Raw genomic sequence first — 64,750 nt, forward strand, 5'->3', positions numbered from 1 at the left:
TGTTGGGAGTGCCCCAACTGAACTTAGGCTCTGATGGCCGACCGGGTCATCATTGGTTCGCGACGGTCTTGGGACCGTGGATTCACCATACATTGTTCTCCTTCGCATACATTGTTCTCCTTCCCTTGTTTTGGATTCCATTGTTGTTTGCAACGGGTAGAAGGGGTTTTGTTTAAGGAGAGTAATGGGTTCAGGGTTTACTGGCATCTCGAGCTTCTCTCTTGGGATGAGCTGCTTGCCTTTCTTGTGCTAGATCCTTAGATTCCAGTATAGTTTCTCCTAGAACAGGAAGTGGGAACAGAACCGCAAGCGATTGGCTCTACTTAAGGAATCTAAAGCTATCTCCTTTAATCGGGATAGGGAATAGGGACTTACAAGGGTCGGTTCTTCAGCCTTTTTGGATGGCCTTGATTCAGCCGAGAGGGATGGAGGAGACGGAGCCTTTTTTACCATCGGAGCCCTGCCCTGAGCTCACTTTCGAGGGCCAATAGTCATGTGGGGTTGCTGAGGGGACTGAAGAAGGATACTCGGAGGGAAGAGCTTGGAGTACCAAGTGGTCATGGACTTCACCAAGGCAGACGGGGCAAATGGATGGTCGAACATGCTCCAGTGCCCTTGCCATCGAGAGCTTGGGGTAATCCGATGGTCCGGTGCATGCATACGCCTTGAAGAAGGTTTTCGGGTGACTGGGGGGTCAACCCAGGCTCGAGCTAAAGATCTGGCTTTAAGAAGTCTGGTTTCGCGAGCAGGTGTGTGTGACGAAGTGTCCTTGTGAGACCACCTCCCACGGGATGAGCAGGTATGTGCGAAGGGGAAAGATGAGGAGGTCATCGTCTGTGCGCTCGAGAAGGTGCAATGATGGGGTTGCCCTAAGTCGGGTGATGTGCAGTCATGAGATGCATGGGACATGGGCCTAGGGGGCCGAATCCCTGGTGGTAATCCGAGGCAGCTTGGGGGTTACCTCAGAGTGTAGCTCTAGTGGGCAGACCACGAGCTTTAGCTGCTGGGTGAGAGGTGATGGCTTTGGAGCCTCCTCCTTGTTGTGTTGAAACTCACGTTATGGGGGTTTAAAGTGATGGAGAGTAGGGGGTGGTCGTACGGCTACCCGCGGGAGCAACCGTAGATGAACTGCTAGTTGCAGAGGAGAGGAAGGCAGCCTTTCGGCTGCCCCGAGCAACAAGAACGGCAAGTGACTTGTCGGTAGTCAGGTGAATACTCTGTGGGGCGGCTATCACGCCACCATGCAAGGGACACTGGTGGTGCGTCCGTCGATGTCAGGAGACAGGGAGTGAGGGGCTTGTAAGTCTCTCCTCACCTCAAGCTGCATAAGAACTCGGAAGTGCGACGTTGAATCGGCGCTCAGGAGGAAAGCAGGGAATGAGGTTCACAGAACCTGATCCTTGGGGGATGGGTTCATGAGTGCGGGGACCATGAAATCCTCGACTCGGACACAGGGGTTAAACAACCTCGAAGACATGTGGGTGTGAATGTAGAATGAAAGAAAACAAGTGAAATAAGAAGGGCCGACGGTGGGGGAGCGTGTCCCCAGTGGAGTCGCCAATATGGTTGGGTGCCTCCATCTTGTCGAGTCGTTAACGATCACCCGGGGAACCGGATTCGAGTCCGACTTGAGATCTCTCTCTTGGGACCGCGGCATGCATGATGCGTGTGCTAGTAGGATACCAACTAGTGACAGAGGATTGTGTGGTGTGAGGCAAGACTTACCCAACGTTGAGTTCGTGACACACTAAGGCATTACACATGGGAGCCCTCAGAGATTACAAAGAAAGCCCCCCAAACCTGAGGCTGGTTTGGTGTCAATTCCCTTGACTCGTTTTCTACATCTCTACAAGCTCACACACATGTAAGACATCCAGACAAGCAGGCCAAAAGAAGGACTCTATGACGATGGTGGAGATGACAGCATAAGGATCAGGGGAGGGAGAAATTTTAAGATAAAAGGAGAAAGAGGGGATGGAGAAGAGAAAAAAGGAGGGCGAGAAATAGAGAGAGAGCAGTAGGGAGAGAAAGAGGGGGAAAGAGAGGGTGAGAGAGACAGAGTAAGTGGGAGAGGGAGATCGAGGGAGAAAGAGAGTAAGAGAGAGAACAAGAGAGAAAAAGAAAGAGAGAGTAAGAGAGTGAGGGAGACAAAGAGAGAAAGAGTAAGAGCGAGTAAGAGAGAGAATGAGAGAGAAAATAAGAGAGAGAGTAAGAGAGGGAGAAAAAGAGAGTAAAAGAGAAGGAGAGGGAAAAGAGAGATAGGGAGAATGAGAGAAAGAGAGAGAGGAAGTGAGAGAGAGAAAGAGAGAGCAAATGAGAGAGACTGAGAAAAAGAGAGAGAGGGAGAGTATGAGAGAGAAGGGAGAGAGAGAGAAGAAAGAGAGGAAGAGAAAAGGAGAAAAAAAGGGAGAAGAGAGAGAAAGAGAGCAGAGATATCTGAACGGTAGCTTAGCCACCAGTCCCACTGATTGTGAGATAGAGAAGAAGAGAGAGAGAGAAGAGTAAAGAGAAAAGAGGGAGATAAGAGAAAGGAGAAGAGAAGAGAGCGAGGGAAGAAAGAGAGGGAAAGAGAAGAAAGAGAAGGAGAGAAAAAGAAGGGAAGAGAGAGAGAAGAGAAAGGAAAGAGAGAGAGAGAGAGAGAGAAGAGTGAAGAGAAGAGAGAGCAGAGAAAGGAGAAAAGAAGAGAAGGGAGAGAGAGGAAAAAGAGGGGGAAAGAGTGACGAAGGAGAAGAAGAGAAAAAGAAGGTGGAAAGAGAGAGGAGAGAGATCGGGTCGACGGGTTAATCGCCTATCCCACTGACTGAGAGAGAGAAGGAAAGAGAGAAGAGCGAAGAGAAGAGAGAGAGAAGAGAAAGGAGAAGAGAAGAAAAGGGAGAGAGAGAGAGAAGAAAGAGGGGGAAAGAGAGAGAGGGAAGAGACGGAGAGAAAAAGAAGGAGAGAAAGGAGAGAAAGAGAGAAGAGAGATTGGACCGACGGCTTAACTGTCGGTCCCACTGACTGTGTGATAAAAGAGGAGAGAGAAAAGGGAGAGAGAAGAGAGATCTGGTCGGTGGCTTAGCCGTCGATCCCATTGACTGTGAGAGAAAAGGGGAGAGAGAGAAGGAGCCGTCGGTCCCATTGATTGTGAGAGAAAAGGGGAGAGAAAGAAGGGAGAGAGAAGAAAGAGGGGGAAAGAGAGAGAGAGAGAGAGATCAGGAGAGTGAGAGGGGAAAGAGAGGGAGTTGGTGGCTTAACCATCGACTCGGTTGTGCCAGGATAGAGAGGAAGCCAGCGGCTAAGCCGCTGGTTCAATTGGGGGAGAGGGGAGAATAAGAGAAAGAGAAAAAGTGGAAAAGAAGAGAGAAAGAAAGAGAGGACACGAAGAGAGTAGGAGAGGGAGGAGAGAAGAAGGGAAGAAAAAAGAGAGGAGAAAGAGAGGGAGGAGAGAGAGAAAAAAAAAGAAGCAGAGGCGGGACCCAACAACTTAGCCGCTGGCTCAGTCGAGCGAGAGGAAAGAAGAATGAAGAGAAAAAGAGAGAGATAAAGAGAAGGAAGAAAGGAGAGAAGGAGAGAGAGAAGAAGGAGGAGAGAGAGAGGGAGAAAAAGAGGAGGGAGCTAGCAGCTTAGGTGCCGGTTCAGTTGAGCAAGAGGGGAGAAGAAGAGAGAAGAAAAGAGGAGAGAAACAAAGAGAGGAAAAGAAGAGAGAAAGAGAGAGGGGAGTGAAGAAGGGAAGAAGAGAAAGAGGAGAAAGAGAGGGAGGAGAGAGAGAAGAAGAAGCAGAGGCGGGCTTAGCCGCTAGCTCAGTCGAGCGAGAGGGAAGGAGGAGAGAGAGAGAGAAAGAGAATGAAAAAATGAGAGAGAGATAGAGAGAAAGGAGGAGAGAGAAAGAGAATGAAAAAAAGATAGAGAGGGGGAGAGAAAAGAGAGAGAAAGAGAGAGGAGGAGAGAAGACAGAGGAGAAGGAGAGAAAGAGAAGAGGGAGAGAGAAAAGAGAGAGAAAGAGAAAGAGAAGGAGAGAAAGAGGAAGAGAGAAGAGAAGAGAGAGGAGAAAGAGAAGAGGGAGAGAGAGAGAAAGAGATAAAGTCGTCGACTCGATTGATCGAGGGAGAGAGTGAGAGAAAGAAAGAAATGAGAGAGAGATAAGAGAGAGAGAGAATATAGAGGAGAGAGAAGAGAGAGAAAGAGAAGAAGAGAGGAGAAAGAGAGAGAGGGAGAAGACAGAGAAAGAAAAAGAGATTACCTGATCAGATCTTTGGACCTGACCGGTAGCTAAGTTAGAAGTGGGGAGTCTATAATGAGAGGTAAGAAGTTCCAAGGGTAGTGCCTTAGGGAGAGCAAGAGAAAAAAGGGAGAGAGAGAAGAAAGAGAGGAAAGAGAGAGAGGGAAGAGAAGGAGAGAAAGAAGAACGGGAGAAGAGAGAGAAATAGAGAAGAGAGATAGGGTCAATGACTTAATTGTCGGTCCCACTTATTGTAAGAGAAGGAGAGAGAGAGAAGAGAGAAGAGAAGGAGAGAGAGAGAGAAGAGAGAAGAGAAGAGAGAGAAGAGAAAGGAGAAGAGAAGGGAGAGAAAGAAGAAAGAGGGGGAAAGAGAGAGAGGGCAAAGAAGGAGAGAAAAAGAAAAGGAGAAGAGAGAAAGAAAGAAGAGAGGTCGGGTCAGTAGCTTAGCCGTCAGTCCCACAGACAGTGAGAGAGAGAAGAGCGAAGATAAGAGAGAAAAAAGAAAAAGGAGAAGAGATGAGAAGGGAGAGAGAGAAGAAAGAGGGGGAAAGAGAGAGAGGGAAGAGAAAGAGAGAAAAATAAGGGAAAAAAGAGAAGAGAGAGGAGAGAGAGTGGGTCGACAGCTTAACCGCCAGTCTCACTGACTGTGAGAGAGAAGAGCGATGAGAAAAGAGAGAGAAGAGAGAAAGGAGAAGAGAAGAGAAGGGAGAGAGAGAAGAAAAAGGGGGAAAGAGAGAGGGAAGAGGAGGAGAGAAAAAGAAGGGAAAAAGAGAGAAAGAGAGAAGAGAAATCGGGCCGATGGCTTTACCATCGGTCCCACTAACTGTGTGAGAAAAGGGGAGAGAGTGAAAGGAGAGAGTAGAGAGATTGGGTCGGCAGCTTAGCCACTGGTCCCATGACTATGAGAGAATAAGAGAGAGAGAAGAAAGAGAGGGAAAGATAAGGAGAGAGTGAGAGAGAGTGAGAGGGGAAAGAGAGGGAGCTAGCGGCTTAACCACCGGCTCGATTGAGCCGGGATAGAGAGGGAGCATGCGGCTTAGCTGTCGGCTCAGTTGAGCTGGGAGAGAAAGAGAGGGAGTTGATGACTTAGCCGTCAGCTCGATCGAACTGAGAGAGAGAGAGAGAGGGAGAGAGAGAGAGAAGGAAATGAGCAAGGGGTAAGGGGGAAGAGTAAAAACTGGCAGCTTAGCCACCGGCTCGATTGAATCGAGAGAGAGAAGGGAAAAAGAGAGAGGGAGAGACGGGAAATAGAGAGAGAGATAGAAAGGAAAGAGAGAGAGGTAGAGAGAAGGGGAAAGGGAAGAGAGGAGGAGGGAACCAGCGACTTAACCGTCGGTTCAGTCTGGTGAGAGGGGAGAAAAAGAGAGAGAGGAAAAGAGGAGAGAAAGAAAGAGAAGAAAAGAAGAGAGCAGGAGAGGGAGGAGAGAAGTAGGGAAGAAGAAAGAGAGGAGAAAGAGAGGAGGAGAGCGAGAAGAAGCAGAGGAGAGAGTCGATGACGTAGCCGCTGGCTCAATAGAGCGAGAAGGAAGAAGAGGAGAGAGAAAAGAGAGAAAGAGAAAGAAAGAGAAGGAAGAAAGGAGAGAGAAAAAAGGCGAAGAGAGAGAGAAGGAGAAGAAGAGGAGGGAGTCGACGGCTTAGCCATTGGTTTAGTCGAGCGAGAGGGGAGAAAAAGAGAGAGAGGAAAAGACGAGAGAAGGAAAGGGAGGAAAAGAAGAGAGAAAGAAAGAGAGGAGAGAAGAACAGAAGAAGAGAGAGAGTGAAGAAAGAGAGAGAGGAAAGAGAAGAAGTAGAGGAGGGTGCTGACGGCTTAGCCATCGGCTCAGTCGAGCGAGAGGGAAGGAGAAGAGAGAGAAAGAGAAAGAATAAAGGAGAGAAAGAGAGCGAAAATGGAAGAGAGAGAAAGAGAATGAATAAAGAGAGAGGGGGAGAGAGAGAAGAGAGAAAGAGAGAGGAGGAGAGAAGGAGGAAGATATAGAAGAGAGGAGAAGGACAGAAAGAGAAGAGGGAGAGAGAGAAAGAGAGATGTAGAGGTAGGCCGGTAGCTTAAATGCCAGCCCGGTCAGCCGTGGGAGAGAGTGAGAGAGAAAGAAAGAGAGGAGGGAGAGAGAAGAGAGAGAAAGAGAAGAGAGGGGAGAGAGAAGATAGAGAAAGAGAAGAATAGAGGAGAAAGAGACAGGGAGAAGAGAGAGAAAGAAAGAGAAATTACCTACTTGGATCCTTAGACCGGGCCGACAGCTAGGTCGGAAGTGGGGAGTCCCAAATGAGAGGTGAGAAGTTCCAATGGTAGTGTCTTAGGGGAAAAATTTTCTCTCTCCTCTCCTATAATGAAAAAGGGGTAGAGAAAAGTATTGCCAATCAAGGGAAACTAAAATTGAAAACCTTATGCTTAAGAGGCAAATCTCATTAATTTCTCTTTTTTTGAACTTAGGGTTACAAATGCTTATATAGAGCTCCCCTTGAAATAAGGGTGGATGCTCAAAACTAACTAAAATTGCTAGAAAATACAATTTTTATGAATTAAATATGAATCCCGTTTTTGACGCAAAATGATGATTTTGCCCCTACCCACAATCTTCCAAATGACAAGACGGTCCCCAAAAAGTGGCCATGAACCATGATGATCTTTCAAAATTCGTTTCGAGCCTTTCCAACGACTTTCCGGTGAAATTGAAGCATTGAGCTCTTGGCAAGATTCGTTAAAAGATGAGAAATGTGTAATCTTAGATCTAGAGTCTTAGTCATTCTTTTCAATTTTTTATCGATCTTTTTATCATGTAATGATGGGGAAGTCGTTTCAATCGTTTGGCAACAAGAATGACTCGATTTTGTGCCCGAATCTCCACTTGTCGAATTGGGGAATTTGATAGAATTTGGATTACGATCACTGGAAAATGCCTCATTTTCTACTTTAAAATACAACATTTCTGGTCATTCATCATGCGTGATGCTTAGCTTGAATTGAAACCCTTGACCTTGTGGTCACAAGGACCGAGTTTCAAGCCAATCCGACATCAAGGCTTCGTGATGAGGCCATTTGATTGAAAGGATTTTTTTCTTCCAAAAATCTGCAACACATGAGTTTTCTTAAGCTACTTCTCTCTAAGATTTCTCCTGTCTCGGACCACTCCATGAGTCATGGCATATATCAAAACGTGTGTCGATGAGACAAAGATCCTCATGAAATTTGAGCATCATCCGGCTTAAGATGAAGAACATATGACCCTTCAAAGGTGATCCCAAAATCACATTACGCAGTTTCCATAAATGGAAACTGGTTCACTGAGGGTGCACCAGAATAGTGTATTTTGGGTAAGTTAGCCACATAATGGTCCAAAAGCTTTCGAATAAGCTGAAATTTGATATCTGGGGGGTTTTCGAACCTTCTAAATCCAATAGAAGTGGTCCGGTGCTCATCTGAAGCTCCTGTAACGGGGTTATAATTAAAAGGTGCATTTTCACCATGTTAGAGGCTACAACTGAAAACCAGTTTTGTGTTTGATCCACCTCAACATCATTAGCTCGTAGCGAAACTTGGCGGGCATTCTTAAGGAGTGAAATACCACCTCTTCATGCCTTTTGGGGCCTATTTATTATCTTTCACAAATTTACTCCAGATCAGAGTTTATTTCGATAATGCTTCTGTGGTCCACAGTCATTTTGGTACCTGCAGACCTAGGTCGTGATTAGCTTCCCCTTATTCGCATCGGGGAAACAACTGTTGAAAAATACTTTAAAACAATATTATTGGGAAGTTTCAAGAAGGTTTTATATTGGTCCAATCATAATAAGACTAGAAGTGGAAGTGGGTCAAATATTAAAAGGATAATATTCCTAATATTTCTACCTAAATCATTATGATTATTTTATGAGATAGATTGCTCATATTTATTTTTCTCTCGCCTCAGAGAATTCCTTAATTCCTATAAGTTAAGGTGACTCATTATTGGATAGGCACACTGATGCAGGAAGGAAATGTGGGAAATTGAACGTACCATTTTTCTGAATCTTAAACAAGTAAAATCAGCAGTAATGAGGAAATAACATGGATGTAAATCAAGCAAAGACAAGACACCTTTCTTCTTTCTAAATTAACTAGGAAAAGAAACCTTTCTTCTTTCTAAATTAAATAGAAACCCCAATAACATTTAAGACCAGTGTTTTAAAAATCGACGAGTCGCAACGGACTCGCCCGAGTTGACAGGAGAATCGGTCACCCTGTGTTGATTCTTGTGTAATACCGGGAATCGAGTGGTTCTAGATGAGAATTATCGATTTTTAATCGTATGACAACATAAATCGCAATTCTAAGCGGGCTATGACGTCACAAGTCAGCGAGTCACTGAATGAGGATGTTTTGGCAATTTAGTTTAACAATATGGACTACTTTGGCCCTTTTTCTTGATCACGTTAATGACACGGGTATTGAAGAGGTATTTATACCTTTCAAAGTTTGTCTAATTCTTCGATGTGAGATTTGAGCCGAGTGATATAACGTTGAAACATTATTCAATATAAATATGTTTATACAAAATTATACACCAACCTGCGATGGGGTGCCGTGGTTATCATTTGCGGTTCTTCTCGAGATGTTTCAAGTTTGAACCCTGGGGACGCTATATTGCATTTTTTTTTTTTTTTGTCATCAAAACAAATTATTATCTTCAAAAAAAAATAAAACAAAAAGAATAAAATCATCAAAAAAATAAAAGACAAAAAACATTATTGTCTTCAAAAAAAAATAAAACGAAGAAAATAATATCATCAAAAAAATAAAAAGAAAAAATTTGTTTTACTTAAAAAAGGTAATACAACATCTTCTTTTTTTTCTTGTAAAAAAAAAAAAAGTAGTAAAACAAGTATTTCTTGACAATAAAATAAAATAAAAGGTATAAAAAATAAAAAGTACTTTGGTAGCATCATTTTGCTATTTTCTTGTAAAAAAATAAAAAGCAATACAACAAGCACAAAAAAAATGAAATACAACATGTTCTTTTTTTTCTTCTCAAAAAAAGAAGAAGAAAAGGTAACACAACAAGTATTTCTTGTCGAAAAATAAAAGGTGTTTCTTAATACAATAAGTATTTTTAATACAACCTAAGAATAACCGATCTAATTATAATTTTTATTTTTATAACATGGTAATCTTTAACATAAATTTAGGAATATTAATTTTAAGATAGGGTTCATACAATGAAACCATTTGAATCTCTCTCTGTCTCTACTAATAATCTCTTCCACTAAATTTATTCTAGAAATCTAAAAAAATAAATTTTAAAAAAATGAAAGTGTTATTTCAAAAATTGGTACGCATTCTAAAATTTTCTACATTGATAACCAAATATTTTATTTTTTATTAATTTATTTACATTATAAATCATGTAATGTACTATTTTTTTTGCAATTGTCGATAATACATTTTAAATTAGATGATATTAGAAGATATTTTGAATTTGTTATTATTTATATAATAAAATAATTATAAAATATAAACCATCAATTTCAATTTTAGTATATAATATTGTAGTTAGTTAAGTTGTAATAATTTTGGATTATAGTTACTTTGGTTGTAATAATTTGGGTTTGTTTTTTTAGCGGATTAGGGTTTTTCGTCAATTTCTAGATTTTAATGCCTATTTTTTCATCTATTTAATCCATTCTTTATTGTAATCTATGTATGATTATATACTTTATCCATGATAATTTGATGTTTTTTTTTATGTGAGGCAAATTTAACGGTTAGCATAAGTTCATACAAAGAAAGAACATCTCAATATTCGCAAATTGATAAAAAAAATTATAGTTATTAATGTAATACCCGTATTTCTTATTGGATTCCTAAAAAACAACATTTATAATGAATTTAATAATTTTTTTAGATTTTTTTTAAGGTTTAGTCAGTCCGATTCGGCCGATTCATTGATCCGGATGGGTTTTTGGGGTGCCGGATCCGGTTTTAAACCACTGACTAAGACTCTAAAATACCCCTAAAATAATACTAAAATTTCAAAAATACTCACATGAATAGTAACACGTGAGTAGTATTACGTGAACAATTAACTGTGAACAATATCATGAATAGTACTCATGAATAGTAAATATAAAAATATAAAAAAATCCTAGAATCCTAAAAGAATTTAAAATCCTAAGAATAAATCTTAAAAATAAAATCAAAATATGAATCATTTTAATTTTTTAAAAATAAATATAATTTTTCCCTTCTTCACATACCTAGCATGAGCATTTTTTATTTTTGTATGCGCCGGGGGGGGGGGGGGGGGGGGGGGGGGATGTTGTTGGGAACTATATAAAGGGGTGAACCCCCTTCTCATTAAACACACAATTAAAGCCTATCCCTCTCATGTTGTTTTTCACTGCTCCATGCCCAAGAATTTCTCTCTCATCCATTAAGTTCTTCTCTTTTCCCTCTCTCTCCAATGTGGCACACCTATTTTCACGAGTCGATGAGCAACCACGAAGGCTTATCGAGCCTTTATTTATAGAGTGTAGAGTAATAAAAAGGCCTAGAGGGTTTATACCCTGATGATATGCCCTAATTTATTCCTAAGGCCATAAATCCTAGTTGTATCCGTCTGTTTTCTAAAACCCAAGTGGGAGGGGTATTTCCTAGACAAGCTTTCCAGCTCTAAAATTTCAGCCAGGCCAATAGAATCAATCGTTCAGAAAATTGGATGTGGGATGTACCAAAACCTGTGGGGTAACCCTAGCACATGAGTAAGTCTTCCCAACAGTTTATTTTTATTTTTTAATCATATTTTCATACTCATTGTGAGATTTTAGGAATATTATTTGTACTTTATTTGTTAGTAGAAGATTGTTTTTTATTCCTAAATTGTATTATTTATTTTTTCAATAAAAAGAAAAATCCTAAATTGTATTTAGGGTTTTAATTTTCATTCATAACAGTGTTTTGTGGCACTTATCAATAGAATTCAGATTCATTAATACGGAAAAAAAAGCGTCTTAAAATTGAGTAGAAACCCCTCTAATGTATTTAAAAACTAAATAAAAATCTATTTTTTTGAAAATAATCTGGTAATTTTTAGATGCATTCTAAAATTTCAGATAAAAAATCCCTTAAATAATGTTTTCACCCGAGGGTAAATGTACACAAAAGAAATTAAGGTACAATGATGGTAATGCTCACATGTATTTTATATGAAGGGCACGGTTAGCTAAGTCCGGACATGTAGAAATGCAGGCTTGATAATAAATATATTTTTTAAATATAATTTGATTTTAATATTTAGAGAATATATAACATTTAAAACATGGAAATTATGAATACGAAAAGAATAAATAAATTTTAAAAACTAAAAACAATAATTCTATTGAGAACCGTTTCAAAAAAATAATAATTCTATTAAAAAAACATTTGGACCGTTAGTTTGTTTGAAGTGTTGTTTAGATGAACCACGGATGCTTTATACTTCTTGACTGCATATCGTACAAATGCCGTCCAGCGCGCATGAAACATGTTCTTATATGAAAGCCTTTACCATTCAGCACGACGTCGTAATTGAGTGCTTGCAACGTGTAAACCGTGCTTTTGGAACGTGCAAATTCCCCTAAGCGTGTTACTAATGAACACCCTGGAAGTGAGGCAAACCTTTACGTGACCCGACCAATCAATATTGTTTAGTTACCCCCGGTTTCAGCCGTAGATGGCTGCGATGACTTAAGTCACGAGCTAGTTCTCAATGGCCAAATCTTGATCAAATGGCTCATAATTTTTTTTTTTTTATTTTATTCTACAAATAATATTGAAACAAAACTTAGAACATGCATAGATTTGACAGGAACGCACATGATAAAAATAATAAAAATATTTCCGATAAAAATTATCAAAATACCCCCAAAAACTTACTTGGTCATTTAGTTTTCCATCGAATATTTATTTTCTATTTTTCTAAGTTCGTCCATGATAGGACTCATAGATATATATATATATATATATATATATATATATATATATATATAAGGAGTAAATTCAATACGCCCACTGGCCGCTACAGTAAATGCCAATGGTTCAGATTGAATCTGTACCGATCTGACGCTCACGACCTATTTTCGTAATTGAATTTTAATTTTTCCTCTATAAATCCAAATCACTTGAAAATTTAGATATATGTTCTTTTCCTCAAAGCACATCTAATAAAAATATAAAAAAAATAATCCGCAAAAATAAAATTCACCAAACTACCCCCAAAACTTTACAAGTATATTTTGATCAATTTTTTTCATGTAAAATATTTTATTTATATTTTTTGAAAATTCACCTATTTTTGATATACACACGTTCCAAATTTCAAATCATTCCGATTTGTAGAAAAAAATTTAAATTCAAACACTATCAAACATCTAAGATCGTCAAATCGGCCCAGATTCAACCTGAACCGTTGACGTTTACTGTAGCAGTACGCCATTGGGCTGACAAGATATTTTCCCATATATATATATATATATATATATATATATATATATATATATATATATATATATATATATATATATATATATATATATATACCTTAAGCCTTAAAAGAATTTTTTTTTTTTTTAGATGGCTTTATTATCATTAGATGAACAATGTTTAAAAAGAAAAAAATAATTTTGAATTTGTAAAAGCTAAAATCTTGAAAATCCCCAAATGAAAGGTCGAAATTCATTGCTGAAACAGCCTCATTTTAACCACATCTAGGGATCAAATTGAATTAGTTTTTTTTTCTGGATCAAATTGAATTTTTTTTTTTTGGAATTGATTATTGAGATGAAGAGTGTGTGCAAAATTTTAAGACAAATACCACAAACATGGTTTTTTAATAATGTGATTGCATCATACTGTGATACAACCATTGCATGAAATCGCTGCCCATATATATATATATATATATATATATATACACGGGAAATAATATCACGTCACCATGTCATTATTATAATATAATGCGAAAAAGAGCACGAAAATTTTAACATACAAAAAGTCGTGACATGGAGAGCTTGTACAACGCAAAGTTTTACATGTGGATGGGAAGGTTTCCGATCCCCACCACCAAATAAAAGGGGAAAAACATGCCGCAGCTTCTTGGATTAGTGGTTAGGGCCCTATATAGCAATACGTTGCTTGGTTAGAGTCAGCAGCATACCCATCCCACAAAAAAAATAGAACAAAATTGGTGAACAGAACCCATTGTAAGATTAATCAGTTTCACATTGTAATTCCATATCAGTCGCTGATCATATCGCCAAATGCACAAGAGGAATATCCATATTGCCTCAAAATAGACGTCCAAATTTTCAGAATTTCAAGTCGCTAAATTTCTCTTTCCAAAATTGAGGACATAGGTTGGCCCTTATTTTGAGAGGTCCCCAGAAATTGACCCACTTCTCATGCCTATCAATCCTCAATTTCCATTTCAATAATGGGATGAATGTTGAAGGCCAAAGAAGAAAGCGGCATACCTCGCACAATGCCTCCATAGCCCACCTTGATTCTATGACAGAGAAGTAAGAGAACATCCCAAAGTGCCGTCCTTCCCTGAATAGCATCACCAAGTCAGGCAAACATAGGATCCCACAAACATGGAAATATTATCAAGAGGATTAAAACATGAAAATAAAGGAACATGGTCAGCTCTGATCGAAACAAACTCCAAAATTCTTCAAGAGCACCTTCATGCCCAATGTCATACATCTAAGTTGCAGGCTTATTAACTACAGAGCCTCTGCATGAGGCTTCTAATATTTATTTGAACCCTACAAAGACCTTGACCAGTTGTTTATTCTTGCGAAACATGAAATGTAGAAGAAGACCACAAGCTCTTCATACTTCCAACTACGAATCCCCTGAATATCAAGTTGGCTATGAGGTCTCTATATGACTCTTGATGTCCTCTGAGTAGAGGAGGCAATTAACCTATATGGAATGTCTCAAGTTGTTGCTTTCCTGCTTATCTACTAGCTGGCATCAAATCAAGGACCTCAAAGTTACAGGAACATACACCATATGAATGAGCAATTATAGCTTCGAATATAAGGCCGACTTGAATCCCTATGGTTTCTACTATCAGTCCAGGCAGTCTTTACCACAACAAACAGCATTCTCTGAGCTTGAGGGTAATTTTTGGTCTCTTAGAAGGGAAAGTACACCCTAATCCAATGTTGTGGAATATAGTACGCCAAAGGGGCATCCACCATCCATTCCTGACGATGGCTTGTGACAGGGACATTCTAGACGCACAGTTAATCTCCAGCATCCATGATCAAAGTCCATGCCCCCATGGGTTACTGTATATCATCCTCCACTGCGTTATACTTTCCTTCTTGAGAATCCAAGGCGGAAGTGAGTTGACTACCTAGTTACATTTTCCTTTTAACCTAGTTCATGAAAATCCTGCTTAGCCAAGAGTTTAACAGTTGGTCCTGCTTATTTCAGTATTTATCTAATGCACTCTTTCAGAGGTAAAGCTGACTCTCTCGTTTTGGAGGAACACAAAACTAGCGGAATGTTGGATGTCGGTATACTTTGAAATGGTATAGGAAGAATAAAAGGAATTCTTGGAAGTTCTGGGATAGAAAGGCTTGTGGCACCTGCTAACAATCCTGCAAAGTAATCATGTCTGGAGGATATATAATAATAGCGAACGAACAAGAGGGCAAAGAAATTAATGACGAAAGCTCATTGATCAATCCCCAGGTAGGAGAGAGATCCAAAATTTGCGGTCACTGCTAAGTAACATATTTTCTTGAGAAATTTTATCCCTTTATTTAAGAATTCTGCATTAACGACCCATTTAATGGAACGATATGAGGAAGTGAATAGTCTACGGAGGAAACTAATGAAGGATGCATGTTTCCAACTAAGTTTTGAAGTAACAAAGGTGGAAATGGCAGATTGAGGCAATTTTAATTGTGGTGTACCACTGATCTATGGTGCATTTATGATGGACCCAAGTGATGCACGCCAATGTCTGATAATAAATATTTAAAATCACAAATGAACTAATGGGATAATATCCATTCTCAAAGTTGCTTCAGGAAACCCCAGTTCTTGATGGAGACTTAAGTCGAATGCAATATTATTGATGGGAAGCCATGAAGTATAATGTTTTATACTTTCATGAAACATCTTGTGTTGGAACAAAACAGTCTTCAGAACATTGGGAAAACTTGTTGGACCTTTGCAAGAGTAGTCATGGCTAGTTAACGGAGGTTATAGGATAATCCAGACTCACTTGAATCAAAGTTAATATTTCAGGTAAAGTTGGACCTATAGGGAATGGCATGACAAGACTCCCTCAATAGAGTATTGTAGATATTCTCTTCACATTCATTTAGCAAGAGTTCCCATCGGCGTCGTTGTTTCATATTAGGAGGTATAGCTTCTGAAATCACCAATGCTAACATAAAAGAAAATCATTTATTCTTCAATCTCATATCCTCATTATGACAAAAACGATCCCTTTACGATCAAGTAAGACTACTGATTATACGACAAAGATAATAATAGTGATGACCATACATTTCAATATCACTACAAATGCTTTGTCCTAAGCTCAGGGACTTGAATTCAAGTGAAATATTGTTGTCAGATCTACTGAGAATCATCTGTTTCTCCCTATTGCCCTCATAAAGAAATTCCTTGATTGCGGCTTCTTTTTTTTTGTGGAGTAAATGTTGACAGTTGTACTTATGTAAAGAAGGAAGTGTAGATTCCAAACAATGGAGACCCAAGGGGCAGGCGCCCTATACGATGCAAAAAACAGGCATGCAAAATGGCGCTCTGTAAATCAAAAGTATGGCTAGATTAACCCCTGAAGGACAGCAAAACTCAAACAAAAGAGAATGAATGACATAACACCTTCTTTGGTGCGGGAGTTAGCTTCAGAGCTGGCCTCCCACCATCTATGCTGAAATGTGGTATATATATGCTTGCATAGATCAAATATGTGGTCAAAGATGTGCTCAAGATGCCAAGAGCAGGAGGAGACACCGGCCATTCACGAAATCGCATTTTTGGAGTTGCCTTCTACAACCAAGGAGTTCCCCCATTCCAGATCAAAATCTTTTGAAGGGACAAGGTTTCAGCCATTGTCGAATCAGTGTGCCGAATGAACCTTGAGTAGGAAGAGAGTATTTTGATTATGGTCTCCAAATAAACCCCTGAAACCCATCAGTCCAGGCTTGCTGAGCGGGAAGAGAGAGTAGTTTGATTATGGTCTCCAAATAAACCGCCGAAACCCATCAGTCCAGTCTTGCTGAGCGAGCAACCAATGAAAGCTTGATCTGACCATGTCCCAGTGGTCTCTAAAAGGAAGACCGGGAAATTTGTAGTGGCCTTGAATTCAACACAGTTTTCCAATTGTTGAATAAGTCTTTGGTGACCATTGCTTTAATGCAATCATTGAGGGGATTGGTTGCACGCTCCTTGCCTTCAAACGTAATAGCATTTCTTTCAATCCACAACACCTAAAGCACTGCTGCAATTCCTACCCGCCAAAGGAAAAGGCCACTTCCGAGAAGAGGTGAGAAAAAGGCTTGAAAAAGGTCGACGGTTGATCTGTGGCAGAACCCACGACCACTGAAAGATATATAGCACGTCTGCCCATACAGCCCCAGCCACTTTAAAACAGAGGAATACATGTTCATTTGTTTCCTAGGCTGCTTTCAACATAGGACATCGATTGGAAATAGGTACACTCCATCTTTGCATTTGGTCAACCGTGAGAGATCTTTTAGAGATGGCAATCCAGCTGAAGTGTCGGATTTTGGGGGAATGGATTTCAGCCATTCTCTTCTGCCCAGCATAAAGAAGAAAAGTTGAAGGGGTGGGTGTTTTAATGTGCTAAAGAAGGATGAGACTCTGAATGGGATGGAAGAGGAGAGACACTGTAGAGTGCCATGCGATCAAGGATCTTGCATTTGAAGTGCCATTGGGTAGCTGAGCCGAGAAAACAGAATGGTACTTATGCCTAAACACCGCCACATGGTTCCTTTGTGTGGCAAAACGCCACCAACATTTTCCCAGAAGGGTCATGTTACATTGCCTTACCACCCTGCAAATTTTATTCTCCCCTCTTCCGAACCAAAGAAAATTCCTCATTAGTCTCTGCAATCAGACCGCCATGGAGGCGGGCATCAGAAGTAGCGACATTTGATACAGAGGACATTTGAGAGAGTGTAATTGATTAGGTTATGCATCCAACCATAGATAGGAAGCTCCCTTTCCAAAGGGCCTAGTTTGTGATTGAGGGCGTGGAAAGCACACGATCCGATCAAATCTTTCCACGTTGGGATCCCAAACATGTTTCTTGGGTGTACCCATTCGAAAGGGAGGACCTAGGTATTTGGTGGGCAAAGATTCAACAGTGTAGCACAACTTTTTTTGCATGGGCTTTTATTGATTGGCTATCTGTGGTTTTTTTGGAAATTGTTAACATTTTATTAGTGAAGAGGAATGTATATGTTGCAAAAAATGGCTACCCACAAGTTGGGAGCTCTATAAAAAAAATCACCCAAAGGGTGTCTATCGACAAAAAATGCCTTTACAAGCATAAAAGCCAAAAAACAAGGGGGAATATAAAAGTGTGATCGAGCTAGTTTTCCGCCTTGCTTAGCTAGATCGTCTACTGCTTGGTTGGCCTAGTGCCAAGTATGCACCCATGAGACCTGTATAAGCCTATACAACTCGAAGATCTCGTCAAAGACCGATATGAGTCTCCAAGGTTAAGGTGCCTCTCTGGAGGCCCAGATGATAACATTTTTTAAATCGTCTTCCACCACGAGGGAGGAACTCCAACAGGGGTTGACAGTTTTAGGCCTTCCAATAAGGCGAGGGCTTCAACTATAGTTGAGTCGGCCAACCAATAGGCAGGGCAAAGGAAGATAGGGTGGTCCTTTGTGGTCATTAACGATTCCGTTGATGCCTGCCCGGCATGGGTTTCCCAAGGAGCAACTGTCAAAATTGAGCTTGATTTGGCCAGGCTCCGGTGGGCGCCACAAAGAGGCGTGAGGAATACGATGAGGCTTGAAATGAAGGATCATAAGCCAATTGAGAAGGAAGTCAATTGAATACGACAGTAGCAGCACATTCTGAGAAGACGATCCTAAGGAAGAACTGAATTCTGGGAGCGGTGAAAGCATGCCATGCCTTGGTAACAATGGGGTGAGGCAAGGAGGGAGAGGGCCAAGGGTTGTCAAGCACACTATTAAAGGAGGCCATTGAGAACTCCCCGTTAGGGGTAGGTCCAAATGATGGAGTCCATTCCCTAGGCAGAGAGGTAGATAGGGTGAAGAATAGCTGAGAGCTCAAGAAAGGAAGGGAACTCACTCTCGCGGAGGGTTTTGCAAAAAATGGGCTTCCAAGCTCGAGATGAGCCTAGATAAGGGAAAAGGTCGACCCCCGAGGCATTAAGGTCACAAGCGAGGCAGAAGAGATTGGGGAAGCGAATCCTCTAGGGCATGTGACTAATACAGAGCTCAGACCAGAAAAGGGTTCTATTCCGTAAAGAGGGTGGAAGCGGATGTGGCAAAAAATGGGCTAGATAAGGGAAAAGATAGACCACTGAGGCATTAGGTCACAGGCGAGGTATAAGCGATTGGGGAAGCGAATACACTAGGGCATGTGACCGATCCAGAGGTCAAACCAGAAAAGGGTTCTCCTTCCGCAGCGAGGGTGGAAGCGGATGTGGCCTTTGAAGGGTTTTAAGAACTGAGTGAGAGATCTCCAAACCCCCGAAGAAGAATTGTAGATATTGATTTCAGGGAGCCAAGAGGCATGATTGATGCAGTATTGAACGTGTTGCTAGAGGTGCCCCTCTTGGGTGGTGAGGCACCACCACCATTTGCCCAAAAGGGATAGGCTATTGGATTGGAGGTTTATAATTCCCAAACCACCAAGGGCCTTGGGCTTGCAAACCGTTTGCCAAGAGATGAGGTGAATTTTGTTGGGTTCTTCTGAGGCAGACCAGGGGAAGTTGCACATCAGTTGATCTAAGTGATGGGCAACCACTGCGGGCATATGGAAAAGGACATCTGATAAGTGGGGGCATAAGAGAGGGTGACTCTGCCTACCAGAGATAAGAATCTCCCCTTCCAAGCGCCAGTTTTGCGGTTGAAGCGATCTATAATGTGGTTCCATTGGCTGAGTTTGGATTTGCCGTGGTAGAGGGGTAGACCAAGTAAGTGGAAGGGAGGGAGTGCACACTACAACCTCATTTGGCTGTGAGGGCGGTGGTGAAGAGGGGGTCAACAGCCAATCCAATCATTTTTTATTTGAGCAGGTTAACCATAAAGCCTATGGCCAATTGGAAACATTTGAGAAAGAGTAGTTGTAAGGTCCCGGACTTTTCCGGTCATTGATCCTGTTTACAGTTTGATTCGTATTAATGCTTATCTCAAGTTTCTTTTTGATTTGTTGTATAACCTCTGTCTAGTGTTTTGAGTAGTATCGTGTTATTGTAGGGATCGTGGGCTTTCCGACGGTACAAAAATCGCTCAAATCCGAGCAACCATCAAAAAGCCATGATCTGTACCCCAAATTTTTTTTCCCGCACACATCCCAATGCACCGTGCATGCATCCCCATGCATGCATACACTCTTGTGTGCACGAATCCCCATGAAAACTCACCCATCCCAATGCACATAATTACATCATGCATGCCCCCCACACAATGATTACACACATGCCCTCTCTCTCCTCTCACATGCTCTCTCTTCATGCATGCCTTCTCTCTCCTCATGCATGATCACTTGAGTACCACGTGGCACATGCGTGCTTCCACCCCCATCATTGTGTTCCTCATGCATGCCTCCTCTCTCCTCATGCATGATCACTTGAATGCCATGTCGCACATGCATGCTTTCACCCCCATCATTGTGCATGCATGATCAATTGAGTGCCATGTGGCACATGCATGCTTCCACCCCCATGCTTATATACACTCCCCATCCACTCATAAATTTAGTTTTCTCTCTCTCCTCACCTCTTCACTCCCTCACTTTCCCCTCTTTCCCCCTTGTTCTTCTGCTTCACCCTTAGTCATTAAACTCCTCCAAGCCCATCAACCCCCCTTAAGCCTTAAACCTCTGAAGCTTGAACCCAATCTACTTGAAGCTTGGCAACCGAAGTGGAGCTTGTAAAACATTTCATCTTGAGGATTTCGATTGGAGTAGGTGAGTAGATTTAGTTTCCATGGTTTCATGCTTATGTTAATGCATGTTTCCTTACCTAATTAAAATGAAAAATTCAAGTGTCGGTGTGTGTGAGTGTAGGTGCATGGTTACTAAAATTCTGTTAAAGTGTATTATGATTTTCAGAATTGTAGTCCCTGTTCGAGAGATTGTTAGGGTACCTTAAACCTTGCCTTAGACCAAGAATTTTGGTGGGTCAGTATTATATTGAATGTATTTCCACATGGAAAAGACCCGTTCTTAATATCTCATTTAATTTGAAAGCTATGAACTATTTGCTGAAGCATGTCAGATCTGTGAAATGAAATTCTAGGGATTTAACATGTTTTTGTGTGAAGATTTTAACTGACTAAAATGTAGTAGAATGAGGTCAAACCACTTTTAAATGTTAGATTAGTCTAGTTTAAAATTGGTTTTGGGCTCATAATAAAATTCCTTATGGTTTGAAAGTTATGGTCATTTTTCAAATAGGGTGTCACCTTGGATTTTCTACTGCGCAAAACAGAAATTTCATCCGAGAACATCAAATAGTTTGACAAACTTTATACCAATATTTGGGGAAACTTCCTATATGAAAGTTCTATTTTTATGAATCTAGATTGTCATAAATTGGTTGCAGGGTTAAATGATATTTAAATTTAAAGATATGCCTTTAAAGGTGGACAATGTTCATCCTAGAAAACCAGAAATATGACATAGTGATGTCTATTGCATTGATATATAAAATGATATTGACATGATAATGTCTCTTGAATTGATAAGAATGATAATATGACATAGTAATATCTATTACTTTGATATATAGCATGCTATCGTCATGATAATATCTCTTGAGCTGATAAACATGATAATATGACAGTGATGTCGATTGCATTGATATATAGCATGATATTGACATGATAATGTCTCTTGACTTGATAAGCATGATAATATGACAGTGATGTCTATTACATTGATATGTAGCATACTATCGACATGATAATGTCTCTTGAGTTGATAAGTATGATAATATGACATAGTGATGTTTCTTGTGATTATATGTATAGCATGCTCTGGACATGTTGATGTTTTTGGGATTATATGTATGACGTGCTTCTAATATGATTCGTGTGAATGGAGACATGGTTCTATTATATGATCCATGAATGGTGACATGCTTCTGATAAGATATGTGTGCATGGTAACATGCTTCTGATAAAATATGTGGTAACATGCTTCTGACAAGATATGTGTGCATGATGTGAGCATGGTAACATGCTTTTGACAAGATATGTGTGCATGGTAACATGCTTCTGACAAGATGTGTGTATGGTATCATGCTTTTGATAAGACGTGTACATCGTAACATGCTTCTGATAAGATACGTGTGCATGGTAACATGCTTTCAATAAGATAAGTGCACATGGAAACATGCTTCTGTTATGATCTGATAAGATATTTATGCTGGCAACTGTGATCTTTCCCTGCTCTCTATGATAGGATGAGAGTTAGGAGTGTGTGTGTTTGGGTGGTCGCTCCCCCAAAACTTATGTGAGGCACTACTCATTGGGATCCCATTAGTAGTGTAATGCTCTCTCGCCATAAGCGTACTGAGAGGGTCATGTCTTGCAAGGCCAGTGCCTATCAAAAGCCCAAAACGCGTTGAGGACCGTGTGCGTGTGTGAGGCACTACGCAACAGATTTACCCGTTGGTGGTGCTTCTCTCCTGGTTGTGATGGTAGAGGCTCTCCGCATCAGGATTTGATTGGCCTAATGAGTGGGGCTTCTACTTCAAGAGTTAGTTGGTATCTCTTGATCTTGATTATGCTTGTTACATACATGCCTAATTGTTTTGATCTGTTATTATGCTCATGCTTGAATGATTTGATCGACTTCTTATTACAATCATATTTGACTAATCTAATTAGTTATTACTCCATGAAACAAATCATGCATGACACATTTGTTTAAATATGAATTTGACACATGACTCCATGTTTTGTAACACTTGCATAAAACCCTGATTATTGTCATGATATAATATTTGTAAGCATGAAAGCATGGCACCTAGATCTTATTTGTTGGGCTTTACAGCTCACTCTTTTAATTTTTCCTCCATGTAGAGTGATAGCCAGTGTGATTAGAGTGGCGTGTCCTAGTGGTCACGCTTGGGGTCCCTTACTTCACTTCTGTTGAAGCTCCATTTTACAATATATGTTTTGGTTGGCAGTCTAGCCATATAGTCCATTTTGATTTGGCAATATGTCTTGATGTTGGGCCTTTTGTGCCTTAGACCTATATGTACTATTTTGGACTGTTATATATATTTTGAGACTTGTTTGTCCAGCGAACTATGGTTATGTATATTGTGTTTCATTTTTCGTTTCTTTTTGTGATTGGCTTTGATACTGAAAATTCCTTCTTTTTCGAAGTGTTGAGCACTCCAACCCGAGTGGCACTCACTACCTGTAGTCGTGAACCCACACCCTATGGTCCTCTAGCAGGCCCGAGCTTAGCCCTCTGTGGGTCCGACAGGGACGGTAGGGAGCAGGGTCGAGACAGTAGCAGGGAGTCCACCTATTATGATGAAGCACCGCAAAAAAGGATGGTGTCATCCACATATTGGAGGTGGGAAACAGTGGGGTCGGCATTTGTGATCCTGAATCCCTCCAACAGACTGTGATGATACATCCTAGTGATTGATCGACAGAGAGAATTATGGGGGAGAGGGCAGAGCCAAAAGAGCGAACCAAGCTCTTCTTGAAGGGGGATCCGGGGCCCTTGATGTTCCATACAAGGAGATTCATGACAAGGCATCAAGAACAAGGAGTACGTCTTGAAGAGCGTCTGGGGGTGGGGTGGGCTGCAGAGGGTGCAGCCGGAACAAAGGCGCTAGGGTTAGAGGATGCGCCCAAATCATAGTTTACCCCAAAGATGACGGTGTGGGGCTCTCTTTGGCCTTTCTTTTTACTTACTTTAAAGCGAGATTGGGTGTTAGAGTGAAAGAAAGCCTTGACGTCTTCTAGCGAGCCATCAAACTTGAAGCCCACGATCCTCATAATTTGGTTGATGTCTCCCTCGGCCATATCCATGTTGTTGACAAAGCTCGAGCCCACTGAGAGGGATGATTGAGAGGAAGAGGAGATCGAGACGGAATCCAGAGGCAATGCGACTATTTTAGACTTGGCCAATTTTATCTTGAGTCCCATTGTAACCTCAAGACATCTTAGGTAAAGCCTCAGGGCATCCATTTGTTGTTGAGTAGCGTCATGAAGTATGAATGCATTGTCATATTTGCAAATGGTAAACAGCCTTCTCCTCATTTTTCTAGTATGAAACCTTCCAAAATGCCTTGATGGTACAATCTATCTGATCTACTGGAACTATGCAAATAGGAAGAGGAAAGAGCACACACCCCCCCCCCCCCCTTCCCTCCCCCCCCTTTGCCAGAGATCCCTTGACCCTTGAGGGAAAGTAGCCTTTGGGCAGCCATTGATGAGGATAGAGAAGTAGGGCACTGAAACACCCTCTCATCCAAAGTCTCCATTTCTCCCCAAAGCCCATTCTAGCCAATAGACCATCTAGTAGAGTCCAATCCACGCCAAGGAATTTTGCTAGGTGCCTCGAACGAATGCATCATGGGCCAAAAGAGCCCCATCTAAGATTTATCTGTCCTTGACAAAAGTCCCTTGATTTGGAGAGATAAACCATAGGAGGACTTCTCTTAGGCAAGAAGCAAGAACTTAAGGGGGAGTTCATATGAGTTGTTGAGTAATCTTATTGATCTACCTTTATGGATCCTACCTCTATGGTGAAACTCAATGAACAAAAAATATTTAGGCACATTGTATCCCAAAAACTGCCTGAATAGGTTCACTGGTCAACCATCAGGCAAGGTGCTTTGTCCTGTCCTTGGCTGCCTTCAGAATTTCAGCCTCTGTGAACGGCCACTTGAGCCACACTGCCTGCTCAGTGGATAATGAAAGTGAGTTCTACCATATTCAGTTTAGGGGCTCTCTCGACAGAGAAGAGTCTGCTGAAAAATTTAATGATAGCACACTTATCTCTTAGGTTGGGTGTACATGCCGGGTAACGGTATTGTAGCGATGTTTGCGATGTTCACAATTAGCAATCTTGTGGAAAACTTTGGTACTTCTGTCCCCGAGTTTAAGCCAATTTATTCTGGACCGATGTACCAGAATATTCCCCTACTTTTGAGGATTGTCAGGTAGTTCACTTTTTGGTCCTTTCCTCCTGCGTAAGCGTTCTGGATTCTTCAAGGATTTCTAGTTTGTTGATTTTTCTCAAGATGGACTCTTTAGATGATCTGACATTGCCCAGAAGATGCCTGCTCCATTATTTAACCAAGGTCTTCAGCAATTGTACCTTCTTTTGGAGATGGAAGCCAGCCCATTGATTGACCAAGAAAGAGTTGCACCACTTTGGGACTAGGCTGAGGAAGTTTGTTTCTTCAAACAAGGAAAGTTTGAATCTAAACAGGCATTTGCCTGCCAATCCTAGAGAAGTATCAAGTAGGATTGATTTGTGGTCCAAGGTAGGTTTCAGGAGGACAAAGGAATGGGTTCCCAGGAATAATTCATCCCACTCTATAAAAGTGCGTAAGTGGTCCAACCTAGAGAGGCTAGGGATTTCAGAGTGGTTCAACCAAGTGAAGTCTAAGCTATTGAAAGGAATATCCATGCGACATCTGCCATGCTTGCAAATCTAACCTCACTGTTTCGCTCAAAGGACCACCTTTTGACATTGAAGTCAACCCCCATGCACCATGGGCACGTGTGGAAGTAACTCTATCTAATTCATCCCATAGCAGGTTTCTAATAGTGGGTTGTTGGGGCTGTAAACAGCAGAGAATTTCCAGGCACAGCTATAGGAAATTCTGGACCAGACATGGCGACCAAGAAGGAATATTTTTTCGAAGAAGGACGGTTGAGTTAGACAACCCAAATGACTCCTTAGGCATCTTGTGAGTCTAGGTCATCCCATTGGCAAAGTTCACATTTCCAAATCTGGCAGACCATAGGAAGAGTGAGGCTGGGTACCGGAAGAATGTCTGGTGAGTGCTTGTTACAAAAATCCAGAATTGCCTTCTTCCTTATGGGGTCTCGAAACCCCATATATTCCAACCGAAATCTTCATAGAATGAACTGGAGGTTGGAGGATGAAGCCAGACACCTAGGGAACTAAGAAAGCAAGTTCAAGAAGGCATAGGCGGCCGCCTAGGTGGTTTGGGCTATGGGCCGCTTAAGTGCTAAGGCGGCCGACCAAACCCAAAGGGGGCCAGTGTTGCCTTTATTTTAAAAAGGTTGGATCCCCCACACCTCCCCCCAATTTATTGTATATAGAATTGTCGTTTTTATATAATACATTGTTAAGATGTTGAAAGCACTAAACAAACAAACATTTACAACTTTAGACTTTAAATTATAACTCAAAAGCAACATTAAAAGATAAAATCAACTTGAGATGTCCTTCAAATCTCACAAATCAGAAGTCACTCACAAATCACAAAAGTTTCAAAAGTCATTAGAAAAAAGTCACATCCGACCAACAAAGGCCATAAACTACAAAAACCCTTCTTCACCCCATCAAATATGATGAATTCAATTATGAGCTTAAGTTTCATCATCAGTAGCAACACGAGGTCGACGTCCAGCATACAATCCACCTGAATCTGATAATGATGCCAAGCCATCATCATCAGAGTCATCCTCCTCCTCCACATAGAAACCTTCTTCCCTTGTCTCCTCTGAGTCTACATCCTCCTCTTCCTCCAAGATCGTCGTCCTCCAACTTGTCTGCACCTTCTTCTTCCCCTTCCCCTTTCCCTTTTCTTGGGCCACTTCCTTCCCCTTTCTTTGTGTTTGGGATCTAGCAGATCTCAGAGGCCTCGATGCCAAACCAGCTGCCTCTTGCACTTGGGTCCATGTCAAGCTCTCTCCCTTGAATACAAGCTCATCCCCAGCATCGGGCTCAACCAACCACTTTCTTGTTGGATAACCTTTCACAAGTATGAGGTCTTCAATTTGAAACCGATCTAGATGGCGCTCCTTCAAACCTTTGATTGTACTGAATGAAAACAAGGTCGTTCAATCTCTTCTGCTCGAGTCTATTTGTCTACCGTTTCCATATTACAATTCTTTACTTTAAAAAAAAAGTATCGATAAAGTTATTGTCGTAAATTGATAGGAGATGAGGCTGAGGATAAATAGCATATTCACCATAAGGTGCTGAAGTTGCACTCGCAGCCGGACAATGTACAAGTCAAGTTCAATATCTGTTGCACCATCTTTTGTAAGTTGGGGGCAGTTTGTCCATGGTTGGCCCACCAAGAGGCTATAATACATTTAACAATAACAATAAGTAGAGTATATATATATATGGAAAACTCTTAGAAAGGCCTATAGGCGAAATTGAATAGTATTTCGCTTGCCACGGACATGTTGCGGTTTTGCCCTAAAAACTGTCATGGATCTACGGGAGCCATGGCGGTTTCCCATGTTTCTTTGCATGAAAATATACCGCCACGGACATGCTATGTCCGTTGCGGTCTTTTAATCCACACTGTTAAAAAAAATTGGACGGCACTGAGCCTATGGGTGAAAACACTGTTCATTTTCGCCCATAGGTGTTGCGTAGTGGCTACCTATATATATATATATATATACACATTCCCAATTATGTACTTGGGAATACATTCCCAACTATATCCACAAACTTTATGAAGATGTGAGTTAAGAATCAATGGTACACAAACTTTATGAAGATAAATACTCCTAAGCAAAGAATACATAAAAGCGGTGAAATATCAATTACAAGCCAATTCACATATGAAACATTTCTAACTTTTAAACAAACTACTAATTTAACTTGCAGAGTAAGATATACGGAAAAACTTACATATGACACTTACAACAGCTAGAAAATAATTTCCACTCGGCTGGACAATAGTGGGGTAGTGAGTCCCAATTACAATCACACATATATCACACTCAAAATCGTTCTTAAAAGATGTAACCTGGTTGGTTGGCCAGATATACAGTAGAAATTAACAGTAGAGAGAGAGTAGAGTAACAGTAAATAGGTTGCAGAGATGAAGAGGTTATAGAGAAGTAGTTGCAGAGAAATAGTGGCAGAGATGGAGAGAGTAGTAGTAAATAGGTTGCAGAGATGAAGAGGTTACAGAGAAGTAGTTGCAGAGAAATAGTGGCAGAGATGGAGAGAGAGGGTAGTAGTAGTAGAGCTGCAAAGACGAAGACGAAGAGATAGGGTTGTAGAGAGGTAAGTGGAGACTGAGGGAGAAAACTCGTAGCCCTCTGAAATGAGCCTCCTCTTCCCTTTTATAGCCAGCGGATGTGAAAGAAAGATTTCAAGTCCACTACAGTGTCTGAGGATGCCTGTGGTGCTGGATAGGTCCCATGGATGTCAGTGAAAAGACCAAAAGGTGTGAATACTAAAAGGTGACAAGACAAAAAGGTGAATAGTGAAAAGGTGACTATTCTGTCGGCAGGGACAATTTTGTCGACAGGAACTATTTTGCAAGACTCGTGTGCAGTCCCATCCTGAATAGTATTTTAATTGTTCATCCTCTTTGGGATAGTCCGAACTCTATGTCTTCATTTTCCTGTGCGTAGTCTTCTTCATTCTATGTGGACGTAGACATTGCTTCTTCTTCTTCATCGAACATTTGAAACAATTTTCTTTTGAGTTCTTCTTTCGTAGCAGTACGATTTTGTTGCCTTATTTAATTAATATAGGTGGTCATATTAACTTCTTCTTTTGGGGGTGCAAGTGTACTTTTTTCAATTTTGTATTTTTGGGATTAATGGTCTTATTTTCATATACATCCCACCATTTTATGTATATTTGTCTTCCGAGTTCGGGAATGTATTCCCAATTATTAGTATAATCTTCTGTTAATTGATAGGACCATTTCATAATCCATGGACTTGATATAGAGCCATGAAATACATATGAAGGTCTATTCTGGTATCATTATTATTATATTCTATGAATTTCCGTTGAGAAGCTTGGATATTAAGTGGTAATATTTCTGTCCCCGAGCCCCATAATCGGAACCAATTTGTAAACCAGTTTGGGAATTCTCCCACTATTGGTATCTTTATTTGTATGAACCATGTATGAGAGTTGTTATTATTTTAAAAGGCAAATACTTTATGCCAGGCTGTAATATATTCAAAGTATTGAAAATATCTATTAGTAAATCCTTCTGATTGCATTTTTCTTGGTTTTGAAGGTTCCATACCCCAGTCTTTATACGAAAGTATTCTTCGTATCTGAAATTTAGAGTAGGCTATCATATTTGTACTTTTTTTATAGAAATGGACCAATGTAATTGATCCTGTTTCCAGGTAGATAGCTTCATAATATTCTCTGGTCTTATCCCCATAGTTTGGATGTATATGGTTATTCATATAAATATTTGCTATTTCATATGGATCATTATCTCTATGGATTTCTATTACCATAATTGGTATAAAAGAGGTTTCCAAGAACCTACTTTTTTCTTCTATTGATGTTGTTATTGGTATTGGTTTAGGCGAGAATGTTATTTCTTGCGCTTGTTTTTTAATTATTTGATTGGGTGTTATTGGTCAGGTTGAGGCTATTAGCGCTCTACTTGGTACAGGGAATACTTCCATTTTTCCTTTTCCCTTGCTAGTGCTAGTGTTTGCCATCATCCTCTCCCCCCTACAAAAACTCACGAGGTAAAAAATCAGGAAGATAATTAGTATTTCCGGTAATGTGTTCAATGTTAAATTCAAATGAAGAGAGTATACCTTGCCATCGAGCAAAAATTTGCTTGGAAACTAATTTTTTGACATCTTTTTGAAGAATATCTCGAGCAGCTTTACAATCCGTGCGGATAAGAAATTTTTTATTGAGCAAGTCACTTTGGAATTTAGTGACACAATGGAAAATAGCCAGAAGTTCTTTTTTAATCGTTGAGTAGTTTTGCTGTGTTGGATTCCAAACTTTAGAAGTGAATCGTACCAGTTGTTCAGTATTTTTAATTTTCTGTTTTAGGATTCCTTCCAATCCTATCTCCGAAGCATCACATTCAATTATTTTGAAAGCAACAGGGTTTGAAAGTGTAAGACAAGGTAATTTTTTGGCTTTTAACTTTATTTTTCTTACTGCCATCATATGAATGTCGGTCCATTCAAGTGGGTTTTTTCGAAGTCTTTGAAATAATGGTTTAGCATCAATGGCTAAATCTTTAAAAAAATCAGCAATATACTTTAGACAACCCAAAAACCTTTGAAGTTCAGTTTTATTTGTGATGATATCTGGGAATTTATTTGAAAATTCAATAGCCCTATCAATCGGGACTATGCTACCTTGAAAGATATTGTGTCCTAAAAATCTCATTTTTGTCTGACAAAGACTAATCTTTCTTGCTGAAACGACTAGTCCTGCAGATTTTATTGCCTTAACAAAAATATGTAAGTGCTTAAAATGTTGTTCAATGCTTTCAGAGAATATTAAAACATCATCAATATAAACAATCATAAATTTTTTATAAGGGTTGAAAATATCATTCATAATGTTCTGGAATTCTGAAGGAGCATTTTTAAGACCAAAAGGCATTACGTTCCATTCATATTGCCCAAAAGGGACATTAAAGGCAGTCTTATATTTATCCTTCTCAACAATTTGGATCTGCCAATATCCAGATTTTTTAGAAAAAATACAGGCATTTACCTGCCTATCTAACAAATCTTTTTTATTGGGGATAGGGTACCTAACCCATCTTAATGCTTTATTATGCGGTTTATAGTTTATTACCAACCAGGGAGCTCCTCTTCCTATTTCAGAAGCTTTTTCCACGTAGAACGCTGGGCAACTCCAAGGAGAGGAACTTTTTCTAATAAGCCTTTTCTGCAATAGATCAGCAATCTCTTTTTTGCAAATTTCTAAGAGTCAGGGGTTCATTTGTATTGGTCTAGCCTTAGTAGGGATTTTATTTTCATGAAAATCAGTTTCATAGGGTAGACTGACAATATGCTTCTTTCTTTCCCAAAAAGCATTTGGTAGTTCAGCACATATTTCTCTTTCAATATTATTTTTAATATTTTCTATTATCCTTTTATTCTCAGGAAGTAAGAGCTTAGCTTCTATCTGTTTATCTTTAATTTCTTCTTTGAGAAAATATAAAAAAATTTCTTTATTAAAAATTGTTTCTTTGATATTGTTAATTTCTCAAGTCTTAGGTTTCTCAAGAAATTCAAATTTCACATTATGTCCTTCTATATTGGCTTCAATTCCTGTACTATCAATTTTTATTGGGTATAGCATGTTTAAAAATGGTGTTCCCAGGATTACAGATTGGCTTAATCCTTTTACCATAATAAAGGGGAACTCAAAGCAATTTCCATTATTACATACTGCAGCATTTGAAAGTTTATAATTTATAATCATCTTGCTACCATCTGCTGTATTTAAGACTTGAGTCGTCTTACTAAAATATTTAGTAGGAACTAGTCCTTCATTTATGCAATTCAGGTCTGCACCTGAGTCTATTAAAGCAAGGGTCTAGAAACTATATTCTTTATGAACAATTATCTTTATCATAGTGAACCATTTTTGGGTAATTACTTTGTCAAGAATACTAACATAATTACAATCTTGTACCATATTAGAAGACTCTGGTTCATCTTTTACTACCTTAGGAGGAAATTCTTCTACTACCGGGGGTAGAGGCTTTTTTATAATTATTTATGATAGCATTAAATTCTATTTCATCGTCTGAATTGCTAGGACTATCTTCAGGGTTGGAGGCCAACTCTAGAATTTGTACCCTATTTTTTAGTTTTATTAGTTCATCACGAACTTCATTGATTTCATGTCTTAGTTCAGAGACTATAGGTGCCTTATGATTATTATTATTTTTGTCTTCGACTCTCTTAAGAATTTTTGCAAAACTATAGTCCTCTTGTGTGCAAATTAAAGGAGAAGAGGGCTTTTTATTTATTTTGGCTATGTTTATATATTGGACTAGAGCTTCTCGCTTAGTCTCAGAATCAGTTATTTTGTTTATTATATCTAGGATTAGATTTTCTTCTTTAGTAAGGGTATTGCAGAAACAATTAGTATCAGTATTATCATGACCTGAGTCTGAGCTACTGAAAATCAAATCTTCGTTTTCTATTTCTCCCGTCAGTATTTCTAGTTCAGAACAAGAAGAACTATCAAAAGACTCCCTACTTATTTGTAATATATTAAACAGTTGATCTCTAATATTATCATCTAATTGTAGGGCATCTATTTTTTTCTTTATTCTGCATTCATTCTTATAATGGCCTACTTTTCCGCAATTATAACAAACAGGTATCCTACTTTTTCCCCTGGTACTTTTAAAATTATTATTTTTTGGAGAAAATTTCTTAGAAAACTTGTCTTTACCCGAAGTTTTATTGGTTCCTGGTTTATTGCTATATTTTCTACTTTTATATTTTCTTTTATCAGCGTCTTTGGAGGAAGGCATCGTGTTAAATCCAAACTATTCACAAAAATCTCCTAATTCTTTTCTTCCAGTCATTCTTTGCTTCTCTAGCTGCATTTTTAATTTTAGATCTATACAAAGAGCAAAGCCTTCTGCACAAATTTCAGCCGAGAGTTCACCTAATGTATATAAAGAATAGGGTATTAATCCTTCATGCTTATTTTTCAATCCAGTTTTGACCTTCTCGGCAAAAAGATGTGGTAACCCAGCTATAAATTTTTCCTTCCAATAGTCCGATTTACTCTCTTATCTGGAAAGGAGTCTAAAGAAGAATACATCTTTATACCACTTATAGTGGGATAGTGTCGAGCACCTAATATTAGAAACTAGGTCTTCTGATCTAGCATCAAGTAATGCAGTACTTCCCACAAAATGGAGAGTAATAGTATATATTAGAGTATTAACTGCATCACTTTCATTATTTACTATATCTTGGCCATATTCATTTTTGGTTGCCTACTGCTTCGTAGCAGTTAGTATTTCGTTTTTTGCATTTTCTTTCATATGGAAATCCCACCATCCCCTTAGCCACCCTGTAAATCCACAAATAATGGCCTTTGGCTATTTCTTGATCATGATTTTCACTTATTTTACACGCAGTTGCGTACATAGTCATATGCTTCATTAGATCAAGTATTTAGTTCTCTGACATTCCATCAATATTCCAATTTACAATGGATCTCCCTGAGTAAGATACAGAGCTGATAATCAAATCTTCTTCAAACTGGAGATCTACAAGAGTAGGCCTAGGATAATACATTCTGGTTAGAGAAGTTGGTCTTATTTTTCTTCCATAGTCTATTCTATTGACTTCTTCTTTAAAAGCCTGTTCTATTTGCTGGATTTCATTATTACATAAAGATTCTTCTTGAAGCACCATGGCTCCTTGATCAGTAGCTACTCCTTTCCCTTTTAAGCTCAGTTTTGCCAGTTTCTTTACTAATTCATCAATCAATTCTTTATTATCGTCTTTTTTCTTTATTCCTTGAAGGCTAAACTGTTCTTTATTGAGCACTGGAGGAGGTTTGAACAAAAGAGCTTTTTTTCGTTAATGTCGATTGTATTATTTTGAGGTTTAGCAATAATATTTTCTATTCTCGTTGTTTGCTTTCCAATAGTCTGAAGGCAAAGATTGGTATAATTATTTTGTTCAATAATATGAGGTATGGCATCTATTTTATGAGTATGATGTTCTGTCTCTTTTGGAATAACTTTATAGGGAGAAGCTTTAGTTTTTGGTTTATCTTCTAGTGCTCCTTTAAGTTGAAGGCTCTTTTCAGGAGGGTGAATACTATGCACTTCTTCTCCTTTTGTTGTATGGAATTGGTATTTCCTTTTCTTTTAGAGCATATCTTAACCAGTCAAAGAACTTTAAATTCTGTTTAGCTTTCTTTATGGATTTATTGAATTTTTTATGAAATGCATCCAACAATTCTTGGGGAAATTCAGCCAGATACCATTCTCGTATCTCTTTATTTTCTTCAGACAAGAAGTTGTCCATGATTCCTTCTTTATCTATTTTGAATTTTTCTTCTTTCTGAAGAGTAAGGATATTAAAGTCTAAATCAAATGGTGTGGGTTCTTTATCTGAAGAGCTCGGTTCATATATATATATATATATATATGAGAGTGGATACGCCCACTAGCTGACTGCTACAGTAAATACCAATGGCCCAGATTGAATCTAGGTCGATCTGACAATCACGACCTTTTTTTGTGTTTGAATTTTAATTTTTTTCTATAAATCCAAATCACTTGAAATTTTAGCTGTATATTCTTGTCATCAACGCGCACCTAATAAAAATATAAAAAAAATAATTCGCAAAAACAAAATTGACCAAAATACCCCAGAAACTTTACAGGGGTATTTTGGTCAATTGTTTTCATGTAGTTTTTTATATTTTTGAAGATTCACCTATTTTTTATGTACATACACTCCAAATTTCATATCAATGCGATTTGTAGAAAAAAATTAAAATTCAAACACTACCAGACATTCGGGACCGTCAGATCGGCTCAGATTCAATTTGGGTCGTTGGCGTTTACCGTAGCAGTACGCCCTTGGGCTGACAGGATCGTTTCCTTATATATATATATATATATAGGGTGCGGATTGTATAGAGCCGAGGCTCTAAACAATCAAATTTGAGCCCACCTTCAAATAGTGTCGAGAAATATGATTTCAATGCCGGAAAGGTTTGTGATAACCTTAAATTATATTTTCAAATTTAGTTATACAATTTAAAGCTGCAAAAATAGTATAGATTGATCAGATCTATAAAAGCTTGAAAATCTTAAAAATCGACGGTCGAAAAATACGTTACAAGATGCACTATTTCCAAAACTTGAAATTTATTTTTTCTCATGTCCATACATCTTGATGTCGAGATGATCAATTTGATGATATTCGGGCATCAAAACAACCTCTTGTAGTGAATGTTTTGAAGTAGGATCTAATTTGATTGTTTAGAGCATAGGCTTTATATATATATATATATATATATATGTGTGTGCGTGTGTGTGTGTGTATATGTGTGTGTATATATATATATATATATAGATATATATATATATATATATATATATATATATATATATATATATATATATGTAAATTTAGAATTTGGAAAATTGAAATGACAAATCCATCTTCAACTTACATGTATATATCTTTGTCCTTTGCCTGACTGCGATGTCCATCCCAAGTGTCCCATTGAATAATGGTATAAGTCAAGTTCCATGGCCACTTTGTCTTGGACATCAGAGTCGAGGTGGAGCCTCACATTGCACTTGTTGAATGCGACCATGATAAAATCCCTTTTCTCTATCTCAGGGTCAGAATAGAAATAAGCAGGGTTGAGAAAATACTCTGCTAAGTGTAGGGGTCTCTCCAACTGCAGATCCCACTTGCCATCAATAATTTTCAGATGGGGCCATATTGTTTTTCATCTTGCTTCAAGTTATTCTTGATTTCTTATCAAGCAACCTCCATTGCTTTGAAAATATACCCCATTGTCGGTTCCTTTTTGCTATTAACAAGGCGAAGCACTTTCAAAAGTGGCCCAAAAATATCAAGGCAAAACTGAACCCCACTCTAAAACCCGGTTGACATAATAATGTCATGAACCTTGTTTCCCTTGGCCTCCATAGACCACTTGCTCCCCTTCCATGCTTTAGATACAAACATGGTTCACAAATTGTCATTTAGTTTATTCAAAGAATCTAGAGACAAGAATGAGGTGGCAAACCTGGTGACCCCCGGCCTCACCTATAAAATCCCTCATAGCCAAAACATGGGTGTGGCTGTAAATAAAAATTGTCAAAGCTTTGGCTTTTTTAGTATCTCATGCACTGATTTCTTTTCACCAATCTTTTCAAGAATGAAATCTATACAGTGAGGCACGCAAGGTGTCCAAAAATGTGCGGCTTTGAAACCTCCAATAATCTAACAGCTGCCATATTGGCCTTAGCCATATTTGTGACAACCTGCACAACATTTGCCGCCCTTACCTCTTCAATGCATTGATTCACAACACCATATATGAAAGGTGCATCATGAATCTTCTCGGATGCATCAATGGACTTCAAAAAAACAGTTATCATGTGGCAATTAACTAATACGTTCATGACACTCCTAAACCTCCTGTCAATCCACATATTTGTCATAATAGTCACCCAAATCTGCCCCAACCATCCATGTGGGTCTTTAGGTAGTCGTGTGTTAATTCCACATCTTTCCTCAACAAAGGCCCCTTGAGCTCATAAGGTGTAGGATGCCTATATCATGGGCCAAACTACCCCACTGCTTCAAAGATAACAATGAAGCTCTTTAAAGTGGTAGTGTTAAATGATAGACGCGCTTGAAAGTACCATCGAGCCACATATTGATTCACCCTTTCTCTCTCCTGCTTCTTTAGAGTACTATCTAAAGTACTTTGTATTGTTCCCTTTAGTGAAACACCACATCGAGATCGGGATGTGAGAAGAATGTATCAAGAGGCCCTCTTGTTCGAGGTCTCTTATGCCCAATGGTAACAAGTCTACTTTTGGAGTCTCCTTCCTCTTCATCTCCATCATATTCAAGTATGCCATGGATGTTTACAAAAGTTCTCACACCTTCATATCCCTTCTTGACCTGTTGTTTCTTCTTTTGGACCCCTTCTACGTTATTCAACATCTCTTTCCTGACCTCTACAGGGACTTGAGCATATGATGCCACATCCCCTTTTATGCCGGCCAAATGATTTTTCAATCTAATAATGCTAACATTGTACTCCTTTTTGCAAAACTTGCCAGCTACTCTATTCTTGTCACTAAGGTTGGGACAATATCCATATTTCCAACCAGAATCACTTTGTTTATTTGAAGCCGAGGAAGACATTTCACCTAGGACTTTTATCTATCAAGTATCAACTTATCACCTAAGCCTGAAAATTACACAAAAACAACAAGGTCAAACTTGAAAAAATTAGAAAATGGTCATCTAAAAAATTATGAATGGGAAATGAAGTAAAAACAGTAGATACATTGACCATTTAATATATTGAGTTCTTATTAAGCCAAAAAATAAATCTAAGTATATAATACAAAATCAGAAAAAAATATTATACATTATTAAATATTAAGCAATTATTAAACTAACTAATAAAAAAATTATGGTTTATGATTCATACAAGTAAACTCATGTATAAAACTAAAAAAAAAAAGAGCAAACAAAAACAAAACGGGAAAATAATACTCCAAATAAACAATAACATATCTAATATATATCAAAAAGTATAAAAAAAAATACAAATAAAAACGAATAACATCATTAGACATTGTGGAAAAATAATACATAACCTGATAAAACCTTTAGAAACATACCAATCTTCTTGAAGTGGATTCCATATCGGGCTAAACAAAAATTTTTGGGTTCCAAATCTCCTCTTTTACAACCACTATAAGCCTCAAAAAGATTGAGGATAAATATCCTTTAATATCGTGACCATTTGAGGAAGTCGAAATCTCAACAAATCTTCAAGTCTAGTTTTTTTCAAGTTGTTTCTCACTCTAAACCTCACTAAAACAGTTTTTGGGGGCAAGAATGGGCCCCCAAACCCTTTTTTCCCCTTTAAGGGGGTAAAATTATATTTTTTGCTCTCTCTAGAAAATATATTTCCACCAAGGATCCAGGCCGCGCCTAGGCGCCTGCCTTTTATATCACCTAGGCAAGCGCCTAGCAAAAGCCGCCTAGAACAGGTCACCTTGTGAACGACTAGGCGATTTTTTAAAATTGTGACCTAGGCGGCTGAGCGGCCAAATTTTCGTTCATTGTAAGGGAGCATCTAGGAAGAAGGCTTTCCAAGCAAGACGAGATAGGAAATGGAATACAAGAAGTACTAGGGTCTTCCTTCTCAATCTAACACTGAAAGAGAAGTAACAGACTTCTTTGGTACTTTTTTCTTGGACTTGGTGGTGGCATTACCTCTGAGGAAGTCTCTGACGTCAGAATCTGATCAGACGTGGTACAAAACCAAAGCCTTCAAAATATTTGGAATGTCTCCCTAGGTGTCGTCCATCATCTTGATTTTCTATGAATCAGCTTAGTATGACATGTGACTCCTTGGTGGACACCAAATCAGAGTAGGAATTGATGGCTAGAAATTATTTGGTGACTAGGACTGCCATCCTTTTTTTTTTCTTTTTTTTTTTGCAAAATAATAAGAATCGATGACACTATGTCAGGGGTTGCCCCCTTTGATATATTAACATTTAAGTTATTAAGAATGGTGAGTTGGTGACAATGCGCCAAATATTTAGATATGACAAACACAATATGAGGTATCGTGATGGCGTACCCATAGTGACAATAAGTCAAAAAAAGAATTTTCATACATAGGTAGATTGCTTCTTGTGTTACATAATAAGTCTTGTAGTCATGTCCGTAGTTGATGGTGACTCAGTTACTATGTCTACTGCACCATGGTTCATCACTAATCTTTGGCCCATGTTTTGTGAGAATTGGGTCACAAACTCATGTTATTCTTATATTCTTATAACTTTTATATACTTTTTGGTATATTTTACACTTATTAACCATCCGCATAGGGAGTGATGCAGCTGCACCAAAGTGTATAGCACATTTAACACCCTATCTCACCACATCCGGTGTTTGATCACCTTGATATACCCAAAATCCACATAAGCAACCCATATAATCTCAGAATACATACCAGATGGACAGATTTTGTCCAAAAGTAGGAGGGAACTACTTTACAAAGAAAAATACAATCTGAATAAATGCCTAAGATGGCATACAGTCCATTGTAACGTTATTGTAATCCGGAAAGATATCCCAAAGATTGCAAACTGTTGGAACCATTATAGGATACTGAACAGCATGTTGAATACGATGTAACAATTAGATTCTAGTTGACCATACAGGACGTTAGTTGACTAAGTTAAGGCTTAGGAGACAGAGATCATTAGGAACCTTCAAGATTGGATCAGTAACATGGAGAATATAATGAGCATTAAGAACTTGTTGAACCCAAAAGAGGAAGCTCAACACCAAGTGCACACATAAATAGATCATTCAGAAGTCATGAATGCTCGAGGAGAAGAAAGAAAAAAGATCCTAAAAAGCCCCAAACAAGAATCCCACTCCCCATCTGCTTGCTTCCATGCATAATGGTTTCAATATTTTGAATAAGGACCTGCTTTATATGCTGAACATGTGAAGATCTTGTGCCGACTGCAGGTGAAGATTAGAAGTCGGGAAGAGAGACAAAGCAGAGGCAGTGCTCCGAGCGATATTTGCAGGTAAAAACTCAGGAAAACCTATTGTTGCATTTAAGAATTAAATTTGGAGGATTCCTATATCAAGAGATATCAATTATCAGAGGATTAATTATTTGCGGTCCTACCATATGTCATCTCTCATAAGCAAACAATGTACCACAATCACAATCTTCTGCCAGACATATGCAAACCACATGATCCTCAAGTTTACAACCACACCTTCCAACATGCGCTTGCCCACGTGTATAGGAGTTAGCTATCACGCGAACGTAAATTTGTTAAGGAAGTACTAGAACAATTTGCAACCAAAAAAAAAAAAGAGAGATTTTTATTGCCTTTTGAGATCATTAATCATTTAGAAACTGACAATGAAAAACAACAGCATCCATTTACATATGAGATCTGGCTATAGGAATCAATTACTTCCAGCAAACCCACAAAAAATCGGTCCATACTAAAGGAACTCAAGTATCATCTACAATAACTTACACAAGTTCTGTTCAGTTGCAAAGCACAGATAGGTATTTTGTAAGTATCTTGATCACCTTATCTTAACCGAACTTGCATTGTTATTCAATTTGAAATTTGTTTCTGACTTAGGTCAGTATAATGTTCTTGCTTGATGAATGGCACATGCTGTTTAAAAGCGTACCTGAAGGGAGAACTGTAATTTTTTCTCCCAGTACAAAGCAAAAACAGGAGGGCTCGGCTTCCCAACAGCAAGTATACAAGCCCCAGGATGAAGAACTGGTGGTGTGCTGGATAGTACAGCCACATACTTCTCTGGAAATCTGTCCTTTGGAGGCAGAATACCCAAAAATAATGGGTTCTTGCTAGACTGGGTACTGGCATAGGAAGTTGGCTCAACATGCAACATCCACTTAGGGTGTTCGAGATATGCACAAAAAAGATACAACAGAAGGTGAGAGTCAGTAGGAAGCTCAAGAGTCCATCGGTTATTTACTTTGTCATAAACTTCCCCGTTCCCAAGGTATTCATAATTCTTCAAGCAGGTCCCTTCAGCAAGTTCTGCTAGACACAATAAAACATGCATAGTACAGAACACAATCATATGCTCTAACATAGGTCAAGGTATATCAGAAAAAGATGTTAAACTAAGGAACTTTCTTAAAGGGTCAGATGAGATGATACCTTTGATCCTTTGAACACTATAGTCAGCCCGGACACTGCTATGGGGTAACAAACCCTTGACCCATTCCCCTTTCATAAGCGCATGAAGCCTCTGGTGTTCAGTGATAGCATCTAAACACTCTTGTATAATGGGAATCATAGGATTTTGTGGTTGTTGTTGACTAGAGAAAGATATTTGAGCTGCTAGAAAATAGAAATGAGTGCATTTCCTTTCTATGATCAGGTAGAATACATGGAAATCATAAATGTGTGAATTTGGTACAATGTACATCAGAGGCTCATAAGATGTCGTTATAAAGAAAGGAAAGCAAATTTAGCAATAATATTTCAGGAAATTAAGACCAATAGGGAAATCACTAATGCATAATGCATATAATGGAAAACCATTACACGTTGTATCTAGGAACTTACATGGATTTCCATCACGAACTTGTACAAGAGTAGCTCGCAGCTGATGAAGAAGCCCATCCTCATCAAGTACAAAAGTTGGTTGCCATCCTTTTATCCCTTCTATTGGAGAAACAGTAACAGGAGTCCCAGCATTTAAAGAATCACTTCCCACTTGACTCACAGTTATACAAATGCCAAGCTTGGCAGCTGCTTGCATGACCTGAAGAAAACCACGAATATGGAAAAGGGGAATGTCTCACTTAGTCCCAACATACCTCAAATCTACACCAAGAAAGAGAGAAAATAAACATGGAATGTTCTCTCTAACCTGTATATGACTCATTTCGATTTTTTCCATGAGCGGATTCAGCAAGACAGCAGAAAACCATTGTCTGAGACGGTCTCGCCACTGCTCAATATGGGGGTATATTCCAAGACTTTCAAAAGCCTCAATAACTTGCTCCATTGACATGGACATAGGGAGGTCACCTTCTCCCTTCTTAGGAGGAGTAGTATACTTCTGTGAACTGGGAGACATCCTCACAGGCCTCAGTGGCGTACTCCTTGCAGTTGCAGAGGTGGCTGCAGAAGTGGGGGTCATAACGCCAACACCATGAAGAGTGGGTGGAGGGGTCATAAGACTTTGAGAAGGTGTAACCGCTGACTCCATGATTTTCTCGCGCACATCTGCAAGAAACTCCTCGAGGACTGCCTCTGTTGGTATTTCTTTCAGTCGCTGCTTCGACCAAGGAGTCGAGATCGGCTTGTCCAATGCTGGGGAGCTCTGAACTGATGATGGTTGACGAGGATTCAGGTTCACTAGGTACAGTGGAGAAGTAGAAGCAGGTGATACTGATGAATGAGTAAGAGAATTTGGCTTGCCACCACTAGAGCTATGTTTTTCCAACCCAATCTGTGACGATGAGTTGCTGCTTTTAGAGGCTGAGTTATGAAGTGGAAATAGCACAGTCGAAGGTGAGCTTAGTCTTGATTTTGGTGGTTTCTGTCTGCTACCAGTGCTAAATAAGGAATCTTTATCAACATTTTCATTTGAGATGGGTTTCTTTAATCCTATGAGGGCCTGTTGACGATCAGTTAGGTGACTAGGCTCCTTTGTGCCACTAGAAGGGTAACTTAAGTGAACACCATCTCTTGTTTTTTGCAAAGAGACGACTTTCAGAAGGCCAGATATGGATCCAATGAACACAAAGGCCACAACAATCTGAGAAACTTTCCAGATCAAATCTGAGAAATTCAACAAAGACAGTCAAAAGTGGAAGATAAAAGAATAATTCTTAAACGATGCTGTAGAATTAGTTTGCAGCACACTTACATGATGTGCCTTTAGGAACATTTATGCGATGCAAGTATTCCATGAACCCATCCCCCCTTTAAGATAATATAGAAAAAACTTCAGTATTTTTCCAGCAATGCATCTCTTGGCCACACAATCAACAAACCATTATACATCCACAAAAAGACAATCAAACTAATCTAAATAAAACATTATTCGTAGGAAAGAGTTCACATTTTGGATGGTTTTCAATTCTATGCAAACCGATCTTTTAATACCAATTTTGCGAACTATAAACAGTAAGCTTTATTATGTATACGTTAACTGATTCATAATTGAAATCCAGAATTCATGATGCCAACCCATTATTGAAAAATTAATTATTGCATCAAGCATAACATAAAAGGAATAATCATTTAAATAAGCATTGTACTGTGAACCAAAAAAGATGAAGAAACAGTGACACATCTATTATCATGGCCATATAGATCACTAGGCGCCAACATCTTTCGATATGTAAATGTAAACATGATGATATGCTAGGTCTTAGCCAAGAAGTTCGCATACATGCTTAGTAAGACGGAAAAATTATTGAAGATCTTTTTGGATAAAATATAAGTCTCCCAAAATCTTGCATTTTGATGAATTGGGACTCCAAAAGTCTTCTAATATATTTAATGGAAGGCAGAATGAATTCTAGAATACCCAGATTTTAGGGGCATAAGTCAAGAAAAATGCAAATCTAGGATAGAGAGGAGCCAATTCAATTATAATAAGATTATTTTGTTTTCTTTGGGTTTCGTGCTAGAGAAATCGAATCCTAAATTCATTTGCTCAGAAGCGGCTCATTCAGATAAGTCTTCAATACTTCACTCTTCTCATAGAGGCACATCAAATAAAAATAGTAAAAAATAATTCACAAAAAATAAATTGACCAAAATACCCTTGAAAGACTTGTAGAAAATATTAAAATTCACATACAAAACACAAGCATGACCATCAAATAGGCGAGAACTATTGTATCAGCCCTTAGGCTGATAATAGTTACTTCCTATATATATATATATATATATATATATATATATATATAAGAAGGGAAAGAAAGGAAAAAGGAGAAAAATGAGAAAAAAAAAAAATAGGAGAAAAAAAAAAAAAACTGAAGGAAGTTTGATTGCATTTAAGGAGAACTTGAGACCTTCTCAAGTTCTTTACTATTCACTAAAGTTTCACGGAATTTAATGCCCACCCCTATTCGAATACTTCTTTCCTAATAGTGAAAAGGGATCGCCTCTAGGGCTTAACCCCATAGACACACCTTGTTTTGAAAGCTAGCCAGGTACCTTCTCCCTCTATTCTCTTTCCTCTCACCCCTTACTTTACACGCCTCGTCTACCTACACATCTTTTCACATTACTTTTTTCTTTATAGATCTATGTTTTGTGCTTTCTCTCCTTGTGGCTCTCCGTTGTTAGTACAATCTGAGCACCCAATGTGTGGGTTGCATATTAATTCTCTCTTTACTTCTCCCCTTGTTTATCTCTATCATTCTATTCTTTCCACCTCCTCACCTCTTTCAATGTTTCTTTTCTCTACTTCTCTTATTCTTAATCTCACTCTTTCTCCTTATTGTATTATGCTTTTAATCTTCTCTATTATCACTCCCAAATTTTGTTTTCTCCATCCCGGATAGGCCATGGTCCAGCATGTCCACTTCTACTATTCTTTTTTTTCCTTTTTTTTTGAGAAAGGCACTCCTAATATTCTTACTCTCTTTATTCTTTCTTTTCCATTCTTTCTTTACTACTAAGTACTTATCATGCTGCCTCTATAAAACCCTTCTCTTACCGACCTCTCTTTTTCTGCATTTCGCTTCCCTGCTCCCACCCTTACTTGCTATTTATGTTATTATATATTACACTTTTTATTTGAGCTCCCAACATGTGGGTAGCATTTTTGCAATCTTTTCGGCCCACAGGGGAATCTACTTCCTACTTCAGTCATTCAATTACCCTGCACAACAACGATCTACCAATCCAGGTCACTACCTTTTCGGTCCTCTCCTTCTAGTCCTCATCGCCTCGAGATCAACATCTCATGGTCTACCGTGGAAACAGAAGCCTCGATGGATTTTATTTTTTTTTGGTTTTTTACATCGCTCATGTCATGGCCCTCTATGGGCATTTTTTTATATATGTTCTGTAGTTTTTGTTAGGTGCGTAGGATCCCACTTTTGTATAGAGCTCCCGACACATAGCAGCTATTTCTTATTAGGTATATATCATACTTTAAGCAATACAGTCAAATATTCTCTCAGTAAAAACATACTAATGAAAATAAAATTCATCACGGATTTCTCCAACTGGCTTAAACCACGATTTGAAGCTCAAAACATCTGAACAGATCCTCGATTTAAGCATTGGATCACTCGAAACAGACTTGTGAAAAGGTATGCCTTCAAAAGTCATATGCATCAAAAATCAGTTCTCAACTTTCATTTATAACAAAAAATCCATCAACAAACTCAGGCTAAATCAATTGCTAATTGGAAGGCATTATTTACCATCATGTCTGCAAATATTTTGTGTTAGTCTAAGTATGCATTTGCCAAGCACATACCAGTGAAAGTTGTGGGCCAGATATTAAGATATTGAGAACCACACCAAGCAAGGGCATTTTGATATCACAAAATAGGACCTTCATTGTATTTAAATAGCCAGGATGCTCTGAAGCAATGTGACTAGGCGAGTCCCAGTAAACTGGCATGAGTAACTCAAGGCATGTTGCCTTGCCCGCCCCAAACTTAGGCAAATATAAAGGTTGATTAAAATATTTAAAATAGATCGATAATTTTTTTTTATGTTGTTAAAATAGATCTATAATTGACTTAATCTTTGATTAAAAAGATCACAATTGCCTTATTATTAGTTTCCTATATACTTTTTATGGCTTTGAGATTTTTTATTTTTTCCATATCTTTTCTAGTTTCCAATTTTTTATGAGAAAATGAGATTTAACTAGTGTTTTATTTTATTTTTTCTTACATTTGTAACAAAAATTTCTCATCTTTTGTACACTTTTTCCAATTGTTAATCATTTTCTTTGTTGTTTCCTATTTTTAGCCATTTTTTCCTCTTTTGGGTGTTTTGCCCTTTCTCGGCCCATAATCATCTCAGACTCACCCAAGTAATGCGACCAAACAGTGGGCAAGCCCCGCAATTGAGCCGAGTTCAAAAGCATTGGTCTGAAGAATTCAGATAGACAGGATATTGTGAAGCCTATTAGGTTTAGGCACTTACTGCAAATTGTTTTGCGTTCCTTAATGGAAATATTATCACCATGTGCTTCACACGAAGCTCCTCTAGTGTCTCCTTGTAATTGAAGAACTTCTCATTGGCACTTACCTAATCTAGAAACTCCTCGGAGTGTAATTGGCGATGGAACTCCAGCAAATCAATTTTGATAGAGTCCTTATCGAACCTAATTTGGTTTCTCGGAGTTCCTCGTGTTCTCGTTGTTGGCAAAAGGGTTCACATCAGACTCATCACTCGAAGAGCCATGGATGGGCTTGAGCTGGCTTCGATCTTCTTAGCAAATCAAGTCGCAACGTCAATTGCTCAACTTGTCAATGCAGTTTCATTAACTTTTCGTCTTTCATTGTTCGCCATATAGTTGTTGTGTCCTCCTCTACCTCTAGGTCTCCTCACCACCATGGTAGAAGAACCTTCTCTACCTCTAGGTCTCCTCACCACCAGGGAAGAAGACTACACTAGGAAAAAAAGAGATTCTAGCTTAAGCTTGAACTCAGGCTCTAGTACCAAATGATGAGGGAAACTAGTCAGCAACTAGGAGATAGATAGAAGAAAGAGAGGAGGAAAAGTACAAAAGCTTGTGGCAGAATGTTGCTCAAGCACAAAAACAAAATTTGAACTATTCTAAAATTTTAAGAATTACATCCCCTCAAAGCTTGGCAAGCCACCCCTTTAAAACTGTCCCCCCCCCACCCCCCCCCCAAAAAAAAAAAAAAGACCGAACATCATTTCCATAACAAATCTGGAGATTTTCTAAGCATCCCTACAACTCACTAGACACCCATACAGCTACCTAGGCAAGTTATGATTCCTATCAACTCCCAACACAATTTCCAACCTATTTAATTCTTACAACATTTCCCACAGTTCACACTCATCTATGCACTAACGCCTTTGGGTTTACTCACAATTAACTTGCATAGAAACTAGTAGTCCATGCTGGAAATTACAGGCCCCCATGTCCAGATAGATTTGTGGGACCCACCAACTGCCCATGCCTAAGATTGCAAGGCCCACGTTGTGCCTACATCATTTATTAATCAAATTAATAAACAACTAATTTCTACTGCCCAGTTTTGGCTCCCATTTCTTTATTATATTTTGGGGGATTAATAAAATTTTTAATTTTTTTTTTTATAATATGGAAAATGGAGAGATCGAGGAAGATGCAGCACACAGAATTAGAGCTGGGTGGGTGAAGTGGAGATGTGCAACTGAAAGTTTATGTGATCGTCACATACCAATGAGGCTAAAGGGCAAGTTCTATAAAACAGCGGTGAGACTAGCTTTGCTCTATGGGCGGAATGTTGGGTGGATAAAAAACAATATACCCATAGAATGAGTTTAGCAGAGATAAAGATGTTGAGATGGATGAGTGGCAAGACTGGAAGGGATAGAATTCGAAATAAATCTTTTTGAGAGAATTTAGGCATGGCACCAATAGGTGACAAAATGAGAGAGAGTAGACTTAGATGAGCTGGCCATGTGTGGCGCCGACCACATACAGCACCTGTTAGGAGGTGCGAGTTAGTTCAAGTGGAAGGATTGAAAAAGGACAAGGGGTAGGCCTAAAAGGACGTGGTTGGAAATAGTCCGAAAAGATATGGGGACTTATGACCTCTTTAAAGATATGGCCTTTAATATAGCAGAATGGAGAACCAGGATTCATGTAGCCGACCCCAATTAATTGGGAAAAGGCTAAAATGATGACGCTGAAGATGATGATGATGTGGTTAAGCCATAGTTAAGGGATGGATGACACCTATCCCAATAATAAGGGGACCCTATGGTGAGACAGAGGATAGGTAGGGAGTCTGACAGTTATGGTATATGGGACATTGGAATTGGGGTATACAAATCTAAGAAAATCTCAAATTTTTGAAATTCACATAGGAATTAGTACCGAGACAAAGAGTGAGAGATAGAGAGGTAGGTCATGAAGGGAGATACTATGGTTTGATTATTTTGGACAAAGTGATAGACATTCCAATTTTTACGAATTTATATAGGAATTCGTTACCCATAAGAAAACCGAGATGGAGAGAGATAGAGAGGCACGTGGACATAAAGAGAGAGAGACTATGGGTTCCATGATTTTTGAAAAGAGAGATGGCATACCAAATTTTAGGAATTTATATAGGAATTAGTTAGCTGTAGGTAAATAAAGATAGAGAGAAAGGGAGATAGAGATGTGCGTGGAGATAAAGAGAGAGACACAACGGCTTCCTAAATTTTTGTTGAGAGCGATAGATATAGAAGAATATATTTATAAGATATCCTTTCCTTAAAAAGATATAGAGAGATATAGGAAAATACATGGAGATGCATATAGAGAGCCAAGAGATATATAATATTTATATCCATATCCAAATATCAAAATATCAAAATAGGAGGCATAAGATTAGAAGGATAGGTTAAGAGAGAGGAAGATAAATGAAGGTTTTGGGTCAACCACAATGAAGGAAGTTTCCGTTGTCATGCTTTTCTCCACTCAAACTTCATATTAAGGTGAGTAACTTTAATGTTTTCAAAACTTTTTCTCCACTCAAACTTCATCAAGACTTTATTAGTCTTTTAATAAGATGTCACAATTATTTTTCTATTATTTTCTTAGACTTTATTTTTATTTGTTGGAGCTTTTTATTAAAACTTATATGTTTAATTCATGATCAAATTTTAAAACATGAACTATCTATGCAAATGTTATGTATAAGTGTGATAAAATATAAAAACATTTTTTAATAATATGGTGCTCAACTTTCTCTACATTTATATTTCTCACAAAAAAAAAAAAAACTTTCTCTACATTTATTTTTAATCTTTCACTCTACAAATTCAAAGAAATCATGACTGTCGTTGGATCTCTTTTTGTCATGCTTATGTCTAAATCACCTTTTTATCATCGCAAAGGGACACACAACTCCATAAGCACATCCTTTACATTAAGCGATATTTTGGATTTTTTACTTTTATAATATTATTCAAGAACTTTTATGCATTAATAATTGGGATGTTCCTCCATGTTGTTGATCTTTATACACAGTACATATAGTTAGTATATCAATGAAGTTTTATCATTTTTCTTTATAACTTTTGTTCACTTTTAGAATATGAACTTTCGTGTTTCTAAAGTTTATTTATAACTAATTTTCCTTAATTTTTGTTGAAATTTTAATTGATTTATAATTATTATTAGTATTTTCTAAAAAAATAAGACACCGACTCAAAGAAATTTGACAATTTAGTTACAATATTTATGCTTTAAAAAATTATTTACAACTAATTTTAAAATTTCCTACTTATAAACTTACGAGTAATTTTAAAATTTCCTACTTATAAACTTTGAAATATTATAAGAAAGTATTTTTGTCTCAACAAAAGTTATATACTAGCTTTGTTTATTCTTTTGGTATTTTAAGAAGTATTCTTTTAAATACAAATATTTATTAAAATACTTAAGAAAAACTTTTATGAATAAATTTTCAAATATTATAAAAGGTGATAACCTAATTTTAAAAAAACATAGGATACCATATTTGTTTATCTTTTTTAATTTTATATTTTAAATTATTGATGTCTATGATTTCCAAACAAAATTACTTTAATATATTCATACGTTTATAGGCATATATTACGATTTTATATTGTCAACAGCTAAATTTTCAGAGAATTTAACTTCATGCGTAGATGCATTATATTGGTCTCTCAACACCATACTATGTAAATTTTCCAACAACTTAATGTATTTTAAATATTATGAAATCTGATAGTATGTCAGAATTATTTATCTTTCTTTTTTATATTTTTGGATTGAAATTTTTCATTTTTTATTCGATGTTTAATGCTCTCATTACACATGCAAAGCACGTCCTTCTTTAATACTTTATTAATTAAATGATTGTATGGAATGAGCTCCCAACAGGACCTTCCAGCAAGTGACCTCGCATCCACCCCTACTTCCAACAACTACACGAGACACTCTCTACAACTTGACTCCTTATAAACATTAATAAAGAGACTTCAACCTACTCCATACTGAGAGAAGAAGTCTAAGAAGTGAACCAAAACCCACAATTCACGACTTTAAAAGGCAAAGACTTCATCAAAGGTATAAATAAACAAAATATCAATTTGAATATTTCAAAAAGGGGCAAACACATGCAGACATTTTCTTCTTCTTCTTTTTTTCCCCCTAACTTGGATTGTATAATCATAGTACAAAATTTCCTATAACTTTCTGATAGGACTAGAGCTTCAGGGTTGCAAGAGTTATATACAAAACCGATGGTAAGGCGTCCATCCTATTCACTCTCTCTTTGACTATTGTGCCAGCTAAGCTATTTGCTTCTCTCCAAATATAGACAAAAGTTGTCTTCACGAAGTTTAAATATGTGAAATTTCATCAAATATTGGGCCACCCTACATGGGACCTTTGAATCACGCTTTTTGCCCAAGCCATAACATTAGATGAATCCTCTTCAAAGATGATTGATGTCCAATTTGGTTTTAGGAGCAAAGTCCTGAGAGAAGGGCTAGAAAATGCAATGAGAACTTCACTATAATCTCGAAAGACCCTTCCCACTCCTCAAGGACCACGTGGTGGAGTGCAATGTTTAGAAGGCCATTAGCAAAAAACGACCATGTTATAACACTACGCAATGTAATAGAAATTATCAAAACCTAGAAGAATATAAAAAAAATAAAAAAATAGTAAAGCAAAACTTAAGGCATATGATAATCTATACAATAAACTAGGAACAAGAGAAGGTGAAAAAGATGTCTTCAAACTAGAAAAAATGAGAAAGATAAGAAGTGTAAAGATCTAGACCATATTAAATGTATTAATAGTGATGATCAGAGAATCTTGATGAAGGATGACGACGTCAACGAAAGGTGGAGAGTTTATTTTCAAAAATCGTTAAATGACGAACAATTGGAACACAGTGCTAAGAGGAACCTTTGGCATAAATGAGGGCAGAGCTTATGCAGGATTAAGGTATCTGAAGTGAAAGAAGCAGTGAGGAGGATGAAGATAGGAAGAGCTTTAGAACCAAATGGTATCCTGATAGAGGTTTGAGGTGCATGGGGGAGATTGGCATACATTGGCTGACCAAGCTGTTCAACAAGATGTGTGTACATGAGAAAAAATAGATTTCAAGTCTTGGAAATAGTGCATCTTGTAATGTATTATCTAGACCATCAATTTTGAAGATTTTCAAGTGTTCATAAATCTACTCGACCTACAATGTCTTTTAATCTTTAAATTTTATAATTTGAGATGAAAAAAAAAAGGCAATTATAAAGACTGATAATACTGAAACTAAATATTTTGGCACTATTTGAGGATGCGCCATAATTTGATTGTTTAAGGCCTCAGCCTTATACAAACCACACCCTTTAAAGAAAGCTTACGATCAGGTACCTAAAGATTTAATTTGGTGGGTGTTGGAAAAGAAAGAAGTCTCCAGATGCTATATTAATGTAATAAGAGATATGTACGAAGGAGCGTTAACTAGTGTATGGACAACTAGTGGAGAGACAAATGAGTTTTCAATGACAATAGGCCTACATCAGGGACCAACATTAAGCTCATATCTCTTTGTTTTTGTTATGGATAAGTTAGTTAGACATCTACAAGATGAGGTATTGTGGTAATGTTGTTCACGGTTGACATCGTTTGGATTGATGAGACTATAAGTGGCATCAATGCAAAGTTCAGTAATAACAAGATTAGAAATGAGGAATTACCTCAAAGAGAGTATTTTTGATATCTTGTATCAATAATCTAGGAAAATGGAGAAATTGGGGAAGATGTCGCACATAGAATTAAAGCTAGGTGGGCAAAGTGGAGATGTGCAACCAAAGTTTTATGTGATCGCTGCATACCAATGGGGCCGAAGGGAAAGTTCTATAGGACAACTATTAGACCAACTTTGCTTTATGGGACAGAATGTTGGGCAGTCAAGGAACAACATACCCATAGGATGAGTGTAGCTGAAATGAGAATGTTGAGATGGATGAGTGGCAAGACAAAAAAGGATAGAATTCAAAATGAATACATTCGAGGGAACTTAGGGTTGGCTACAAAAGCCGACAAGATGAGGGAAAGTAAACGTGGGTAGGCTAGCCATGTGCAATGCAAACCCGATATGGCATCGGTTAGGAGGTGCGACTTGGTTCAAGTAGAAAGCTCTAAAAGGACAAGGGGAAGGCCCAAAAGGACATGGATAGAAGCAGTGAGAAATGACATGGGGGACTTATAGTCCTACTGAGGGTATAGCCCTTGATAGAGAAGAATGGAGGAACAAGATTCATACTACCGATCCCAAATAGTTGGGATAAGAGGCTTTGATGATGATGAAAGCTTAACTTGATGGTCCCTTCAGACAGAGGTTTCCAAGAACCTAATATGTCGTCTCTTACTTTGTTAATCGATGCACTAACTTCCAATTTTCCATTATGTGAGGAAATTGGGAATAAAGCAGCCTCAAAATTCTTTCTTAATAAGCCCATGAGATCACTTGGGGCCCGATCTTCGACATGCTGAAAGCACTTGTAGATGAGCTTTCAAAGTTCCTCTTGTTCCTTCCAATCCAAATGGCCACTAGATGGCCATGATGCAAAGCCTCCACAAAATTAGGCAACTCAAAGGAATCTCTAAGTAAACCATTCTCTAACAAGAGTCCAAACATTGCTCAGTGTAACCATGTAAACCCAAATAACTTCAACAAACGAACCATAACTTGCTGGCCGTGCAGCAACACAATTAGAGATGGCTAACTATTTCTTCACTTTCCCTACACATGATGTATACATTGGGTATTTGCGTACTTCTATGTTGCAAGTGGTCATGATAAGGATTTTATACTAAATAGCCAACACATGAAATCTAGTGCTCTAAGTAGGGCCTTACGGTTCCATGCCCTCGCTGTTTTAGTATAGGTAAACTTATCATAAAATGACTTAATAGTAAATTCACCCTTTCTATTCAGACTCTCAATCATACTAAGTCAACTTATCATAAATTGACTTCATAGTAAATTCACCCTTTCTATTCAGCAATGTTTAAAAAACGGTCTGCCCAGCGCCTAGGCGCCCAAAAAAAATTTTCCGCACGCCTCAACCTGGGCGCCCCAACATGGGCAGCTGTACCTGGGCGGGCGTCCAAGCAGGCTAGGCAGGCGCCCAGCGCCCAGCACAGTTTATGTTTTTTTTTTTTTTTTTTTTTAACTTCGTTCAAAAGGGCAAAGGGGGTCATTTTGACCCCCAAGTTAGTATAAAAGAAGTTTAGAGGTTTATTTTTCAATCCCAAACTGAACAAAAACAAGAAACCCTCAATCTTAAACTCATTTATGAGATTCTAAAGCAATTGCTGAGAATCGAAAGTACTAATTGTAGATTGAAAAAGTTTGTTTTTCTGATTGAAATTATTTTTAGGGTGTTATTGATGGTATTAGAGGACTTTTGAGTTGATTCGTAGCTCGATTGAGATAACCAACACCGAAGATCAGAGATTAGGTAGAAAAGATCAATCTGTAATCTTTATTTGAGTTTTATTTTTTCAATTTGAGATGTCTTTTGCGGGGTCTACTAGGGGTAGAGATCCGGGATGGAAATATTGTGTTAACCCTGATAAGAATGACAGAAATAAAATTATGTGCCATTTTTGTGGACATGTTTCTAATGCCGGCATAAATAGATTTAAGAAACATCTTGCCGGTATTAGAGGTGATGTTGCCCCATGTAAAAAAATCCCAAATCTTATAAAGAAAGAAATTTTGGAGTACATTGAAGCTGAAAAGAGTAAAAAAGTCGCAAAAAAAAATGATATAGCAGAATTAAAGTCAGAGGTTCATATTTTTTATGATAATATTGAAATGGAAGACGAGGATGATGAAGAGGAGGAAGAAGAGGTAGTAATGGTTGGTACTCAGAGCTCTATGACCAAGAGGGCTTTTGGGTCCAAGAAGGCTCATACGAGAGGGCCTATAGATAGTTTTTTTACACCTAGCCCTAAGACAGTAATTGAGAAAGGCAAGGAAAAGGGGAAAAAACATGTGACAATTGAAAATAGGTTTAAAAAGGAAGATAGAGTCAGGGTGATTCAGTATATTGCTCGGTGGTTTTACCATGCAGTCATTTCTTTTAACACTGCTCGCTTGAATAGCTTCCATACAATGTTGGAAGCAATTAGGCAATTTGGGCCAGGTTTGAAAGCTCCAACTCCTTATGAGATTGGAGTGCCACTACTGAAGAAAGAAGTCGAGTACATTAATAAATATCTCAACACTCACAAGGAGGGATGGGCTAAATTTGGGGTTTCTTTGATGACAGATATGTGGAGTTCATAGGAGGAGAAGTAACATGAACTTATTAGTAAATTGTCCTACGGGTACAGTTTTTTTGCGCTCAATCGATGCTTCCAATGATGTTCATGATGCACATTATATATTTTTTGTCATTGATAAAGGCATTGAGGAGGTTGGGGAGGAACTTGTAATTCAGGCGGTCACAGATAATGGTGCTCTCAATCTAGCTGCAGGTCATTTGCTTCGACAAAAGAGGCCTCGCATATTTTGGACTCCTTGCGATGCACATTGCGTCGATCTTATGCTTGAAGCAATTCACCAATTGCCTCCTATTAAAGGAATTATTTTTAAGGCTAAGGAGGTTACAATCTTCATATACAGTCACATACTTACCTTTAGCATCATGCGCAAGTTTACAAAACGGAGAGAGCTAATGAGGCATGGGGTCACTAGATTTGTCACTGCCTACCTTAGTCTCCACTGCCTACTTTTGTCTACAGAGCATGTATAAGAGGAGGATCGCATTAAGGTCTATGTTTGCTTCAGAGGAGTGGAGCAGGTGCAAGTGGTCTAGAGATGCCACTTTCGAAATATTTTTAGCATCGGGTGAAGCATGCGATATTAGTATTTCTTCCCTTAGTGAAGGTCTTGCGCTTGGTTGATGATCCATGAGCTTTACATATGATGCAATGGAAAGGGCTAAGAATGAGATTGTAGAGAATTTGGGTAATGATGCAGCGAAGTATGCCCCAATTTGGGAGATTATAGATGACAAATGGGATAGGCAGCTCTATAGATCATTGCATGCAGCGGGGTACTACTTGATCCCCAAATTCTTTTATGCAGATGCAGATATTGAGTCAAAAGGGATAATTATGGATGGTTTTAATGAGTGCCTTGAGAAATTAGTTCCTGATCCAAATATCCAAGATGAGATATCAATTGAAGAGCTAATTTTGTACAAGTGTTCTTTGATGTCATTTGGGAAAGATATGGCATTAAGGCAGAGAAACAAAGATGAACCAAGTAATATTCTTTTGACTTATGTAATTTTGTTTTATAAAAAACAAATTTATAATTTTCTTTCAAGTTCTGATAATGTTAAATACCTAAATTAATTATAAAAGTTGCCCACATATTGCAGCCCAATGGTGGAGACAACATGGGAGTAGCACTCCAAACCTCCAGAAGATGGCTATACGGATCTTGATTTTGACAACTACCTCTTCTGGTTGTGAGAGCAATTGGAGTTCGTTTGAGATAGTATTTTACTAGTTTACAATTTTATATGCTTTTTTTGTTTATAAGTTTATTTTGTAATATAGATTCATAAAAGGTAATAAGATCATAGACCTATTGTAGTTATGCATTATTTTTCCTTATAGGTGCATACAAAGAGAAAAAATAGGCTTGAGCAAAGGAAGCTCAAAGACTTGGTATTTGTTAGAGAGAATCAAAGGCTCAAGGAGAAGACAAACCAGCCAAAGAAAGACCCTATCTCTTCAAAAGACATGGAGAATGCTTCAGATTGTCTAGTTAGTGACCCTAGTACTGAGGAGGTCTACCCTGGGGAGGGTTTGACATGGGAAATGGTCGAGGAGGCTTCGAGGCAAGCTTCTGATCTTAGGAGGGCCACTGGAGCAACTTCTTTTGCTGGTACTTCACGGAGGGAGATAGAGGACGAGGAGACAGATTCAGAAGAATCTCTGGAAGAACAGAAATATGTTGAAGAGGGTGATGATTCTGATGATGATGGCCTCAATTCTGATACAGATGAAAGCAATGAAGATAATGATTCTTATTCTTATTGATGTCTTGATTGTCTTCTCTCTTCTTTTGAAGTAACTTTAATACTTTATTACACCATTTTGGTTTGGGCTTTAAACATTTGGAGTTTGGACGATTTTTTTTTATTTATGTGGTTTGTAATATTTTTGCCTTTTTGGACTATTTCGTTGTGTGGTTTACTAGTTTTTTTATAGTTTTGGAAGTCAGTTTGTTGATGACTTGGAGAGTTGGAGACTTGGATGTTATTATGGTTTATTTTATGGATATGGAATATGGAGAATATGAGAGTTTGAGACCTTACAATAGCCTATTAGACTTTTAAATGTTTTGTATGGTTCGAAATTTTGAATAAGTTTATTCTCAACCTGATTACCTGAGAGGCTGAGACATGTGATATGTTTGTATATAAAAACGTATGTTGCAAACTTGAGATATTTTCAATTTCAAATGGAATAAATTATAAATCTTGACACAAATATATGCATACATGTACATTTGGATAGAAAATATATAAAAAAAACTAAGAATTTGCACCGCAGGGTGCCCGAGGTTCTGGGCGCCAAGCAGGCAGCCTAGCGTTTTTTGAAACCTTGCTATTCAGTCTCTCAATTATACCATCCTCCTTGTTTCTAGGAGTCATAGCTTTCATAAGTGAAAGCATCAACCTACAAGACTCTTTAGCCTTGCTGCTGTCTTGAATCCTTCTTTATCATTGGTTTTTAACACTTGCTACCACTATATAAAGCGTCAGCCAATCTTTGAAACAAAAGACCGACATATTAGAAATAAAAGATCCACCTGCAAGTACCTAGTAATACAATTTGTTGGCATCATAACCTCTAATCGTATATTTATTTGGGTAATTCCCGTTAAAAGAAGAACCATCTAAGAACAAGTGCAGTTGAGTAGACGCAGAAAATAACGACAGAATAGCCTTCTTAGGCACCCGCCTAGGTTCCTCATGGGAACAAATGAGACATAAACAAAGTGGGATTTCACATCAAACATGCATAAAGAAAAAATTACCTAATACCCGGCGCATAAGTGGCTCAGTTCACACCATATTTAACCTTCGATGTTTACACCTTTAAGACATAACCTAGAAAAATAGATGGTGCTAAATCATGCCATAAAATAGCCCAATGAACAACTTCCGTCATGCAATCATGCAAATTAGGTGATGATGCACTCTAACTTCAGAATAGATCTACTGTATGCAGATATCATGTAAAGAAATTTAAATGTATTTTTTCAGGGAATTCAAATGTATATGGAACAATTGTAGCATGTAGCATTCGTTTCCTAGGACACCATACAGAATCTTGAGACTTACACAGAGGAAAGAGGAGAAAGAAACTTTAAATAAGAAAAAACAAAAGGCACATAAAATATAAAAAGATACCTAAGAGAAATGGAAAAGGAATAAAGAAGGGAGGGCCAGGTTCCAGAAGGGGAAAAAGTATGTAAGTCCAGTTCTAAAGAAGATACCTGGAGGCGATGGAGAAGAGAGCGGATGCAGAAGAAATACATATGGTGAAGACGAAGAAAATGGTGGATTTGGAGGGCCTGAGGCTCCTAGCAGTGAGAGCCGCAGATAGGAGAGGGTTCTGGTAGACGCTGAAATTAATGGGATTTGTCTTCTTCTCTGCTTCCATGGCGAGCTATGAGGAAGTGGAGAGCAGTGTGGTAAGATTAAGAAAATGGAACTCAGAGAGTGTGGCAGACGAGAAAATGGGATCTTGGAAGAGCAAGGAAAGTAGCCGCTCTGCGCGGACAACTCATTTGACGTTCAAGCGCCAATTCCCTCTACCTACGAAAAATATTATAGATATTGCGGATCATGGAGCACTTATTTCGGGGCAAAATAGACGGACAAATAATTCGTCACAGTATACACTAATTTTTTTCACAGCCATAATTTTCAAAATCGAGATGATCGATGCAGAGGTTTTTCGATGCTTGAATTGGAATGCACAATGAGTTATGAAGTGAGTCTTTATGCCTATCAAGCATTTCTTTTAATATATATATATATATATATATATATATATATATATATATATATATATATATATATATATATATATATATATATATATATATATATATATATACACGTTGCAAGTATGTATTCATTTTCAAAATTCAAGATTTTGTATTTCTTGGAGCATACTGTGCATTTACTTCTCATATAAAACCCATAACTTTAGGGTTATAACTTTTTCAAAACATACACTAACCCCACTGAAAAGAAAAAGAGAAAAAGAAAATAAAAAAAAAAGAATTGATATCGCTAAGTACTTTAAAGAAAAACATCTCAAGATTGAACAAAGACCGCCCAATTTTTAAAGGTCAAGATCTAGGTATTCAAAAACTTAGAATTCAAAAACTTTTTCTTTTAAAAATAATCATCTAGTGATTCTTAGGTGGTTACCAGAATTTAATATTGAAAAATCCTGCCAATTAGGTTTTTTTTAGTGAGGAGTAAACGCAGAGTATAATACTCCTACAGGAGCAAAGTCTACACCATACACTCTCTTTTTTGAATCTAGCCTCAAAATTACCATGCTCTTTTCTAGTTGTGGTTGATGCTTGCAGACAAAAGCAGTTCATTGCTTCTGTATTTACCTCATGTACATCAACGTTAGAGGTCAACAATTGAAGCTATTTTCTTATTTAGACAAGTGATTAAGAAGCTTAGGGTCAAGGAAAAAGATCTTCACATGGTCTTTATTATTCTAAAAAACGTTTATGATAAAGTACCTCCAAAATTGATTTGGTGGGTATTGTAAAAGAAAGAAGTCTCTACACTCCATCAACTTGGTGAGAGATATGTACAAGGGAATGCTAACTAATGTATGAATAACTAGCGGAGAGACGAGTGGATTTTCAGTGACAACAAATCTACATCCGGGATCGATATTGAGCCCATGCCTCTTTGTTTTAATTTTGTACGACCTAACTAGGTACCTACAAATGACATAGTTTTGATTGATGAGACTAGAAACTGCATCAACACAAAGTTAGAACTTTGGAGGGATGCTCTAGATGAGTGGTTCCCCAATCTTGACCCACCTAACCTAACCTTTCACCAACCTTAACCCGCCTAGCCTTCACCAACCTTAACCTACGTAGTCTTCATCAACCGTAACCCACCTAGCCTAGTCCAATACTCGGAATCTAACCTACCCATCTAGTCCATCCATCTAAGCCTCACATCCAAGCCAAGAGACAAGCCTAATGATCTATATGACCGTAACCATCCAAGTGCACACACCGCACTATCCAACCCTAATCCTAGCAGGCACCGGAGTCACCCTCATGCACACACGCGCACGCACCCTAGGAGGCGTTGCACACGTTTTCTCTCTATTTCAAAAAAAAAAGAAAGAAAGAAAGAATCCACAGTTTTAATAAACAATTTTTCAAAGTACAAAAATCCAGGGTGACCATCGTCATTACTCCTCATGGAGTTTGGTATTACCTCTATCTTCCATAAGGTTTTGAAAGAATGGCATTTCCCAATTTCCTCATTGCATAACCTCTCCCCAAGGTTCTCCTTTGGTTGAAGAGCTCCCTGATGAAGAGGTCCTATCACCGAGCTTGCATTTGAGTGGAGGATGTACTTTGATGGGGACTATCAATTAAAGAGTGGGGGAATTGGCATAGTATTCATTACCCCACAAGATGGGATGATCTCCCTCTCCTTCTCCTACCATCAAGCGCCTCACATAATGAAGTGAGTGGAGTGTCAAGTCCTCACAACTGGGTTAAAAGTTGTTTTTACCTTAGACATCAATCGGCTAGCAATATTTGCGACTCAGAATTGGTTGTTTGACAACTCAAGGGGATTCATGATGTGCGTAAAGATAACCTCTTTCCATACTGCAACATGATCAAATCACTTATGGCTTCCTTTGAAGAAGTGTCTCTCAACCACATCCCTAGGTATCTCAATCGTCAGGCTGATGTGCTCTCTAGGCTTGGCGCCAACATCCTCCTCCCTTAAGGGGCCTCCATGCCCATATGGGTTGTTGAATGGAGATCCATTTCCTTGTTGGACAAGCTTGATATTCGTGAAATTTACCCATATCCTTTCGGCGCGTTCCGACTCACGAAAGAGGCCCATGAAGCCAAAAAAGAAATCTCAAGCCACGATCGACAATCTAGACTCCCAACCTGATGGGTCTGACTCCAGAACAAAGGAGGTGTGATCTAATGAAAGAGAACCTCATCCCCAATAGTGTATTGAGATCAAGCAGTTGTTGGATTGGCGATATCCCATTCTCGACTTCTTATAGCATGGACACCTCCCTGTTGACCCTATTGAGAGGAATGTCATTCAAAGGCAGAACACTAAGTATGTTTGCCTCAATGATATGCTCTACCGGCAATTTCATGATGACATCCTCTTACAATGCCTATCAGAGTGAGAGGAATGGCAAGTTATTGAAGTGCACGCCAGAGTGTGCAGCCTACCAATCAGGACCTAAACTTTATGAGAGGATTGGGCGGTTGGGCTACTATTGGTCCACCATTATATCTGACTCCATCGAGTATGCTAAAAGATGACAAGTGTGGCAGATCCATGATGACTTCATCCATGAAACCCTTGAGCCGCTCCATCTTGGTGTCTCCTTGCTTTCCCTCCCCATCTCATTGTGAATCATGCCACCCTTCCTTTCTTGGGGATCCCACCGCTCATACTATTTTGCTCTTGGCTTAGCTTCTCACATCTGGTGTAGTCGTAATCCTATTAGAACTCTGAAGTTGATTGTGCTTAGCCAAGTGTAATACAAGGATGATTGACCTCATAGGACAAGTGTAGAATAGAAAGTATCTATGACCTTTTTTTTTTTGGGTAATTAAAAAAGTGGTATGTCAATGGGGATTTGGGCCCTTACCCTTTGGTGAGAATGGAATTAGAGTCCTTCCCGTAGGGCACGACAATACTATCGCCAAGGCCCCAACCCATTCTCAAATATCTAAGACCTTTTTTTATCCAAAAAGTTAGGATTCCCTTTTTATATATAATCCATTTAACTATAGATATATTAGGAGATGTTTTAAGAAGGGAAATTTATTATTGTGGCTGGGTTGTATGCAACTACTGCCTTTTGTTCCCTCTAATGAAAATGGGCAGTGCAAGATAAGTTGATACTGATAAAGTCTAAACAAACCTTGCACTCTATTCTCAACAGATGGTGCAAATACATCTTGTGTTGTCTGTTGAAAACAAATGGTGCAAAAGGCTATGGCTCAAAATGGTTGTGCCTTTAGTATGACTTGGGCTTTACAAATTTCATTACGGGCATGACTTTACAAAATTTGATAGCACAACACCTTAAAATCCATCGGAAAAACCATATCCACACATTGTGATAGCCTATAAATCCATTTCCATTAAACCAGACCATATTCAAACGTAATGATGGGTAGGTGTTGTTCAATATGGTGATATCCAAAATCACCCACATAAGGAAATCTCATATTATGTGGGATTGAGATTGATATTGATAAAGTTTTCTAAATAAAATAGAATTCCAAAAAGATTAGGACTCTGGGATACATCTCTTGGTTATTTAGATATATGTTAGTATGTAGTCCTAACCCTATATATATGGGATGAAAGATGAAAAACTACATGTGCTCTATTTGGGTCACTATATGGGAATGGTGACTTACCCTAAAGCGAGATGCAGGCCCTCCTCTGCATCAAAGGCAATGCCTCTCCTAAGAGAGAATAGAGCTTCTTATGGAGAGAAACATCAAGGATGTGCCTCCTATAGATTAAGATGTTGGTTTATAGTAGAGAAGCGATTCCCATGAAGATTTTGGGTGGTTTACCTCAAGGGTCTAAGCCCCTCATTAGATAGAAGAGAGCTTCCTATGGAGAAAAACACTACAGATGTGCCTCTTGTAGATTGAGAGGCTTGTTTCTAATAAAGAAGTGGTTCCTATGAAAATTTTGGGTAGTTTCTTCTTTTAGTGAGGAAAGTCTCAGTTGCTCTCATGGGCTTCTTCCTGAACAACGATTTAGATGTGGAATTCCTGGACTTGGACAACAGTTTAGCTGTGGAATAGAGATGGGTCTCTTCCTATACACAACGGTTTAGCTATGGAATATAGATGAGTCTCTTTCTGGACATTTGTTTAGTTGTAGAATAGAGGTGAGAGATTGGTAGATCGTACTCAATGGGTGGTTTCCCTTTTTAGTGAGACAAAGCCTCAATTGCTTTCAAGGCCTCTTCCTAAACAATAGTTTAGCCGTGAAATAGAGATGGGTCTCTTCTAAGACGGTGGTTTAGTTGTAGAATAGATGTTAGAGATCGGTGGGTCATGCTGATCAGAAGAGCAAGTCTAAAAGGATTTGCTCAATTGGGTTCTGTCGAGAGTTAAAGAGGTAACTCTATGTCCCAAAATCCATAATGTAACTTTTATTGGTACAGTGGATTTCAGTTTGCCATACCCGTGGATGTAGTGGATTTCAGCTTGCCATGCCCGTGGATGTATCCCTTTTGGGATGAACCACGTATAGGTTCTTATGGCGTATGTTTCATGCTTTATTTCTCGTATTATGACTTGTATTCTTACCTATTTTGTTTCTAGCTAGATAAGTACACAATCTTGATAGGATCCAACCGTTGAGATTCCTAGTTTCACATATAAGAGGGTTCTTATATCCTAATAGGTGTATGCCTGATCCTAATGTACACAACTCTTGAAAATTTGGACGGAAGGCACAAATGTGCACATATTGCATTCACTCATCATGTAAAATTGCAATAGAAACCGGCATGATATTCCCACTTGATTTTCAATTACAAGACTTGAAAACAAGATAAAAAACAGATCATCATGGCCCCATCTCATTTTCCATTAAGAAGGACACCAAGAGATTGCTTGAATACAAGACAATTTATGCTTCGACAAAATTCAACCACATAGATTCATAGAACCATTACATTAAACAATTTTAAATTACATAACAAATTCAACTAAAGCTATATCTTGCAATTCCAACTCAATATACAAACCAATGCAGCTATCATGGATCATGAGAAAACCAATTACCTCACGGCTGTCCGGAATTAGTGTTCCGAGTTGTCCCGAGTAGGTGCTCCTACTTGGGGATCTTATAAAAAATTCAAAACAACTATAAGAACTTTTAAAAAATAAGAAATTTATTTGTAACATGTTTTTTATATTTTTTATCATTTTTGGTAAAGATTTAAAAGTGTTTTGGCCATGAATACTTAATTTTACATTTTCCCATCTTTTTTGAAAAAATTTTAGAATACCTCCCAATCACAAACTGATATTTCGAATTCTGTTTTTTTCTACTCTTTAAACCATATTTAGAAGGGTTTTGTTTACTTTTACTTTAAATATATTTTTCTTATTTTTTGGAGTTTTTGTATTTTTTAACATTTTGTGTTGGGGCTGAGTAAAAGGCCCGCACACTGTCCAGGGTTACCTCCTTGGGACCTCATACACATACTACATCCGCCTCCTCAATAGCGCACGTACAACGGCGTGATGGTCTATGGAGCATACTATGTCAAGTAATGCATGCTATGGTCTAGTAGGGCTCTGGAAAAACACCAAATTAATACCAAGGGAAGGTTATTACCCTGCTGTAAATGGGATTTGAAGATGAGGTTGTGGCAGCATGTTTATGGCTAATTATCCAATATAGAGTAGGGATAGTGTGGGGCATCCATATGGACCACTTAGGTTACATGGTCTTGTGTTTGGCTAAGGCATGCACACCGCACTGCGGACTATAGTCACTCTCAGTCTAAGAGTGCATGCCACATACTAAGTATTTTCCTCTCTCTATTTTGGCAGCATAATATTACATAGAAAAGGGTTAGGAATGAGGGGTTGATTACCCCTATTTATTGGAGAAAATTAGGGTTTAGTAAGTGTGTAGAAGGTTCTCTTTTGGGAGGTGCATTGTGACTCTTGACCTAAGAGATCTATCAGCCAAGAGAGGTTTCAATCCCAGCTATCCATCTTTATCTAGCTATCATAATTTAAATGATGGGATATATTAACAACATATTTATCCCCTAGCCAATCCAAGCCTTTAATTTTTCTTCAATGTATCATGCCTTATTTAAGTCTAGGTTAATCTTAATTACATCAATGACCAAGGTTAACCTTATGATTTTATAATCAAAGTGGACTCAAAGGGTGGCGTGTGCCTCTTAGTTTGCCTTTTCTTCCTGAGGTTATTATGTGAGTATGGGTAAAGGAGGTAGATTGTGTTATTAGGCAACCATTATAAAACTTTACCAAAACTTTTTATAAATCTTTAATAAGAGTAACATATATTCGTTCGCATACTTTAATCAATTCACGTGGACTCATACATGCGACAAACATGAACTAGACTTGTGTCATACATGTATATCAATCTCTATGTGACATGTTTTATTGGACGCCAAAATTAGAAAAGTCATAGCTCATTCATTTAAGGGTGTGGTTTGTATAAAGTCGAGGTTCTAAACAATCAAAGTAAAGTGCACCTTCAAATAGTATTGAGAAATATAGTTTCAATACTGAAAATCTTTGTGATAGCCTTAAAATATATTTTCAACTCTAATTATAAAATTTAAAGCTTAAAAAAATAGTCTAACTTGAGCATATCTATGAAAACTTGAAAATCTTGAAAATTGAAAGTCCAAAAATACATTACAAGATGCACTATTTTTAAAACTTGAAATTCATTTTTTTCTCCTGCTTATGCATCTTGAGGTCGAGATGATCAATTTGAGGATATTTGGACATCAAAACAACCGCTTCTAGTAAAAATTTTAAGGTCCGACCTAATTTGATTGTTTAGAACCTCACACTTATATAAACTTTTTCGTTCGTTTAATTTAAAACAATGGCCTTTCTAGAAAAATTTACTTTTTCCACGTATGAAATGCTCTGCCCTTTCAAACTTTTAAATCAAACACACTTATCCAAGATAAGTGACGAACTAAACAAGGGCCAAAAGAGTGGGCTGCGCACGTGGGTCCACACGGACCCACGGCACTATGTGGGAGCCACATTGCACACACACGTAGCCCATTCGCCACTTATGTCATTTTGTCCTTGGTATTTTGTAAACAACTTTTCCTGGGCTACTTTGGGCCTAGAAAAGAGTAACTAAAATTTTTGAAAATTCCAAAAAGTTAGTTGTATTTAATTTAGAATTCCAAAAAATTTGAACGTTCAAAAAAATCTTGAAAAGAAACTAGGGGCTTGCAAACTGTTCTCAGCTTGTCTCAAGACCTATATCCAAAATTCCAAATTGACCTAACAAAACTCATAACCCATAATCTTATACAAGTACTCGTGATTGATCTGTTAAACCCAACCAATAAATAGTGTGATTCCAAAACTTAAAACGGATTTAAGGTGCACCCCGAGATCAAGGCACCAGTGCAAGGTTCCTCTCTGATGCACATATGCATGGCTTCCTAAGAACTCCCCCAAAAAAGGAGCCTTCCCATATTTACAGCCATCATATGCACATACCATTAGGGGCTTTAACCTTCATCCTCATAGGGTTAACCTCATTGCACGAAGTTTCCACCATATCTTTCAACCAATGATATCTCCGGCCTTGAGAAACGGATGGCCCCAAACCATTAGCGGTACCCGCTCAAGCCTGAAGCCCGACACCCGTGGGTATGAGTTTTCCGTGACTTGAAGTTTTTACACTCCTAACCCTAAACTGCCTAGGCTCTGAGTCACCCATAATTGGTTCCTGGTTCTTATGCCACTCATATTAAAAT

The 64,750-nt window shown here is 38.2% G+C and overlaps 2 protein-coding genes across 11 annotated transcripts; both read right to left on the reverse strand.

The window, feature by feature from the left end:
• Positions 1 to 13,160: 13,160 nt before the first annotated feature.
• On the reverse strand, positions 13,161 to 56,772 carry LOC18440450 (cytochrome B561, amino-terminal protein). 10 transcript variants are annotated; one of them, XM_006850593.4, is made up of 7 exons: positions 56,445 to 56,772; positions 41,591 to 41,646; positions 40,586 to 41,502; positions 40,279 to 40,477; positions 39,868 to 40,047; positions 39,368 to 39,744; positions 13,161 to 13,754 (listed from the first exon to the last, which is right to left on the reverse strand). In XM_006850593.4, exons 1-7 carry the CDS (start codon positions 56,609 to 56,611, stop codon positions 13,614 to 13,616), a joined length of 2,037 nt encoding a protein of 678 aa, XP_006850656.1. In that variant the 5' UTR covers positions 56,612 to 56,772; the 3' UTR covers positions 13,161 to 13,613. The 10 variants fall into 10 exon arrangements, with proteins under 10 accessions (XP_006850656.1, XP_020526685.1, XP_020526684.1 ...); XM_020671026.2 differs by having other exon boundaries at positions 39,368 to 39,747; XM_020671025.2 differs by having other exon boundaries at positions 39,868 to 40,050.
• Positions 22,764 to 35,339, reverse strand: LOC110007794 (uncharacterized). Its single transcript, XM_088874309.1, has 3 exons — positions 34,593 to 35,339; positions 26,627 to 26,741; positions 22,764 to 26,474 (listed from the first exon to the last, which is right to left on the reverse strand). The coding sequence occupies exons 1-3, from the start codon at positions 34,630 to 34,632 to the stop codon at positions 26,021 to 26,023; spliced, it is 609 nt and encodes a 202-aa protein (XP_088730435.1). The 5' UTR covers positions 34,633 to 35,339; the 3' UTR covers positions 22,764 to 26,020.
• Positions 56,773 to 64,750: the final 7,978 nt, after the last annotated feature.

The sequence above is a fragment of the Amborella trichopoda genome, chromosome 8 (assembly GCF_054954075.1).
Source record: "Amborella trichopoda isolate Santa Cruz 75 chromosome 8, AtrichopodaSantaCruz75HAP2 v2.0, whole genome shotgun sequence".
NCBI classification, from domain to species: domain Eukaryota; kingdom Viridiplantae; phylum Streptophyta; class Magnoliopsida; order Amborellales; family Amborellaceae; genus Amborella; species Amborella trichopoda.

Coding starts and splice junctions, on each gene's coding strand:
- LOC110007794 (XM_088874309.1), bottom strand. CDS start 34,632: ATGGACATCGCAGTCAGGCAAAGGACAAAGATATATACAT. Junction 26,742..34,592: donor AAGGACAAAGATATATACAT/GTAAGTTGAAGA, acceptor AATGTATTATAG/CCTCTTGGTGGGCCAACCAT. Junction 26,475..26,626: donor TGCAACTTCAGCACCTTATG/GTGAATATGCTA, acceptor GTTTTCATTCAG/TACAATCAAAGGTTTGAAGG.
- LOC18440450 (XM_020671024.2), bottom strand. CDS start 56,611: ATGGAAGCAGAGAAGAAGACAAATCCCATTAATTTCAGCGTCTACCAG. Junction 39,748..39,867: donor TAGTGTTCAAAGGATCAAAG/GTATCATCTCAT, acceptor TATTGTGTCTAG/CAGAACTTGCTGAAGGGACC. Junction 13,755..39,367: donor AATTACAGTTCTCCCTTCAG/GTACGCTTTTAA, acceptor GATGCTATTCAG/GGAAGGACGGCACTTTGGGA.